The sequence below is a fragment of the Gymnoscopelus braueri genome (assembly GCF_963280865.1).
Source record: "Gymnoscopelus braueri genome assembly, chromosome: 19".
NCBI classification, from domain to species: Eukaryota; Metazoa; Chordata; class Actinopteri; order Myctophiformes; family Myctophidae; genus Gymnoscopelus; species Gymnoscopelus braueri.
Window position 1 is genome coordinate 6,422,284 of NC_137621.1, and position 60,948 is coordinate 6,483,231.

The following is a 60,948-nucleotide window of genomic DNA, read 5'->3' on the forward strand; positions in this document are numbered from 1 at the left end:
AATATCGGTCAAAACGTCATCAATCTGGTTTCCAGGACTCTGCCAGTATAGTTCATAGATCTAATAACACTATCTCCCTGCATATCTAATGTGTGTAACTTACTGTATGGAAAGACCACATGATGATGAACTCACCACTTACACATGGAAGGCTTTCTTAAAGTGCTCGCATACCGTAGATAGAAAATCAAATTCAGCTGTGAGGGTTTTTTTTCTTGTTTTTTCTCTCCAGTCCAGATTGTTGTATTATTTCCCAGCACACACACACAGTGCTGCAACCCAACAAAACGTAGACATTAGCTGATGGTAGAGTCAGTGTGCTGCATGTGGTGATGTCAGCTGGACTTCTCATCCTCTCTGCTCTACGGTAACAGTGCTGCCAGTTTGGCTCGCAGAGCCTCCACTCTCCTGTCAGCCTCCTGGATGTTCATCAAAATGTAGGTTATCCTCCGATGTTCTGCTATAATGTTCCCCCTGGAATATGGACAGCTGGGGCTCAAGAGGTTATTCATATAATACTGTCTCTGTCGGGGTGGAATCCTCATACAGTATGTCAAAACTGTTACTTATCAGGATTCAAATTCAAAAGTAGCAAACGTAGCAGATCTACAAGCTTGAAAAGCTTTTGCGTGGCGTTGTATTATTACGAAGTAGGGTATTAATTTACACCCAATTTTTTTACACCCAGTGTGAAGTGGGCGGTGTGGTCATCACAGTGATGGAAGCTCACTTTAATTTTTTTTTATTTTTTTTAAGTGCATAGTCCTATTTATAGGTTATTAATGTCATCATGTGTCTCGCTAGCCAATCACAGTGCTGAATAGAGTCAGCCAATAGAGTCAGCCAATCACAGTACAGCTAGGGGTGTACTAATGAGCCAATCACAGTACAGCAAATGTGTACTAATGAGGTGTCCCAACCCCACTTATAGGGGCGGCTACACCGCCCAAAAAAAACATAAAAAGTTAGAATAAGGAGTCTCTGCCCGACAGCAACGATATACAAAAACGGTACATTTATACACTGAGATTGTATGTTTTTCTGGGTGTCCCTTATTTTCCTTGTTAGAATGTCATGTAGTTGGCAACCCATAGGTGGCAGTGGCACCCAGTCAACCCCTGGACATGCCACTGGCCTGTCCCTGGATAAGATGCTTCCTGTGGCAAGGCCCTTTCTGAACAGGGAAACATGCAATGCAGTACAGAAAAGGTCAAAAGGTGCAATAGAAGACAATGCAAGTTGTGGTACATTGATAACTGATACATGACAAGTACATCAGTCACAATGAAGTTTGTCATTTGAAAATAATAGGGTATTGTTTTACATTGTGGTATTGCTACTTTATAAATACAAAATCGTCTTCCACCACATGAACTCGACCTGGACTGCCCGTGCAAGGACTAAGGGTAACATTTTTTAACCCATTATAGACCCGGAACGCATGTGTGTCACTTTTTGATTTGAGCTAAAAAAGCATTATTTTACACTTTGGCTATTAAAAAATAGCAGATCTACAAGCTCATAGCGCGGCACCGAGTGCCGCGCTACGAGCTTGTAGATCTGCTATTTTTGAAAAATCGTGAAAATGTGTGCAAATCTTTGAATATATTTTGATTTAAAGCGAACATTTGTAACTCAAATCTTTGCTTCTGGGGGGTCCCTGGAACAAAATATTTTGAGATGGGGGTCGGCGGCCAAATACATATCATTTTGGGGGTCCTTGACATGAAAAAGTTTGAGCACCACTGATATAGAAACATACGTATTTTCAGAAAACTGTTGGGATTTAGAAGACATTTTGCAGAATCGGCCTCAGGTCTTAATGGGTTAAAGCTATGGTAAAACAGTACGTCTCACATTGATCCAGGATGATTTCGAAACCCCCCAAAAAAACACATTGTGTGTATTTTTTTTGTCAGAAGGTGGTCTGAGGGTTTTCCAGCTGAGTCAGAGTTTCCTGCAAGTGAAGGCAGTCAGTCCCAGAAATACCTTCTTTCATCAGCTCCACACACATTTCTGTTCCATTTGAACACCCTCTAGTTGTACTTCCATCAGATAGGTCAGCCTCACAGGCCCTGCCAACACGCTGGAGCCAGTGTTGCCAGATGTAGGCGAGATAAACAAGCGGCCAGGTCTACGAAAACAAAGCCCAACAGAAGCGAATAGACCACATGAGAGCACGCACACGCGCACACACACACAGTTTAACCAATTTGAACCTATATACATTGGCTATTTGAAAATAGCCGATCTACAAGCTCATAAGTTGTGAGCTTGTAGATCTGCTATTCCCCCCCCCCCCCCCAACAAAACATTATTGAAAGAAGTGGAATGTTTTTGAAACATTTTAACAACTAAAATCTTGTATTAGGGGGTCCTTGTCACAAAATATTTTCAGATGGGGTCCACGGACAAAATACAAAACAATAGGAAGCCCAAATAAGTAACTACACTTTAGAAAAAAAAACACAAAGAAAAAGAACAACCCAATATTTACTTGTAAAAAAAAAAATCACACCCTGTGTGAAGTGGGCGGTGTCTTGCTAGCTAATCACAATACTGAATGGAGTCGATCAATCATGTACAAAGGATAAATACATTTATTGAAACACTCTTTATGATGGACAAAACCATAACTTGAAAAAAACCAAATTTTGTTTTTTTTCAAGTTATGGTTGCTTATATAGGGCTATGCACATGTGTCATGTGACACTGGCCAATCACAGTCCTGAATAGGCTGTGATTGGCCAATCACAGCGCAGGATAATTCTACTAATTTCCTGGGCCCAGATCACAGCGCAGGAAAATGTAAATTTTTCCAAATCTCACTTATAGGGGCGGTTTCACCGCCCAAAAACAAGGCCAAAGTCGCTTGTAATTAGTGGACATGGCAACGCTGGCTGTGGCAACATGGGAAACAACTGTGGGGCAAATGGTGCATTTCAGCCTCTAAGGCTAGACCTCCCTCTGAGAATCAGATAGGAACTTATCTGGAAGAAATGACTTAAGTGGTGGTCCTTAGCAATAAGCTGTGTTTCTAGATGAATGCCTTCCTGTGAAAGGGAGACACAGCCAAGTGCCATAATAATTACAGCTTCACGGTTACCAGCACCATGGTAGAACAGAGAGAAGTTGGACACAACATGGTTGTATAAAGGAAAGTAAATGTAGCAGAGTTGTTTAGTTGATGGGGGGGGGGGGGGGTTAAGCAGTGGTTCTCAAACTTTCTCAAACCTCTAGACAATACATATCTGACAGTATATATCCAAAACCATTTAGTTCCATTTGTATACTGGGGATCCCCTCAAGGACCCCCGGAGTTCCCTGGACCCCACTTTGAGTGCTCTAGCTCAATGGTTGTCAAACAGTGACTGTCGTGCCGTGATACGAGTCCCGGTGTGCAGGGGTCATCGATACTCGCGGTACTTGTGGTGGACATTTCTGTCAAAAATAAAAAAAATTGCCGTTGACAATAATATTACCAGAAACATAAAGACCCTATACGGGTCCATTTGGTTCCATTTGAACACTTTCAGAGTTATGGGGGTCCTTGAAAATAAAACATTTGAGACACACTTAGTGGACTCCTAATATGCTATAGTGTCATAGTAAATCAGTGTCAGACATATTTTCAGTGGTGGAAAGTAACTAAGTACATTTACTTAAGTACTGTACTTAAGTACAATTTTGAGGTATTTGTACTTTACTTGAGTATTTCCAATGTCCAATACTTTTACTTCTACTCCACTACATCTCAGAGGCAAATATTGTACTTTTACTCCACTACATTTACTTGAAAACTTTAGTTACTAGTTACTTTTCAGATATAAATTACGATATAATGAAACATACATTAACCACTTTAAATCAAATTTATACCTAGGCTATTTGAAAATAGCAGATCTACAAGCTCACAACGCGTCGCATCGCGACGCGTTGTGAGCTTGTAGATCGGCTATTTTCAAATATCTAGTACTTTTACTTTTGGTACTTTAAGTACATTTTGATGCCAATACTTTTGTACTTTTACTCAAGTATTTTTTTTATTCTGGACTTTTACTTGTAAGAGAGTATTTTCGTATTGCAGTATTGGTACTTTTACTTAAGTAAAAAAATTGAGTACTTTTTCCACCACTGCATATTTTAAAGAAAACCCAGAGACAGTAATTGGGTCTTATGATCAAAATAAGAACATTATAATGGTGTGTAAAAAAGAAAATCTCAAATTTGCCACGGACAAAGACAAGTCTTTGCCACAAGTCTGTGTACGGACATATTGATGACCCCTGCCGGTGTGTCCTGGGATTTTGTAACAACCGGTTGTCTAGCCGACACCACCAGCTGACACCAACTCGGGACTCCTGAATCGTTGCCCTCTACTCGACTCCCATAGTGTCAGTTTGCTCGCCACCAGTTTCGGCGTGCCTGACGCAGTGCCCTGCCAGCCTCATCGTTCTATCTCTGACCGTGTCTGTGACCCCTGTGGGAGGTCCTCCGTAGAGAGGGGGTCCACGTCTCTGATGGTGGTCCCTCCCATGTCGACGCCTATATAGTGCCATTTGTAGCATTCTTGTGTAGCTACGAACAACAACATACAGCTATTACCATAACTGGAAGTCAGTCCGTTGGAAATAAAGGACCTTGACCTGATCTTAACGTCTGATTCTACTTAGTGGCGTGTGTCGTTGCACCTAATCTGTTTTTGGTTTACAGCGTGGCATTGCGACCAAGTATAATTCAGGCACTACTAGTGCGAAAGAGTGTCAGCGTGTTGTACAATGAGATAAAGTGCAGTGTGTGTCAACATACAGTATGTGTCAAGTTCAACCAGATAATCCACAAAGAACTGTAACCTTCACAGGTAAAACACACGCATTGTAAGATAGCTCTCCACCAAACAGAGACTACTACAGATTACTACAGATTACTACAGACTGGCGGTCGAATGAAGTCAGGAGATCAGTCAGGTTGGAAGGTGAGGAAAAAAGTAGCTGAATGCACCTGAGAGCCGACGCCGACAGACAGCTACTCTATGGTGCTAAAACCATCTTTTTCAACAACAAGCCCGCTGCTAACCGACGGTCGAAAGCCGCCCGAGCTTGCGCGTCGGCTTTCGCCGCTTCCCTACAACTTGCGACCCGACGCGACAGCAGATTTTCTTCAACAGACGCTTTCCTGATGCGCTGGAGAGCTGCCTTTTAAATCGACAAGGAAGAGTTAACCCATTCAAACCGGGGCTGCATCTGTGTCATTTTTTAAATGTATGTGGCTTTTCAAAAATAGCAGATCTACAAGCTCATAGTGCTGTTTTTGAAAAATAATCGTGAAAATGTGTGCAAAGCTTTGAATATGTATTCTTTTTAAAGCGAACATTTGTAACTCTTTGCTTTCCCTGGAACAAAATATTTCCAAAAATGTTCGCTTAAAAACATATATACATAGATTTGCACACATTTTCACGATTTTTCAAAAATAGCAGATCTACAAGCTCATAGCGCGGCACTCGGTGCCGCGCTATGAGCTTGTAGATCTGCTATTTTTGAATAGCCAAAGAAATCTTAAAATGACACAGATGCGTTCCCAGATTGACTCGTAAACCCTAATCTCGACCTATAGCCCTTGTTAACAAGGACACCATTTGATCCAAGGACAGACACACACACACACACACACACGCACACTCACCCCCCATGCTAGATCGTGCGGTTGGAGGGTGGAAGCTGAATCAACACCAGCCCCCCCCCACCCCCCCCCCCCCTCTCTTCTCTCAGTCCTCTGGTCTTTTGCCTCCTGTCAGCAGAGCGGTGGGACGTCCCAGCAGAAACACGGGGGCAGGTGCATAAACGTTTCAAAACATCGTGTGACTTCCAGTTCCCATGAGGAAGTGACAGGGCGTCCCGCGGAGAGGGACCGAGGCGTTGGCATGCAGTGTTTGTGTGCGGACGCCGTGGGTTCTGGACTCCCAGTCCCACTCAGCACAGCCTCTCCACAGAGCTGCTCTCTGCCTTTGATGAGGACAGACCAACAGGCCTGTTAAGACTACTGTCACCAGACCACTGCTTCGTGGACGTGCACGTATTGTCGAGCCTTTTTTGAACAGGGGTCTTCAACAGGTGGTCTTCAACGGGATATCATGCAAAATGCAAAAGCCAAATTGAAAACAAAACTATTGACTAATTAAGTGTGCCTGCCATGTAATGGCAAAACACTTGTTGTATTCCGCCATACTTATTTATAAAAAATAAAAAAAAAGTTTTTTTTCAACAAAAAAAAATTAGAAGCAACATTTCCCTTACATTTTGGGCCTTTTTTTCTTCCTTTTTTAGGTTTCGGTAAATTTTTAATTCATGTTTAAAAAAAAAATGTGCTGCTTTTTTTTTTTACTCCACCAAAATGGACCACCCAAAAACCTGTTAGGAGCACGTTTTAGGCCATTTGGAGTCGATTGGTGGTACTTTGTAGTGACACTATTTTGAGTCTCCAGCCAGCTGCAGGCACACTTAAATTCCTTAGGTAATTTGTTTCTAGTTAATATGAATGAATTTGCATTGGGCGTTAGCTAAGTAGATAGCATGGTGTTTTATTCTCAATAAGAGTAATCTCCTGTCATGCACACAGAGAGAGAGAGTGTGAGTGAGTGAGTGAGTGAGTGAGTGAGAATGGGAGGCAAGTAGCTCTGGTCCATATAGCGTTAGGAGGAGATCTCTCTAACGTGGACCAGAGCTAGGCAACCAACTAGAGTTAAAAGACCTCTGAAAGTGAAAGAAATGTGACTTACGTGCCGTGCTGACAGTAGTGTGCATGTCATTGGCTCGTTGCCATTCGCACATGGGTGGCTGTTGCATGTGCACGCATATGTTATACTGTACTGTACCATTGCAATTAATGAACAGGTGTCTGTTTGGGATGAACGCAGCACTCTTTACCTGATCTGGAATGCATCCTTCTAGCAATAAAAGTCTTAATGTCTTTAGTTTGAATACTAAAAATACTTAAGATTTACAAATTCGAGACTCCCCAGCCTCATGGCGCCCTATAGGCAATTGCCTACTCTGCCTAACGGAAGAGCCGGCTCTCTGTAGATCTGCTATTTTTTGAATAGCCAAAGTATAAAATAATGGTTAAAGTGGTTACACAGATGCCTTCCTGGTTTGAATGGTTTAAAAGCCTACAGTACTGCGTTGAGAACTGGTCAGTTTACACTGCAGCTGTTTAGTCTTTACCACAGAGTTTTTTAACCTTCTAAACTGCAATGTTGTTCCTGACCATGGCTGACATTACACCTGCCTCCCTGCGCCGTGTCTGTGATCATGGAGCTTCATTGGTTACGGGGTCTGCTGGCTTCATTGACATTTCTGTCTGGAAGTCCTTGCTCCGGAGTGCAACCGGACGTCAGCATATAGCTCAAAAAATGACAACAGCTCATCCTCAAAAGGAATGGCAGATGTTCCATTATAATCTGTAGCAGATCCGTCTTATATAGACTTGTGTAATTCACTTTGGGGGAATCATTTGTGTGTGTGAGAGGAAGAGAGCGGCTGGTCATCAACCTTTTCCAAAAAAATCAGTTCAGATACCTTAACCAGGACAGTGTCAAAGAATACGTTTGACAACGAAGCCGCCGCACGTCCAAAGAAATCTACCACGTTGTCCTTGAGAGGCGCAGGTGTCAAGAAAGTGTTTTTTGATTGGAGCCAAAGTTGCAGTCAGGAGGTTGAGGTTGTGATGTTGAATTAGAGCAACACAGGCAGCAAAGGGGGCCCCGCGGGGCCCCTGGCTAGAACACATGAGCTGGAGCAGTAAGGAGCCCCATCAGAGACAGCTGTCCCTCTTAACCCTTTAAGGCCGGGAAGGGAACGCATGTGTGTAATTTTAAGATTTCTTTGGGCTATTCAAAAATAGCAGATCTACAAGCTCATAGCGCGGCACCGAGTGCCGCGCTATGAGCTTGTAGATCTGCTATTTTTAGAAAAATCCAGAAAATTTCTGCAAATCTTTTATATACATTTTTAACTCAAATCTTTGCTTCTGGGGGTCCCTGGAACAAAATATGTTTAGATGGGAGGGGGTCCGCGGTCAAATACATATTATTTTGGGGGTCCTTGACATGAAAAAAGTTTGAAAACCATTGATAATATAGCAACATTATGTAAAAATAATAATAATAATAACTTAAGGAAAAAAGAACTGTTAGGATTTAGAAGACATTTGTAAAATCTCCAGAAGCAAAGATTTGAGTTAAAAACTTTCGCTTTAAAAAAGTATATATATATTCAAACTGAAGATTTGCACACATTTTCACGATTTTTCAAAAAAATATCAGATCTACAAGCTCGTATATCTGCTATTTTTGAATAGCCCAAAGACATCTAAAAAGGACACGGATGCTTATCCCGGCCTGAATGGGTTAAAAAAAACAGCATGCGATGCCTCTGGTCGAGACACGCAGCTTCCCGATGCAACTGAACAAAACAAAGGCTCTCTAAACACAAATAAACCTCAAACGCCACATCTGCAGACGGAGGGGAGGGGGGGGTGGGGGTCTGAGGTTAGTTCACTGCTTCTGCTCGCAGCGACCGGCGGGGCCGCGCAGGGAACATGTGATGAGAGAGTAAATAAAGTTGGGGGGCACTGACCCCCTCTCAGCTGTGGTGGAAAGTAACTAAGTACAGTTACACAAGTACTGTACTTAAAGGGACTACGCCATGAATTTTAACTTTTTCTTCTTTTTTGTGTGTTTTTGGTCTCCCCTGCCTCTCTTCTATCCCCCAAAATACCCCAGTTTGAACACTCAGGCTTTCACAGCAAATCTGGGGTTTTCTGTAAATTGGTCTCAAAACAGGCCAAACTAATTTGTACCCTGACGTGACGTCACGTCAGGGTACAATCCCTCCCGTTTTTCAGTTCCAACCAAAAAGAAAAAAAATCTTTATCTTTATTTTTATTGTTTTATTTTTTCTTATTTTTTATTTTTTTTTACTTTTTCCACACAGAACCAGGAGATAACATGCATACAAACTGGCTCAATAGCGCCCCGTGCCAAACAGGACAATGTGGTATTGCAGGTGAAAGTGCTTTATAAGCCAGAGAGAAGTTAGTTGGAATGAGTATATCTGAGGCTTGATTTAGGCTCAAACCTTTTGAAAAACGTTTGAGGGACATAAACAATATGATATTAAATATTATTATTTTTGTCTCCGCCGGAGGTGGAGAGTATGTTTTCGCTTCGTCCCGCCGTGTGTTAGCATGGCCCCTAGCCAAGCTAACATTGGTCAAGCTCCACGTGACACGTGTCAATATGTTGACACCAATGCCTTTGATTGGCTAGAGGGACGCATGACGAAATAAAATCCTATAAATAGGAGTGTCACTTCAAAAGGCATTTATGCCTTTTGAAGTGAGGTAAGACAGGATCAATCAGTCTTGATTGGAACAGTACCTTCCAGTACAAATCACCCGTCCGTGCGTGTGTGTGTCCCTCTGAGAACACCTAACATTGGTCAAGCAAAGGCGCAGAAGGCCAAAGCTAAGAAAGCATACTCATCTACAACAGTAACACAGAAGAGGACTATAGAGTTGAATTGATCCCACAACAAGGCCAAAGTCTTAATACTGTAAAAATTGGCCACCTTGATCAAATACATTATGTAGCACTAGAGAAAACTGACATAGATCAAACACACCAATCAACTGCTGAAACTGTTCAAGACAATGAAGATGAAGAAGACAGACAAGCATTTGAACAAACCAGTCAATTACGACGACTCCCATATGACACATTGCTTCAAGAAGAACATTTTTTAGATGCAGACACTACATATTCAGTCGCCCCTGCAGAACACCAAAACACCACGCGCATTCTACCAAGACGACCCGTTCTACCAAGACGACCCGTGCTATTAAAATAGCACGGGTCTGCTGGCGGAGACTTGTGCTCCGAGGAGCACATTTTCTAGTTTTTTATTTCATGGTGTAGATCCTTTAAGTACACTCTTGAGGCACTTTTTTTTTAACTTTACCGGCGTATTTCAAATTTTCATATACTTCTACTTCTACTCCACTACATCAGAGGCAAGTTATTTCTTACTCACTACAATTATTTGAGAACCATAATCAAAATCTACAATTTGTAGATTTAGATTATTATGACAAAACATACTTTACCCTCTTCAGCCCCATACATAGATCTACAAGCTCACAATGCGTTGCAGAGCTTGTAGAGCTTGCTATTTTCAAAAGATTTTTTTATGTATTTTATACATTTGAAAAGTTGTGAAATGGGACATTCTGCATAATGAGCAGTGGTGGAAAGTAACTAAGTACATTTACTTAAGTACTGTACTTAAGTACAATTTTGAGGTATTTGTACTTTACTTGAGTATTTCCAATTTCCAATACTTTTACTTCTACTCCACTACATCTCAGAGGCAAATATTGTACTTTTACTCCACTACAATTATTTGAGAACATTAGTTACTAGTTACTTTTCAGATATAAACTATGATATTATGAAACATAGATTAACCACTTTAGCCCTGTTTTATACATAGGCTATTTGAAAATAGCCGATCTACAAGCTCACAACGTGTCGCACCGCGACGCGTTGTGAGCTTGTAGATCGGCTATTTTCAAATATTTAGTACTTTTACTTTTGGTACTTTAAGTACATTTTGATGCCAATACTTTTGTACTTTTACTCAAGTACATTTTTTATTTTGGACTTTTACTTGTACCAGAGTATTTTTATATTGCAGTATTGGTACTTTTACTTAAGTAAAACATTTGAGTACTTCAGGGGGGGGCTGTGTGGTGTGTGGTGGTGGTGGTGGTGGTACTGACCGCTCCGTCCACAGAAGACTGGACCTGTCCTCTACACAGCTGTGTTTTCATTGGGTCCAGGCAGTGGTGGAAAAAGTACTCACATTCTTTACTTAAGTAAAAGTACCAATACTGCAATATAAAAATACTCTGTTACAAGTAAAAATCCAAAATTAAACATTTACTTGAGTAAAAGTACAAAAGTATTGGCATCAAAATGTACTTAAAGTACCAAAAGTAAAAGTACTAAATATTTGAAAATAGCCGATCTACAAGCTCACAACGCGTCGCGATGCGACGCGTTGTGAGCTTGTAGATCTGCTATTTTCAAATAGCCTAGTTATACAATAGGCTAAAGTGGTTAATGTATGTTTCATTATATCATAGTTTACATCTGAAAAGTAACTAGTAACTAAAGTTTTCAAATAATTGTAGTGGAGTAAAAGTACAATATTTGCCTCTGAGATGTAGTGGAGTAGAAGTAAAAGTATTGGAAATTGGAAATACTCAAGTAAAGTACAAATACCTCAGAATTGTACTTAAGTACAGTACTTAAGTAAATGTACTTAGTTACTTTCCACCACTGCAGAGGACTGGACCTGTCCTCTACACAGCTGTGTTTTCATTGGGTCCAGGGCTCCTGGAGGGGGAGGGACCATGCAGGGAGGCCGCTCATTCTGACACTGGTCTATAGGACACTTTCTGTCTGTAATGCAGGTCATTCTAATATCAAAGTCATGTAGTTTAGCCAATTAGTGATGGAAGGCCCCCCTCCGTCCCCTCTGTCAAATCAACAGAAATGCGTTAACTTTAGTCCCCCCCCCCCCCCGTCCGTCACCAGGGTTGCCAGATCTGCTTATTACAATTTCCCCACAATATTCTATGTGAGTTTGTAGATCTGCTATTTTCAAATAGCTGATGTATATGTTAAAGTGCTCATGTGGCCCATAGTCGCTTCTTTGGGGCTGGTTTTCCTAGACCTGGTTGCTTGTTTCTCTCACAGAATCTGGCAACACTGCCCGTCACCCCCTATATTGTACTGTGTGCATCAAGGCTTTAAAGTAATACTAGGTAACGTTTTCAACAAAACTAAAGTTAAATTGTATATCTTTTGCGAGTGGCAAAAGTTTCACAACACCCACTCCGTGAATTTCACCCCCGGAAGCCTTTTATTTATATATTTTCTATTGAACGTGTACGGGGGGGACTTTCCCGGGAAAATGACGTTCCTGGCCAACGTCATGACGTCGTGGCCGACGTCCTCAGGAACTACCGCAACGGTTTCCTGTTTGGCCAGGAACTACCGCGCTATTAACAAAAAGGAACCTCACGCTGATTTTAAGATAATGTAGGATTGGAAGATCGAAAAAGAACAGAAAAAGAAAGCACAGCTCATGGTAACTAATGCTCCACTGGCTAAGAGAAACGATCCGTAGATAGTATAAAACAATTAAAAGATCGCTTTTTGAAACGCTTCCGGCTTCCGGTGAAAACGAATGGAATTCTGGGTAATCGAGGATTACGGAAATTGTATGCAGTGACGGTAGTGACCAGCAGAGGTTGCTAAAAATCGTTAGTTGTGAATTTGCATTGTACAACTTTAATGTCATGCTTTACAATACTTTGCAGTAAAAAAGAAGGGTGAGACACTTTTGCCCAGGCAGGCTCCCTACAATAAATAGAATAAAAGAAATATAGAAACATGTCCACATCTTTTTCAGTTGAAAAGGCATCATTCTTGTCAGCGGTTGACAGTCACTTATAGGAGTATGAAACGGCCGTTACATTGATGAAGATAAGACCGTTATTGATCCAGAGAGATCGAGGACGTTCAGTCGCCAAAGGTACCCTCACAAAAAACATGCAGTAATCCTGGTCTCTATACTGCCTCCCCCTGGTCAGCCGGGGCGCCTGATGGAGGGGAAAGGAACTGGTTGGAATAACGCGTCCCTTCCACACGCTACACGTCCTACCGGGGAAACTCCCCCCCTGTCAGGTGACAAGAAGCGGCTTGCTAGCTCCTCATGCATTGAAGGAGGCATGAGCTCAGTTCAGGGCTCTTCCCAGGCTGGCAGAGGGAGAGTAGCGCCCAGGATTACAAGCTTAGGCAATTGGCACTGGGTGAAAAAATGGGTTACAAAATCGTGGGATTTAGAATAACTTTACGTCACCCAGAGACCCTGCTGCACCCTACTAACAGCACCCATCCCAGACATACAGTACCTAGCTGATGCTAGATGTGATGACTGAACCACGTTCAATACGACCGTTGCTTTCCAATGGATCCGATGTAGTTGTTATTTATTCACAAGCTCTTGTAAATACTTTTCATTGGTTCAATAATATTTATAAAACCCACAGACACGCTTGACCACTGTGACTTTGACTTTCAGAGATTTTCAAAGCCATCTATAGCGGAAATTGTTATTTTATACGTTGGCTATTCAAAAATAGCAGATGTATACATAATACATATCAATGTGGGGGTCCCTTTGGGGGCCACGAAAAAGTTTGAGAACCACTGTTTTGAACATATCGCTGAATGAGGCTTTAAACACATCGCTGAATGATCTCACAGCTCAGTCCTGTGTGAGTGTAAAGACTGGACCTCTCCTCCTCCTCAGTCCATGAGTGTACGGTGTGTGTGTGTGTCTCCATGGAACCTGTTCACTGGCAAACAGCCATTCCTCTCCAGCGGTATGCACCAAGTACCAGCCCTTTATCTGTGTTTTCCATCATATTTCCTAATTTCAGCTGGAACCCAGCCAAGTCTACCACAAGCTGAAGGAAAACAGTGTGGCTGTTTGGTTTGGCTCACGAACTCCGTCCCCCCCCTCCCCCCCCTCCCCCCCTCCGTCCCCCTCGTACCGGCGGTCCGCACATCCAGTACCGTTGCGATCCGCTAAGAGGCCTAGCTAGACCTAACCCATTGAGACCGGAGGCCGATCCTACAAACGTCTTATAAATCCTAACAAAGTTTTCTGAAAAAATATATTTTTGCTATATATCAGTGTGGGTTCTCAAACCTTTTCATGTTGAAATGATGCTATTTTTGAAAAGCCCAAAGTATAAAATAATGAATAGCCAAAGTACAAAAAATTACTTTTAGCAATTATGCTATTTTATTTATTTTATGTATTTGGGCCGGGGACCCCCATCTCAAAATGTTTTGTTCCAGGGACCCCCAGAAGCAAAGATTTGAGTTACAAATGTTGGCTATATATATATTACATATATATATTCAAATATTTGCACACATTTTCACGATTTCTTTCTTGAAAATAGCCCAAAGAAATATTTTTTTCACGTCAAGGACCCCTGAAATGATGCTGAAATGATGCTTTTGAATAGCCCAAAGTACAAAATAATGGTTAAAGTGGTTAAAATATTATCTAAAATGACACAGATGCGTTCCCGGTCTTAATGGGCTAAATGAACTTTTCAACTCCCCCCCCTCCCCCCCTGTGTACATAACAAATTATTTTAAGCTGTCGTGCCGTGCTGGTTTATTGTGCCGTTGCGATTCGTAACGATTACCCAGACACGATTTGAAGCCGAGTAAATGGGTGAGTGATAAGAAGGACTACTAACAGCGCTCGGGATCAGCGCGGAACGCCACGCAGAGCGTGTTGGGCTTTTCTTTCTCTTTCTCTCTCCTCCCTCTCTCTCTCTCTCTCCCCTCCTTCGACACGGACGAGCGGCAGAGTTTTAAGTTCACATGCAGGGTTTTTATTGATGGCGCGTTTACACTTGCGAGACATAACGCAATTAATCATAAGGCAATAATAACAGGGGTCGTATATACTGTACTATGTATATGATCACTATGACTGCATTCATTTGGGTATAAATGATGGAACGCTTATTGTGAAATTGGGGGATATATATTGTAGCACATTTTGAGGTTCATAATAAGTGCTGTTAAGACACTTGTACATTTGTCTACACTAATGCAGTGCACTAGACAGTTATGGGATCAGATTTCTGGCATGTTTTTAATGATCTTATGCTGTGGTCAGTAATATTTGGAGTCGGTAAACCACACCAGATGGAATCATTACAAACATATATTATGTCATAATAATATTATGAGAACCATTGGATTGTAAAAAATATATATTCTGTCTGCTGGACCCTATACAGCTTCAGTGACAATTTGATTGATTGATTGATTGATTGATTGATTGATTGATTGATTGAATACTTATAGTCAGAGATGTTAACAGCCCGTGGTACAGTAAGACATTAAAGCTAAAAGGATAACACCAAAAAGTCCTAGGGGACTTGTTTCCATTGTGGTCAGTGGTGTAAAGTAACTAAGTACATTTACTCAAGTACAGTACTTGCAAGTGCAATTTTGAGGTATTTTAAGCACTTTGAGATTTCTTGTAAATGTAAAGTGTGTTATAAATAAAATCCATTATTATTATTATTATTATTATTATTGTCTTTACTTTACTGGAGTATTTCCAATTTTCAGAACTTTTACTTCTACTCCACTACATCTCAGAGGCAAATATTGTACCTTTACTCCACTATAATTATTTGGAAACTTAAGATACAAACAGTACTACTTTATAGATTTGGATTATTATTACAAAACATACTGTAACCACTTCAGCCCCTATATACATTTCGGCCTTTTGAAAATAGCAGATCTACAAGCTCACAATGTGTCGCGATGTGACGCATTGTGAGCTTGTAGATCTGCTAATTTCAAAATATTAGTCTACATTTTATACATTTGAAAACTTGTGAAATATGGGAATTTACATTTATCCCTCCTTACGCTTATGGTCTCCTGGATAGATGTTTTTTCGGGACAATTATGAGCTTTTACCTTCAATCCTTTTGTTACATATTGGAGCTATGAAACGTTAAAAGATGGTGATTTTTATAGATGTTTTTAAGATTTTTCCACTGTACCTGCCGAAAGGCTACCATCCCAAACCATTAAAGTACTGTATGTAGTTTAATGTGTAGCATTGTGTGTATGTTGTGTGTATAGCTTTGTCGTAGATGCTGTGTGGTTTGCACGGAAACGTACACAATTTACAAAGTGCAGCGATGACGGTGCCTTCACCTCCTTCCTGTTTGTACAACCAATAGGAAGTGGCTCAAAGGTCAGGGACGCAAAGGTCACGAGATCCTTGAACGGTATACGTAACATTACATAACAAGAGGAAATCAGGGTGTAACTCGGAAACCCCAGTCTACACTATAAAAGTGTTGTACTGTATTAACTCTGGGAGTGTACAAATGGACCCGTAAGGGTCCATTTGGTTCCATTTGCACTCTCTCAGAGTTACAGGCCCATAAGGGTCCATTTGGTTCTATTTGTACACTCTAAAGCCCCTTACACACCGGGGGCGAATTTTTCATGCGAATAATAGTTTTGTTTTTTTAAACCTTACAAAGTCAATGCAAGCTTACATGGAGCAAAAAAGCGAAGCGAAAAAGCGTCTTTTAATTATTCGGAACGAGTCCGAATTTTGCATATATTTGCATATTCGCCGGTGTGTAATGACCTTTAGAGTTACAGACCAATAAGGGTCCATTTGGTTCCATTTGTACACTCTTAGAGTTACAGACCCATAAGGGTCCAATTTGGTTCCATTTGTACACTCTTAGAGTTACAGACCCATAAGGGTCCATTTGGTTCTATTTGTACACTCTTAGAGTTACAGACCCATAAGGGTCCAATTTGGTTCCATTTGTACACTCTCTGGGTTACAGACCCATAAGGGTCCAATTTGGTTCCTATATGAACTCTGTTTTTTGGGTTTAAATTCAGAACCCCTTCAAGGACCCCTGCGGGGGGTCCCCACACAGACCCCTACGTTGAGAACCAACAGTTTTTAGAGGCTAAAAATAGCAACAATTTACACCAAAGAATATCAGTGTCACATCCTCTGGGAAACGGCGTGAAGTGGGCAGGTGAGAAGGTAAAAGAAAAGATCTGCTTGTGTGGAAATAACAGGTATTAAGCAGATTAAGTGGGTTTCAAATGGCACCGATTTGGGCAAAACAAAAACGTTTGTGTCATTTGGTTAATGATTGAGGGGGGGGGGGGTGCGGGCTTACGGAGCGAGAGAGAGAGAGAGAGAGAGAGAGAGAGAGAGAGAGAGAGAGAGAGAGAGAGAGAGAGAGAGAGAGAGAGAGAGAGAGAGAGAGAGAGAGAGAGAGAGAGAGACCCTTGAATCATCTGGAAGAGTTTTGTTTAAAGTAGCAGCCGAGGGAGGGGGGGGGGGGGGGGTGCTTGGGTAAATCAGGGGTTCCCAAACTGTTTCAGATCAATTTGGTGTCTCCCCCGGGAATCCAAAACGGGGCCCTTACAAAATTACATTATTATATTAATAACGTAACAAAAACACAACAACAGTGAAAATAGCTGATGAGACGCATTGTGAGCTTGTATTATGTTATTTAGTCTGTTTCATAAAAGTTTAGTTTTTTTTGTTGTTGAAAAGTTCAAAAAGTATTTGAATCGTTTTTGTTTGTTTTGATTCAATCCTTTTTTGCCTTTTTTTTAACCCTTTAAGGCCGGGAAGGGAACGCATCTATCATTTTAAGATGTCTTTGGCTATTCAAAAAGCTCATAGCGTGGACAGAATAGTTATTTTCATGGATCACTGTTTGTGTAAACAAACAAAAGCCAGAACACAATAAACGTATCTTAACAGTCATGCTTTCAATAAACCAAATTGAAAGCATGAGCGCGTGCGCGTGTGCATGCGCGTCTGTGTGTGTGTGTGTGTGTGTGTGTGTGTGTGTGTGTGTGTGTGTGTGTGTGTGTGTGTGTGTGTGTGTGTGTGTGTGTGTGTGTGTGTGTGTGTGTGTGTGTGTGTGTGTGTGTGTGTGTGTGTGTGTGTGGTTGCGGCCATAAAAGCCTGGCTCGTGGCTCCCTCTAGTGCTTTTTCTACAGAATTGCTGGTTGGGTGGTAAAAACAAGCGCGCTTTCTTCAATCATCCTGGTTCTCCAATCGTACTGTAACATATATATATATATTCAAACTAAAGATTTGCACACATTTTCACGATTAAAAAAAAATAAATAGCAGATCTACAAACTCGTAGCGCGGCACTATGAGCTTGTAGATCTGCTATTTTTGAATAGCCCAAAGAAATCTTACAATGACAGAGATGCGTTCCCGGTCGTAATGGGTTAAGTACAGGAAATGCCAAAAACAGGGAAATATTAACTTAAAGGAGAATTTTGGACTAAAGTTTTCTTACCTTTTCTATGACGTTATGATATCTTAGGATGAATGGTACAGTAGAAAATTTTCATAACTCCACCCCTGAGCCGCCACAGCTTAAAAGGTGCGCGGATAGGCCTTAGGTTAGATCACATATTTTAATAGCTTTAAAAAAAAAAAAATTGGTGAGATCTGACGTTCATAGTGACAGAACACTATGCAACCAAAAAAAAAAAAAAAAAAAAACAGAAGTCTCGCTAGACGAGATTGAAATCTCGAGATTTCAATCTCGTCTAGCGAGACTTCTGTTTTTTTTTTTTTCTTTTTTTTTTTTGGGACAGTGTTCTGTCACTATGAACGTCAGATCTAAAAAAATAAATAAAAAAAAAAGCTATTAAAATATGTGATCTAACCTAAGGCCTATCCGCGCACCTTTTAAGCTGTGGCGGCTCAGGGGTGGAGTTATGACATTTTTCTACTGTACCATTCATCCTAAGATATCATAACGTCATAGAAAAGGTAAGAAAACTTTAGTCCAAAATTCTCCTTTAACACGGGTGGCCCCGGGAAAATGCTTCTGTGGCCCCAAAAAATGGGTCCCAACCCGACGTTTGGGAAACAGTGGCATATAAATCATCTGGAAGAGTTTAGTGTGTAAAAGTATCAGCCCGGTGGGTGGGGGGGCAGGGGATGGGAGCAGGGGGGAGGGGAAAGGGGGGCCCTCGTATCTGAGGCCCCCGGTCCTGCAGCCTAGCGCTTGTCCAGGAGGGATTTGTTTGGTTTTGAACCAGTCCAAACAGTGAGGAGAAGACGGACCGCTACCCCCCCCCCGCCCCCCTCCACCACAGTAACTAAGTACATTTACTTGAGTAAATGTGCTATTTCCGAGGTACTTTTGACTATATTTCTGTATATTTGTACTACTTCACTATAAATGTTTGAAAACGTTAGTAGGTTATTTTGCAGATTTAGATTATTAATACAAAACTTACATTAACCATTTAAAAGCCCTATATGTTATACTTAGGCTATTCAAAAATAGCTTTTCTACAAGCTCAACGTGTGGCATCGTGACATGTTGTGAGCTTGTACATTTTTTGTTTTTTTTATCTTTTTTTTGTTGTGTTTTTTTTTACATTGTGGTACTTTTACTTAAGTAAAACAAATCAGAGTACATCTCCCACCACTGCTCTCGTTCCCTGTAGCCGGACCCCCCCGCCCCCCCCCCATCTACCCCCCCCCCACAAACCCGGGGGGGGGGGTAGATGGCTTCTATGTTCTGTCAGATTTAGACACATGTTCTCTCACACACACACACACACACACACACACACACACACACACACACACACACACACACACACACACACACACACACACACACACACACACTCACTCAGCACAGGGGGGGGGGGGCATTTCCCCCTCTAATGTAAACACACACTCTTTGCCCCGTCCCTCTTCAAAAGGAATGCGTTCCACTTTGCTTAATTCCACCTACAGTGTCTCTTGGTTCTTCAGTCAGTCGTACAAACTCATCCTACTCCAATAATCATAACTCATATATATAGTACAATTAGGCCTCACTGACTCATTTCTTCCACGGATGCACCCACGGACGGCTAAAAGGGTTCCATTATTTTTTTTAAACCTATAAGTGAGGTTTGGAATTTTTTACAATTATCTTGGGCAGTGAAACCGCCCCTATAAGTGAGGTTTGGACATTTGTACAATTATCCTGCGCTGTGATTGGCCAATCACAATCTATTCAGGACTGTGATTGGCCAGTGTCACATGACACATGTGCATAGCCCTATATAAGAAACCATAACTTTAAAAAAAACATTAATTTGTTTTTTTAAAGTTATGGTTTCGTCCATCATAAAGAGTGTTTCAATAAATGTATTTATCTTTTGTACATGATTGGTTGACTCCATTCAGTATAGTGATTAGCTAGCAAGACACCGCCCACTTCACACAGGGTGTGATTTTTACCCTCTTAGAGTGAAATTAACATTGAGGATTTTTTACAGTCTAGATTGGGAGATGCAGAGATAATCGTTTTCAGGTCCGTAACACTAAACTATTACTGGAACCCCTCGCTATAAAATCCTCAGTGCTTATTTAACTCTGAGAAGAATAGCAGATCTACAAGCTCTGTGCACCGCGCTACGAGCTTGCAGATCTGCGATATTTTTTAATTGTGAACATGTGTGCATAATATATTTTTTAAAGCGATACATTTTAACTCAAATCTTTGCTTCTGGGGATTCTACAAATGTCTTCTAAATCCGAACAGATAATTGTTTTTGCTATATATCAGTGGTTCTCAAACTGTTTCATGTCAAGGACACCCAAAATTGTATGTATTTGGCCGCTGACCCCCATCTGAAAATATTTTGTTCCACGGACCCACAGAAGCAAAGATTTGAGTTACAAATGTATATACATATTCAAAGATTTGCACACATTTTCACGACTTTAAAAAAAAGAGCTTGTAGATCTAAAAAAATTTAATAGCCAAAGAAATCTAAAGTGACACAGATGCGTTCCCGGTCTTATTGGGTTAAGAATAGACTGAGAAGAGATGTAATGCGGAAAGAGATTGTTTTAGATTGTGTATAATGTGTGTCAGTTTATTATATTTGTCATGAGTTCTGCCTGTTTCATTTATTTTATTGTCTCCGCCAGGCCGAAAGGCATGGCGAGAGAGTATGTTTTGCACCCTGTCCGTCCGTGTGTCCGTCCTTCTGTCTGTGACCAGCTGAATTGGTACACAGTATCTCTATAGTCATGTGATCAACACAGATCTGTCCGATTTCCCATATTCCATCCTGATTGCCTAAGATTGGCTTCCAAAGTTTGCAAGATTGGTTTGTTTTGAACAAAATGCCTCAAATCATGAACACAGCATGCAATTTCAGTGACATTTTGCACGCATATTCCCACTAGGCCGAGGAAGAAATGCCACACTATTCACATTGGCCTGTTATAGCGTCACCCACAGGTCTAATTTAGCAAAACACGTTTTTGGAAAACAATGCCTCAAATCATGAATGCAGTGTCTGATTGACGTGAAAGGCCTAAGAATAAATGGCACCCTTTTCACATTGGCCTATTATAGAGCCACCAGGAGGCCACAATAACCTACCTGACCTGGCGGAGACCTGTGCTCCGAGGAGCACTTTTTCTGGTTGTTTCTTAATTTGGTTTAAATTCAGTTTATTGTGTTGTTTCTGGTTATCGTTGCTATGTTGATACGATGCTCTGTATCCCCCGTTTTCCCAGTATTCGCAGTATTTTCAGTACTTTTACTTCTACTCCACTACATCTCAGAAGAAAATATTGTACTTTTACTCCACTACAATTATTTGAAAACTTTTAGTTACTAGTTACTTTGCAGATATACATTATTTTACTATGAAACAAACATTAGCCCTATTTTATACATAGGCTATTTGAAAATAGCCGATCTACAAGCTCACAACGCGCCACGATGCGACGCGTTGTGAGCTTGTAGATCTTCTATTTTCCAACATTTTAGTACTTTTACTTTTGGTACTTTACGTATATTTTGATGCCAATACTTTTGTACTTTTACTCTACTTACTTTACATTTTGAACACAGGCCTTTTACTTGTAACAGAGTACTTCTACATTGTGGTATTGCTACTTTTACATAACCCTTTAAGACCTGGAACGCATATGTGTCATTTTAACTCTTTAAGACCTGAGAACGCATCTGTGTGTCATTTTTAGATTTCGTTGGGCTATTCAAAAATAGCAGATATACAAGCTCATAGCGCGGCACCGAGTGCCGCGCTATGAGCTTGTAGATCTGCTATTTTTGAAAAATCGTGAAAAATGTTGTGCAAATCTTTGAATATATATATATATATTTAAAGCGAGCATTTCTAGCTAAAATGTTATTGCTTCTGGGGATTCTACAAATGTCTTCTAAATCAGTTTAAAACAGTTTTCTGGAACACTTATGTTGCTATAATATTAATGTCAGTTTCAAGGAGCCCCACAACGATATGTATTTGGCTGCGGACCCCCATCTAAAAAAAGGTTTGCTCTTGGGTCCTGCTCTACCATGCGTGTCACACCGTGACAGTGTCATTATGTACCATTATGGACCCAGCGGAGCGCGGTACGGGCGGAGGAGTCCCCTGTCCGCCTGGCCTGGAAGGCTGCCTCGACCAGTCAGGGGAGCCGGGTGCTCCAGTCAGGGGAGCCGGGTGGCGGTGGATACGATCCGCGCGTGGGGGCGGCTCCTCCGGAGCTTCCGACTTGGGGGCCCAGCCTGGTGCCCGAGGTGTCGTCCTCCTCCTTCGGCGGGCCCCCAGGGGAGAGGGCTCGTACCCGTCCTCCGTCCCGCGGGGGAGCTCGCCGCCAGGGGTCGCCTCTGGGCAACCGTCGTCCTCTCTCTCTCCCGCAAGAGAGCTCGTGGCCATCGTCGGAGGCAGTGGTGGAAAAAGTACTCCAATTCTTTACTTAAGTAAAAGTACCAATACTGCAATATAGAAATACTCTGTTACAAGTAAAAGTCCAGAATTCAAAATGTACTTGAGTAAAAGTACAAAAGTATTGGCATCAAAATGTACTTAAAGTACCAAAATAGCCGATCTACAAGCTCACAACGCGTCGCGATGCGACGCGTTGTGAGCTTGTAGATCTGCTATTTTCAAATAGCCTAGGTATAAAATAGGGTTAAAGTGTTTAACTCATTCACTGCCACAATTATTGCTGGCCGCGTTTGCCCACTGCCAGAGATTTTTCATTTAAAAAAAAAAGTACTCAGGAGCCGAGATACAGAATTTTTAAGTTTTAAGTTAACAAGGAAGTGGATGGGAGTGTAGATCTTTAAACAATCATATCTCCTTGGTCTTTGGGTCAAATTTGAAAAAAAAAAAAAAAAAAAAAAAAAAAAAAAAATTTTTGAAGAAAAAAAAAATTACGTTTTTTACGTCAGTGGCAGGATTGGTAAACGGGACAAATTACGTTTTTTACGTCAGTGGCAGTGAATGAGTTGTATGTTTTATAATATAATAATTTATATCTGCAAAGTAACTAGTAACTAAAGTTTTCAAATAATTGTAGTGGAGTAAAAGTACAATATTTGCCTCTGAGATGTAGTGGAGTAGAAGTAAAAGTACTGGAAATTGGAAATGCTCAAGTAAAGTACAAATACCTCAAAATTGTACTTAAGTACAGTACTTAAGTAAATGTACTTAGTTACTTTCCACCACTGCCGAGGTGTCGTCCTCCTCCTTCGGCGGGCCCCCAGGGGAGAGGGCTCGTACCCCGTCCTCCGTCCCGCGGGGGGAGCTCGCCGCCAGGGGTCGCCTCTGGGCAACCGTCGTCCTCTCTCTCTCCCGCAAAGAGAGCTCTCGTGGCCATCGTCGGAGGTCGTCGTCGGGGAAAAGCCGTCGCCTCCCCCGCGAGAGGGAGAGAGACCGTCGCCGGATGGCCGCTTCTGTCGATCACCGTCCCTCTCCCTCGTCCGGGAGCTCGCCGTGAGAGGTCCCCGGGGGCGCGCCGTCTGGATCGGGCGGTGGAGGCCCGTCGTCAGTCCCCGGCCAGGGCGAGACCTCGCCACTGATCCTGCTCCTTCTCCTGTGCCATTACCTCCTGGACTGCCCCGTGCGCCCCAGTTAGCTTGCTTAAGTTAAGTTTTGGTTTTGTTTCTTGGTTTTGTTCGTGTTCTGCCGTGTTTTTTGTGGTTCATCGTTGTCGCCTTGTTTTTTCCCTCCTTTCGTCTCCTTCTTTCCTGTCCTTCCTTCAGCTCCTCCTTCGACCCCGGGTCGGCGGCCGCTGAACGCCGGGCGGGCCTGCCGAGACGTCTGGACCTGGACGGGCGCTGCCAGATTCCAGGTGTGGTGTCCGGGCCCCTCCCTGTTGGTCGGCGTTCTCGGCAGAGAGCCGCTCGTGGTCGTTTTTCCCGGTCGGCGCTGTCCGGGGCCTCTTCTTTTCCTAGACCTGGTTGCTTGTTTCTCTCACAGAATCTGGCAACACTGTCCCTGCCCCGTGCGAGTTGGTGGCTGCCTGGGGGGTCCTGTCGGGCCGGATCCCAGGCGGCTGTCTTGGCCTTGAACCGTTCCTCTCAGTCCCCGGCCTGCTTGCGCCCTCTGCGCCGGCGTGCGCAGAGCCCTGGCAGCCCGTTTGCTCATCTTGGGAGTGAGTGAGAATGCGTAGGTGCTGCATGTGCAGGCGGATATTTTCAAGCATTTTAGTACTTTTACTTTTGGTGCTTTAAGTACATTTTGATACCAATACTTTTGTACTTTTACTCAAGTAAATTTAGAATTCCGGACTTTTACTTGTAACAGAGTACATTGTATCTTTTGTAAGTTTGCACAAATGTCCACGATTAAAAAAAAAATTGCAGATCTACAAGCTCATTGCGTGGCACAAAGTAGCACATGAGCTTTTATATCTGAAGTTTTCCCGGTTTCAATGGGTTAAAGTCAAACGTTTGACATTTGGTCAAATCCGTCCCAAAAAAGTCACCCGTGTGTGTGTGTGTGTGGGTACGCACGTGCGCGCGCACGCGTGTGTGTGTGTAAATGACAATTCCTTGTTTTGTCAAGTGCATAATATCTATGCAACACACAGACACACACAATCGAACATGCGTGTGGTGGCCCGTAGAAGTAATCAGTTGTAATAGGTGTGCCGTTTGCCATCTTGGGAGTGAGAATGCGTTGTTGTTGCTGCACGTGGCTGGTAGCGGGCCTCCGGGTGCAGGCGGTGCCAGTAGTCCAGCATCTCGGTGGGCGTGACGTGGTGAGAGGTGACCAGGCGGCTGTACCTGTCCCTGTCAAAGGGCCTCAGTCCCCCGCTGAGGAACAGGTACTTGTTTGGCGGCGGCGTGATCCGGATCCCCAGCCTGTCCAGGCACATCCCCACGTAAACGTCTTCCATGCTGAGGAGATGGACGCTCAGAGAGGCTCCGTAGATCTCCGTCGCCAAGTCTCCGGAGAACACGTAACCCGTTCCGGAGCAGTACTCCGGGTACGTCTCGCTGGGATACTCGTCTTTGGACACGTACCACTTGCTGTATTGGTCTCGGAGCGGCGTCGGTCCCTGATAGAGCCTACCCGTGAAGACCTTCTTCCTGGGCTTCACTTCGGGTCTGAGCAGCTCGTGGACGAGGTACTCGGTGTTGACGAAAACGTCGCTGTCGGTCTTCATGACGTAGCCGGCCCGCGGGCAATGCCTGGCCACCCAGTTCAGGCCCATCAGGGTCTTCAGGGTCAGGTTGCGATAGGTATCCATAAAGTCCTGCTGGAGGATATCGCCGTGCCTCAGACTCTCTGACTCCAAGGCCCTCTGCTGCTGCAACCGGCGTCCCGGCGGCTCGCCGCCCTCCTCCTCCTCCTCCTCCTTCTTCCCCAGCAGGAACAGCCGCACGACCCGCCGGCCCGGAGCCCCCGGGCTCTCGTGGCCCCACGTCCGCCGTATGGCGTCGCGGCGCTCCACCTGATGAGCCTCCACTGTTATGAGCAGCACCAGGAACGGCGGCGGCTCGCCCTCTGGGCATTTGTTCGCCTGGTTAAGGATGTAGGGGAAAGGCCCGGCGGGCAGCGTGACACTCGGCCAGCTTTGGCTGACATTATTGGCTGCTGCCAGAGACGAGTTCTCCTCCAGACCGGCGTTCCCAATCCAGCCGCTTATATTGTAGTCAGGCACTCTTGGCGTGTCCACGGGATACTTTTCTCCGTGGTCCACGTGAGGATTTTCTATCCTCTGGAGTCCTGGCCACCATTCCCGATGATAGGCCACCAAGGCGAGGATCCCGAGCAGACACAGGAGCACGGCGATGAGGATGTGCGCAAGGCGGTGGTTTCTTCTCCAGCAGTGCAACATGGCGGTCTGGCCTGGCTGCCAACTCGGACCGCAAGAAGGTTCCTCACGTTGTTGAACACGGTCACAGATCTTCATAAACGCTCTTGACGAGGGTGTGTTGTTTGAAAGCGGTCACAGGTCTTTATAAACGCTCTTGACGAGGGTGTGTTGTTTGAAAGCGGTCACAGATCTTCATAAACGCTCTTGACGAGGGTGTGTTGTTTGAAAGCGGTCACAGGTCTTTATAAACGCTCTTGACGAGGGTGTGTTGTCATCCGCCACGACATCACCTTGAGTCGACCATATAAGGGCCGCAACAATCGATTATGTTCGTGGCAATTAATTACTCAGTGGTGGAAAAAGTACTGAATTCTTTTTACTTAAAAGTATCAGTAAAAGTCCGGAATTCAAAATTAAAAGCAAAAGTTCAAAAGTATTAGTATGAAAATGTACTTAAAGTACCAAAAGTAAAAGTACTCATTATGCAGAATGTAATGTGTAATGTTTTTTCTTTTATGTAAAAATGTATAAAAATCTTTTGAAAATAGCTGATTTTAGCAGAGTAGCTAGCAGCATCTTTGGTGTGTTTTTTTTGCTCACCAAAGACAGAAGATATATAAGACTGATCATTTTTTGGACTGTACATATGGGCCACTCTTTTTTGCATGCATTTTTTTCTTCAGTTATTTGTATATCTTTATTATTGCTGCTAAACCAAAAATCAGTACAAAGCATATTGCGTGGGGGCCACACACGCACGTGCACATTTTTTACATTTAATTAATTATAGACGCGCGCGCACGCGCGTGTGGGAGGCAGGGAATAATCATAGTATACACTCCAAGAAAATCTAGAACACACCACTGCCTGCCTGTGTGTCTTTATGCCATGCACGTTTGTGTTCTGACAGGCGGAAACGTGATGTCATGGCGCCCCCTACTGTTAACATTGAGAAGTAGGTAAGTAAGTAGACTTTAATAGATAAAACACAAGTTAAAACACAGCAACATAAGAGCAAAAAGATGAACAATACACACATTAACAAGATAAAACATCATTGTATTGAGGGTTTAAGTTGTTAAATGTCCGAAAATACACATTGAGATGAATCCAAACATATTCATAGGAAACATAGCCTAATGTGTTAATCGAACAAACAAAAAACAAACATGAATTTACACACACACACACACACACACACAGCACTGAAGATAGAGTGCCTTCAAACAAGTCTATGAAGGTATCTATTAGATCCATGAAAAGGTTTAGTCCGCAACACAATTTTATACAATATGTATACTCTGAGAACCAGAGGGGTTAAAAGACGGCGAGCAGAGCGAACACGCCGTAGAGCAGGGCACAGGGATAGGCCACCAGGAGCTGCTGGTCCGTCATGGCCAGCGTGCTGATGAAGATCTTAGAGGCCGAGAGACTGCACCAGCCTATCACCATCACAGCAAGCAGGGTGCCGTGGTACCCTCTGTTTAGAAAGACAACACAGAAACTATCATCAACACAGCAAGCAGGGTGCCGTGGTACCCTCTGCTTAGAAAGACGAGACAAACTATCACCAACACAGCAAGCAGAGTCCCATGGTTACTTGGTACCCTCTTCAAACAGAAAATAAAATAAAAACTATCACCATCACAGCAAGCACAATGCCCTGGTAGCAAGGGGTCGTCGCCATGTTGGCTTGTGGCGGACATTTTTGTCAAAATTCCTCTTTTTTTGCCATAGACATAGAAAATGAGCGGACAATGATATTACCAGAAACACATAAAGAGATACTGTAGCCCTGAATGACCATAACAGGTCTGTAACTTACACGGTAGCGATGCGCCAGCACCACTTTTGGTCAGTCATCTTATCCAGTAAAAGGGATACACTTGTGGAAAGCACACAATGCAACGCATTGTGAGCTTGTAGATCTGCTATTTTCAAAGGATTTTTATCCATTTGAAAGCTTGCGAAACGGGACATTCTGTATACTGTCTACTTTTGGTACATTTTGATGCCAATACTTTTCACTACCAGTGTTGGAAAGTAACTAAAGTAATATGTAACTTAAAGTAATATTATTACTTTTTTCCAGTAACTAGTAAAGTAACTAATTACTTTTGGCAGGGAGTAATAAGTAAAGTAACTATATTACTTTTTAATCAAGTAATATATAATATGTAATATATTACTATGTTTTAGTAACTTTTCCAACACAGTGTTGGAAAGTAACTATAAAGTAATATGTAACTTAAAGTAATATATTACTTTTTTCCAGTAACTAGTAAAGTAACTAATTACTTTTGGCAGGGAGTAATAAGTAAAGTAACTATATTACTTTTTAAACAAGTAATATGTAATAAGTAATATATTACTATGTTTTAGTAACTTTTCCAACACTGTTCACTACTTATAACGGAGTATTTCTACATTGCAGTATTGGTACTTTCACTAAAGTAAAAAAAAATGACGGACATGGCTACGACTTACTGTAAGGAGAAGAAGACGGCGGAGCCTGCGAGGGCCACCATGGGCAGCAGACAGTAGCCCAGGACGCTGGCCACACAGCCAAAGGACACGGCCAGGGGACACATCAGGTTGAGCAGGCTGTAGACGCCCGCACAGCCCATAGCGCTGATCCCATAGATGTAACCAAAGTGAGCCTTACCCGCCTGGGTGGGCACGAGGAAAACAGCTTCATTTAATACATAATACAGTGGCAGTGGTGTCAAGTAATTTTAAGTACATTTACTCAAGTAGGCCTACTGTACTTAAGTACAATTTTGAGGTATGCTTTTACTTTACTGGAGTATTTCCAATTGTCTATACTTTTACTTCTACTCCACTACATCTCAGAGGCAAATATGCAAGGGATAATGTATGGGAGGTAGTCATTATTGAAATGTAAAGCCCGACAGGGTGATAATGCACCGAGGCGGAGCCGAGGTGCATTATCACCCTGAAGGATGATAAAGCTGAAGTCCTACTTGGAATGTAGGAGTTGAGGCATTGCATTTAGTTTGACTCATTTCCATAGATAAATATTGTGAAAATAGCCGATCTACAAGCTCACAACGCCTCGCGTTGCAAGGCGTTGTGAGCTCGTAGATCGGCTATTTTCACAATATTTCCCTCTTTCTTACTTACAATTTGGCCAATGTTTGACCAGTTTTTATAGTATATTTATAATATATGTGTTATTTATTTATTATGTTTGATACATACTTTTTTTTGTAGGTATTAAAAAGGTCCCACAGTTTGAGAGCCACCTGTGTGTGAGTGCCTCACCATCAGTAAGGTCGCTCCCAGTGCGACACAGAACAGGATGGGGCCCGTCAGATCTGTCTCCTGCATGATGCTGCCATCTGCTGGCTTAAAGGGGTCCAGCACCGTCAAGGTCTTCTGCCAGATGTGGTCGAAATTGATGCCGAGCTCTGGAACATTTAAAGATACGCTACGTGATTTTATTTTGTTCAAATAAGTGTTAAATAGCTCTATATTCTGCCATTTCTCATCGGGATAGCTACACGGTCATTTTATCTAATCCGGAGAGAGAATTCCTACAAGATAAAGGATCGACAAGTGAAATTGGAAGTGATGACACAAATAAATGAGCTGGCAAACTTGAATCTGGAACACTATGGAAATTAAAGCTGATACTCTTTCCTTTAGCCCTAAACTATGATTTATGTAAGCCTTGTTAGTACAAGCGGGCCTTAAAAGGATTTTTCACCCAAAAAAAAATGTTTTCCTATGGATTAGTCACCTCATGGAGACTTGAATTCATGAATATTTTTTGTTTTTTGTTGCAATCCTAAGCCAATAATTTGATTACAAGTTCACAATGTGATGCGTTGTGAGCAGTGGTGGAAAAAGTACTCAAATGTTTTACTTAAGTAAAAGTACCAATACTGCAATATAAAAATACTCAGTTACAAGTAAAAGTCCAGAATAAAAAAATTACTTGAGTAAAAGTACAAAAGTATTGGCATCAAAATGTACTTAAAGTATCAAAAGTAAAAGTACTAAATATTTGAAAATAGCAGATCTACAAGCTCACAACGCGTCGCGATGCGACGCGTTGTGAGCTTGTAGATCGGCTATTTTCAAATAGCCTATGTATAAAATAGGGCTAAAGTGGTTAATGTGTGTTTCATAATATCATAATTTAAATCTGAAAAGTAACTAGTAACTAAAGTTTTCAAATAATTGTAGTGGAGTAAAAGTACAATATTTGCCTCTGAGATGTAGTGGAGTAGAAGTAAAAGTACTGGAAATTGGAAATACTCAAGTAAAGTACAAATACCTCAAAATTGTACTTAAGTACGGTACTTAAGTAAATGTACTTAGTTACTTTCCACCACTGGTTGTGAGCTTGTCGATCGGCTGTTCATGCTATTTATGTTTTGGGACATTTAAAAAATAAAGACATAATCCATTAAAAAAAAGTACATTTTGGGGGTGAACTATCCCTTTAAGTGTAATTTAATGTAAGTTGTTTTATCAGTCCAGGTTAACTTCGGTGACATGCTCTCTTGCTCAATGGATCTCAGACAGCTGCTCACTCAGCGGTTTGTTGTTGTACCTTCCAGAAGAGGAGGCTCCTCTTCATAACCGGTGGTCCCTGCATCTGCAGGGGTTCCAGGGGACATGGTGGGCTGGTAGATGTGTCCGTGGTAGGGCTGGCCCATGGAAGGATCGTACACATCAGGCACGGCTGCATCCATCTCTCTGCAGTGGTGGAAAGTAACTAAGTACATTTACTCAAGTACTGTACTTATAAGTACACTTTTGAGGATTTTTTTCTTTTTACTTTACTGGAATATTTACAATTTTCAATACTTTTACTTCTACTCCACTACACCTCAGAGGAAAGTATAGTATAGTAGTAATAGTATTTGAAAACTTTAGTTACTTTGTAGATTTTTATTATTATTACAAAACATGCATTAACCACTTCAGACCTATCCATACGTTGGCTATTTGAAATGGCAGATCTACAAGCTCACAACGCGTCACTTTTGCCACGCGTTGTGGGCTTGTAGATCTGCTCTTTTCAAAGCATTGTGGAAACTTGTGAAATAGGATTCAAAATATTGGCAATTCATATTTACAATTTGAGTCGTTACCTGCATTCCACTGATGCAGGTACTGTAACTGATACTCAAATGGCAAATATCAAATACATGTTAAACAGTCTGAGTCCATATTTAACATAAGGCCATGTGTTTCATCAGTGACCCATGAGGGGAGCATATAAGAGATGTAAATTAGTAGGCTAATGTAAAGATGTATACTGCATTGAGGTGGCTTGTTTTATGTAAGTAATATTGTCATTGTGAGCTCAGAGTACACTAGTGTTGATTTTGATGATTTGATGTTATTTGTTGACGAAATTGTCAATATATTTAGTCTTAGTTTTAGTCATCATAGCTTTGTTCTTATTTCGTTTTTATTTCGTTTTCGGCAGTGAAAAAAGGTAGCCGACGAACATTTTTCGTCATAGTTTTGGTCGACAAAATTAACACTAGAGTACACCAGATTGACACATACAGTACAGCTGTATGTGTTTTTTTTTAATGTTTTTGTCGCATTACTGATCGAATAATTTGATGACGGGGTGGCTGGTCGGTAGGAGACTCAATTGAGTCTCCTACCGGAGACTTCACTGGTCTTAATACCCGCTAGCCTAGTGGTTAAGGCACAGATCACATTATGTTCTAATGCTGGGTCGGACAACCTTTGCTGCATGTCACTCCCTGTCTCCCTCTCTCTATACTGTGTTCTATCTTTAAAGAAAATCTATAAAGGCAGAAAAGCCCCAAAAATATCTTTAAAAATGTAATTTGTAATTGATAGAAAATGTGTAATTTTTTTGGGGGTGAACTACTCCTTTAATGGTGATACTGGTCCAGGATCAGTATACTCACTCATGTTGATACTCAGGGTTGTAGGTGTTGTAAGGATCATCACAGCTATAGGTGACGGGGTTCCCCTGGTCGTCCACATAGTATCCAGACTGGTAGAAGTCCTGTTCAAACTGCTGGAAGTCCCCCATGACGATTCTGTGAGGAAAACGCAGCAGCACTGATAAAAAAAACTGCATCTGGAACATCCTTTAAATAGACCAATACCCAGTGGTGGAAAAAGTACTCTTAATGTTTCACTTAAGTAAAAGTATCAATACTGCAATGTAGACATACTCTGTTACAAGTAAAAGTCCACCAATACCTGCATTCATTTTGTTATAGGATAAAGATGGACATACATGCAAGCTGCTGCCAAAACAATTTGACATAAAATGAGTTGACACAATTTGGTTTGGTATTAAAGTATTGACTGGCTTGATTTCCAACGAAAAGTCAGAGCAATGTTGTACAATCACAGGGCATTTTGTACAGAATTAAATACAATGTTCAAAAGGCAAAAGTGTTTTGTACAAATACACCATTAACCATCCGATTGAGCTTAGATGCTGCTGTAGAGATTTGAGACGTGTTGATTATTAGAAAGAAAGTACAGTTTATTCACTTACAGAGCTGATTCATTGGGTCGAGTTAGATTAATAACTTTGATTGGTGCAGCAACTATACATGATATAGTGTTCATGGCTCTATATGTATTTTACATTATTATACTTCAATTTGCAAACCAGCAATATTTAAGCCTCTAAATGACAATGAAAAATAGTATGTGCTCACAACACAGCTGGAAAGTCGAGAAATCTGAATAAAAATGTTGTGTGTGTGTATATGCGCGCATGTGCGTGCGTGTGCGTGTGCGTGTGCGTGTGCGCGTGCGCGTGTGCGTGTGCGTGTGCGTGTGTGTGTGTGTGTGTGTGTGTGTTAATGCTGCTGTAATGAATGGATCAGATCTGGGAGCAGCTACATGTCAAGACTTCAACAATCGAACAATCCTATAAAGACTATCTTAGCTCTTCTGAATAACTCACACAATAACTTGTACTTTGCCTATTACATACATATATATAATGCAGTTTCTATAGGCTAGGCCTGGCCTACCTCACAGCCAGTCCACAGCAAGTTGAGTTGCTGTCAGTCTGTCTGTGTCTGTGTGTGTGCTGAGGCTCTATTAATAGATAGTCTATATTTATATCTTGGTCTTGGGGATTCATGCAGTGATAATCTGCTGAACTTTATTCTGTGTAGACATACCTGCTATAATGGAAAAATAACTACAGTTTATGTTTTTTTTAATTAAGGAGCCTACATTTGTGAAGTATAGCTGTTAAATATAGTTAGTAAAAATATGAATAAGAAACACTACAGAGGAATATAAATGGATACATTGTCATTATGTGGAAGGCTTTCCATCATCATCATTATTATTATTTTTGTTTTACCTAAATAGATGGGTTTCCGCGCGACGTCATCACAGAGCAGAGTGCGCAATCTGCGCATGCGGGTGGTAGAACGAACCGGAAGCGCCATTCACTCTGTTGTTATTTTCGGGATTTAGATAGGCATAATGCTGCTATTTTAGGCATAATAGGCATAATGCTGCTATTATATACAAACAGATCCAACTTCCGACAAATCATTTTTATTGAGTAAAGAAGATATTACAAACTGCATCATTTAATCTACTTTCATTAAACCCGGTGAAGACCATTTCTTTTATTAATGTACATTTGACTAGAGCTTCTGCGGGTAATAGCGCCCTCTACTGCTCAACCCTCCACTGCGCGCGCATCATCCTCATGTTTACAAACAGGAAACCCATCTATAGGTTTAGGTGTGGATTTATTTATTTGTTGTAGACTCGGTAGGGTAGTGTAAACTACTACCATAAACAAAACAAAAAAAACAAAAAAAACGTAAGGCTTAATATTATACACTAACAATATTGAAGCTGAATGTATTTAAATGTTTTACTAAATACAGCTTGAAGGTGTTTTCAATAAATCCACAAACACAGGTCAAAACAGTACATTATAGTCGTTACACTGCACTAATGATGCGCAGTGTTGATCACAGCGAACTTGTTGTCATGTGCGTTACGACGAAAACGGTTACCCGTTTAATTATGTGACTATTCCCGGCTAACCTTGCGCCTCCCGTCTTTCCCACAGCATGAAAAGTTCCAACAACAGCGTCCCCTGGAGTCACGTGAATCGATGGGGCACCAATGTCCGTGTAACCACAGGGGGAAATAAACACCGTCATGTGACTGGTGGCTTGTAGTGTTTGTAAAGAAGAAGAAGCAGAAACATCAGCCATTAAGCTTTCTGACGAGGTATTGAATTATTTCTGTTTATTATTAGTCTTATTGTGTATATGTACCTTATAGAACTACATCTGTAGTCCTGTCATTGTTTCAACAGTCATTTAAAACACCTTTAGCATGCTGTGAACATGGATGTGTGTTGGAGAGGAGCTAATAAGTTAGCCTCCTACAAGTAGTTAAAACATGTGAATCATATATTTATAGATGTGATTCAATCCATGTCTCTTGTTCTCAGGTGTGGACAGTAAACGTTGTCCAGCATGGCTGATGTAAGTATGTCTGTCTTATGACAGTAAGAATGTATTACATTAACATGAATGTGTGCTTTTTTTTGGGTTATTCTATTTTTTTGTCTTGAAGATATTAGCCTGAACTACATATTAACTGAATATGAATATGATTGGGAATGGTGCCCTCTCACTCACAGAGACTTTTTGATATTTAAAGGTAGGGTAAGTCATTTTCTTTGGTTAAAATAAGGTTAAATAGCTCTGTATTCTGATAGTACTCATTGCTATAGAGCAGTGGTTCTCAAACTTTTTCATGTCAAGGACCCCCAAATTGACACTTATTAGCCCACGGACCCCCATTTGAAAAGATATGCCAGGGACCCCCATAAGAGAAGATTTTTACGGCTCTAGCAGTGATTCTCAACCATTTTAATTTCAAGGACCCCCCCAGTTTGACATGCATTAGGCTACGGACCCCCATTTAATGGCATTTATATCTCTGGGACCCCCAATTCATATCGTAAAATCAATGTTAATTTAACTCTGAGAGTGTACTGGAACCTAGGGTCCATTTGGTTCCATTTGTACACTCTCAGAGTTACAGACCCATAAGGGTCCATTTGGTTCCTGTCCATCATTTAGCTGGGGACCCCCTGGAACCCCCTCAAGTACCCCTGGGGGTCCCCGGACCCCACTTTGAGAACCAATGCTATAGAGTGTTTGTTCAGAAACATGAGTCTCCCATGTCTCTCCAGCTCTTTATTAAACAGAAAATGCATTTTCAGGTCAGGATACCCATGTTATCCAATCAGGATAGAGAACTCAGTCAGGATACAGATTAATCAAGTGAAATTGGAAGTGATGACGCAAAGAAATGAGCAGAACAAATTGGAACTGATAAATGGGTACTCTCTCCTGATTGGCTGAGATTGTGTCACCTACCTGAAAATTTATTTTCTGTTTATTAAAGGGCTGGAGAGAAGGAGAGACCCCTGTTACTGGAAAAAAAACACTCTTATAGGGCATAGCAGTGGCGGCCATTTTCTGGTTCCACGTCGAAATAGTAAATGCATTTTTCCCATTGACATTTCCAAAAACATTTATATCAATTCATTTAAGCCTAGAATCAAGCCATCCAGGGTCCTGGTGAATCATGACCATAAAACATTTTTTTCTGTGATTTTATTTTATATTTAATTATGATATACTATATTCAATAAATACCCTTTGTTTTTACGTTTTCAAAAAAGTTTTTTCACAGAATCAAACGAGGTCATGATTCACCAGGACCCTGGATGGCTTGATTCTAGGCTTAAAATAATTGATATAAATATATTTGGAAATGTCAATGGGAAAAATGCATTGACTATTTTGGAGTGGAACCAGAAAATGGCCGCCACTGCTATGCCCTATCCACCTGTTTCCGCGGGAATTTACTGGAGCAAAAATCCTGTGTGGGAAACATCCTGTGGGGGGGACTGGAAGTAGGAAATAGCGGCTCAGTGTGTTTACATTTGTGAGCAGGCCTGGTGTTTCGGGCATCAACTCGCGAGATGAGAAACGGTAGAAACTAAGCAAAATAACTTTTTTTTTTTTTTGGCTGATTTTCGTTTTTTTCCATAATAACACAGTTCGAATGTCGAGCAAGCTTTCAATCCCAACAGATATCCGTTTTAACGTCATTAAATGGTTAAATTTGTATAGTAAAGTAGGCTCCTATTCTGCTAGTCTGTGTGCTTGTTTCTTGTGGGTCCTGTGGGCGGAGAGTTTGGTAGAGAGTTGCTAACCCGAGAGGTTTCGATTGGTCATAGCTAGGCATTGTACTCCGGTTACAAGCCTAATCCCCGCCCATCAGTTTCGCTCCTCTCTGTGGTGGTGTAAAGTTACTAAGTACATTTACTCAAGTACTGTACTTAAGTACAATTTTGAGGTATTTTACTTTACTGGAGTAATATCCACCGGGTGAATATTCAACCTGAGGCTGAAACTAACTTCACCACGGTGGACCCTGGTCCAGAGCGTTAGTGAGTTCCCTCTAACGCCCTGGAAGACTCAAGAGTAGTGAAAATAAACAAAACCATTTCGCTACTCACTGAAACAAAGGCTGTTTTGTGTTGTTGAAAGTCTATTCTCGGAGGTGGGAAGCCTCTCAGCACCCCAGCTACTCTGTAAAATACACTTTTTGGGCAGAAAATGTCCGCAAGACGGAAATTATTTTTATTTACTCCACAGTGCCCTCTACAGATTTGGTTAATGGTAAGTTCAAATTGTCCAGATCTGTAGAGGGCGCAGTGGAGTAAATAAAAATAATCTCACTAACGCTCTGGACCAGGGCTAGGAAGCGGCCAATTGCGTTAGTCTTTTTCGGGACAGAATCTAGTTGTATAAACAATATAAGATTGTAGCGAACACAGCAGCTAGGTGAGGTCAGCCCCAGCTAAACAACAGGCCGCTCGACGTTCGTATGGAAGTATTTCACTGAAGATGTGGCCAAAACAACAGTGGAGTAACGAGGCTAGGAGCTTTAGCATTGTTAGCTCGTCGCCAAGCGTCATGGCAGAACGTACACCTGGTGTTTGCATTTCTCCATTTACAACTCGTACATAAACGTTCAGATTTCAAATATAAAGTTCTTATCTCATGACCACGGGTGTTATAATTATGTACGGGCCCTCATAAGTACCCTTATCTTCTGTATTGTTAAATAAAAAGCATTTTGATCCGATTGATGGCCATCTCCGTTTTTTTTTTCAACTACGCGGCCGTATCGGTTGGGGGGGGTATTGCACTCCTGATACGTTATAACTCTATGAGAAAATGGCCGCCGATCGGATTAAAATGCTTTTTGTTGAACAATATGGAAGATACGGGTACTTAGACCCACCCGAAGTGAATGGTAACATCCGTTGTCATGAGGTAAGGACTTTATATTTGAAATCTGAACGTTTCTGTAGATGTACGGGTTGTAAATGGAGAGTGCAAACACCAGGTTGGAGTTAATCCAGGACCTAGCTTGTGCGTGTCTTTATCATTAGTAGGTAAACCTCGACTATAGTCGACTACCAGTGGGTCAAATTTAGTGGTGGAAGAAGCACTTGGTGGTAGCAACACCACAATATAGAAAGTAAAAGGCCTGTGCTCAAAATGTTACGTTCAAGCAAAGTAAAAGTACAAAAGTATTGGCATCAAAATATACTTAAAGTACCTAAAGTAAAAGTACTCAAATGTTTGAAAATAGCTGATCTACAAGCTCACAACACGTTGCAATGCGCATTGTGAGCTTGTAGAGCGGCTATTTTCAAATAGCCTATGTATAAAATACCTAAAAAAATGTACTTAAGTACAGTACTTGAGTAAATGTACTTAGTTGCTTTCCACAGTAAAAATCCGAAAATGGGGGAGTGGTTAGAGGAGTGGCTAGGTTGAATAAATTACCCATTGTTCACGCCCATTACCTGGAGCTGAGAGGTGCTAGAAAGTGGAAATTCTTTACAAGGGATTATCTCAGTTTAGACTATTAAAGATGACAAGATTCAAATGATCACATCTTCTTCAAATGTGTTCCAATTTCAATGAATGATACATCATATGAAAGCTTATATTCTGTACTTCAACAATCTGTAATAAAATGAAAAATGAAAAATGCCCCCTTGCTGCCTAAAGCACTGTACCCGCTCACATTTGCCAGCAGAACGTAGCTCGTTCGCAGCTGGCTAACGGGCCTTTTGCATGTAGTTGAAGCGCAAGGGGGCGGGGGGTCGGTGCATGGGGAGAGAGTCAGCGCACTGAAGTCAAGGCACACTACAGACTACTGTGTTGTTGACAGACAACGGATGCACGCTTATTATGAGAAACAACACAAATAAAACATGGCAAAACAGTTGCGTGCATTAGTGCAAGATGAGGGTAAAGGAAACATTCAGTCTAAATGTCCAGTAATTCGCACGCGAAAAGGAAACATTAATGTCCAGTTTGCTAATCCACAACTACTGTGCCAGATAATCACCAAGAGAGTTAAAAAAGAAAAAACGTTTCAGTCATTCAGTCCGACTTCACTGTAGCCTATAGTAGCCTTTTCATAAATTATATTTGTATTAGGCTGTCCTAAGAGTTTATAATATTTAGAGAAATGTAAGGTTTCAAATACAAAAGTATTGGTAGTAGTTGCTGGACATTTAGACTGAATGTTTCATTTATCCTCATCTTGCGCTAATGCACGCAACTGTTTTGCCAGGTTTTATTTGTGTTGTTTCTCATAAGCGTGCATCCGTTGTCCGTCAACAACACAGTAGTCTGTGCCTTGACTTCAGTGCGCTGACTCTCTCCCCCCCCGCCCCCCGCCCCCTGCCCCCTTGCGCTTCAACTACATGCAAAAGGCCCGTTCGTACAGCTACGTTCTGCTGGCAAATGTAAACACACTGAGCCGCTATTTCCTACTTCCCGTCCCCCCGCAGGATGTTTCCCACACAGGATTTTTGCTCCAGTAAATTCCCGCGGAAACAGGTGGATGCCCTATAGACGAATCCACAGACGCGCTGCCTGTAGCTGCCTGTAGGCGGCCATTGCTGCGGTGTCTCGTCCGCAGAGCGTTGACACCGCAGCAATGCGCGCAGGGCAGCGCTCCGTGGATTCGTGTATAGCAATGATTACTATCAAAATATAAAACTTTTTGTTTTAATACAAAAAAATCACTTACCCTACCTTTAACAAATGACTCTTTGATTAAAACACAGTGTTGTTGTGGTAGACAGAATAACATTTGGGATGCTTATCACACGGTATGGTGATTATTGAATCATATCAACCCATTAAGACCTGGAACGCATCTCTGTCATTTTCAGATTTGAGCTAAAAAGCATTCTTTTACACTTTGGCTATTCAAAAATAGCAGATATACAAGCTCATAGCGCGGCACCGAGTGCCGCGCTACGAGCTTGTAGATCTGCTATTTTTGAAAAATTGAATATTTTGAAAAATTGAATATAAATGTTTTTGAAGCGAACATTTGTAACTCACATCTTTGCTTCTGGGGGTCCCTGGAACAACATATTTTGAGATGGGGGTCCGCGGCCAAATACATATCAATTTTGGGGTCCTTGACATGAAAAAAGTTTGAGAACCACTGAAATAGCAACATAAGTTGTTTAAAAAAAACTGTTAGGATTTAGAAGACATTTTGTAGAATCGGAACCTCAGGAACCTTTATATCTGTATCTGGTTAGTTCTGGTTCTGGTTCCTTGAGATGGTGTGGGAGTCCCTGGAAACTAAATAAGTCTCAGATGGGGCCGGGGGGTCCACGGCCAAATACATTAATTTTGGGGGTCCTTGACATGGAAAAAAGTTTGAAACCCACTGGTTTATCACATGTAGAAGCATCATGACTAATATAGCACCAAAGAAATATAATCAAAATAATTCAACAACAGTAGTGACTTGTGGGGAACAACAAGGAGATGTACTGTCATTTGTTCTGTCGTATTTTATAGTGATTTATTAACCCATTCAAACCGGGAACGCACCTGTGTAAGCACTTTCAAAATTCAAAAATAGCAGATCTACAACTGCTATTTAGAAAAATCGGGACATTTTGTGCGAATCTTTGGATATATATATTTGTATAGAGATTTTTTTTACTCAAATCTTTGCTTCTGGGGGGTCCCTGGAACAACACATTTTGAGATGGGGGTCCGCGGCCAAATACATATCATTTTGGTGGTCCTTGACATGAAAAGGTTTGGAAACCACTGATATTATAGCAACATAGATTTTTTTTCAAAAAACGGTTAGGATTTAGAAGACATTTGTAGAATATATATTCATAGATTTGCACAAATATTAAAAAAAAAATCCAAAAATAGCAGATCTACAAGCTTGTAGCGCAGCACTCGGTGCCACGCTATGAGCTTGTATATCTGCTATTTTTTTTAATAGCTAAAGAAATCAAAAAATGTCTTAATGGATTAAACAAAAGTCTAAACACTGGTTTCTTACAGGACTTGAAAAGATACCTGTACAAGCAGCTGCCCAGGTTAGTGTCCATTATGATATTGTTGTTTTCAGGGAAACCTTGTATGTCCAAAACCATTCCTTTTCAGGAAATATAAATTAAAAGAATAAGCTGTGTTTCAATGGATCCAATGTAGTTATTTACTCACGAGATCTCGTTAACTCTTTGACTGCCAGATTATTTTCATAATGTACTCACCTAGTGCCAAGCGATTTTCGTGTTTATAGTGGTTTTCAAGTGGTCATAAAAAGTTTAGATCCATCATCCATATTGATCGATCGATTCACTGTGTGTACAGCCAGAGAGAGTCACTGACTGCTGCCTTGTTGAAAAACATTATTTTAACATTATTTTAGTTATAGGGAAAAGGAAAAAAACTACAAACATGGAGTCGACGGGAATGGAATGACGTTATATCCATTATTTCCGTATCCGTTTGTGCTACAGTTTTACTGCTCCCTTCGGATTCAAGATCAGACCGTGACCGTCTATAAAACAACAACATTAAGTAAAAACTCTGGATTTCTCGTTCTGGCACTGAGGGCATTCAGAAAAAACTCGGGATATCTCGTGGCTTGGCACTGAGAGAGTTAATACTTTTAACAAGATTGCGGTCCAATATGTATAAAACTCACAGACAAACTGTAACCACTTTCAACCTGGGAAACCTATTTTGGTCACAGCAGCTTAAGGTGAAACTTTTCAAAAACATTTAAAATGTTTTCAAAATCTTCCAAGTAAAAGAAATGCGATAACTAGCTTGTCTACAATATCACGATCGCGACGCTTTGTGAGCGGTTATTTCAGCTACTTTAGCGCGTCTGGGTCATACGAAGAAGTGTACAATATTAGTAATGAATTCATGAAAAAACATAAGATGAAATATGGAGAGGTTTCTGGCTGACAGATATAATACGCTGCAACCAATGTGAAAGTCACACTATTAAGGCCTTTGCAGACAGGGTGCGATTTTTCGCACGGAAAAAACGGACTATCATTTTTTAAATGAACACATGGTTCTCAATGACCTCATGCACACCGGCTCCGAATTGACCGTGCGGCGATGCGTTTTTTTTTCCAATCTCGTGCGTCTTTTCGCATGCGGTAAAAACTGATTGACTAATCGCACCCTGTCTGCAAAGGCCTTTAGAATGTACACAAATAGACCCATAAGCTAACATGAATGTGTGTGTGTGTGTGTGTGTGTGTGTGTGTGTTTGTCCTCAGTGTTGAAGGTCTTCATGCTATAGTTGTGACAGACAGAGACGGTGTTCCTGTCATCAAAGGTAACATCACTCCTGATCTTCATTTTGACAGACAATTTTGATTTAGTTTAATCAGTCTTTTGAATAAAATGTCATTTAGTTTTAGTCATATTTTAGTCATCTGAAAAGTTTAAGTTTTAGTCTAGTTTTAGTCGACGAAATATCATAGGATTTGTCAACAAAAATGTATCTTGGCGGCGCCTTGATGGGCGTTGTAATGGCTGATTTTTACACTTGGTTGCATGCTGAAAATAGCTGATCTACAAGCTCACAACACGCCGCAGAGTGATGCATTGTGAGCTTGTAGATCTGCAATTTTCAGAGTGCAACACCAGAGAGCAACCAAACATAAAATGACTTTGTCTTTTAGTTCTACTGGATCTCTTCTCCACTAGATCCCTCACTAACATTTTAGTCTAGTTATTTGTTTGACGAAATTGTCAATGTATTTAGTCTTAGTTTAGTTTTTGTCAGTAAAAAAAAAGGTAGTCGATGAACATTTTTCGTCATAGTTTTTTAGTCGACAAAGTCAACACTGCTGCTGATGCCTTGACTGTCATGCAGTACCTCTTGTCAACCAGTAGGTGTCCTTCCTGACCACAGCATCTAAATCTAAGTCTCAATAGAAGAGCAGGAAGTTTTAGAGTTATATTGTATTACCATACTCTACCATGCAGATGGATTAAGATGACATCCTCTAAAGACATGTGTGCGATTGCAGCGTTAACAACTTAAGCCCTGTTTTATAAATTCAGCTTTTCAAAAATAGCATCTGCTATTTTTGAAAAGTATCTGCAGATCTGCTATTTTTACTATAGTAACGTGACTGCACGCTGTCAACGAACAAACCGAGATGACTGTGTTTCTGCTGCCATGCACCTGTCTCACTTTCTCACTGACCAAAACTTGTTTAGACAACAAAGAATTGTAAAACATATCACTTTCATAGGATATTCTTTTAGGACCAAGCTAAGATCACAGGCTAGGAGATGAAGTGAAGTTGAAGCAGAGAAGCCTACCTCAATTTGCAGCAACAATGTGGCGAAACACCCATCCAAGTTTACTTTTTTAGTCTTTTTTTATATTCAGACACATAAGGAGGAGCTTTTACGATGCTACTGCCTGTTAGTAACTCCATATTATATCTTATGACCGCCGTGCTGTCCTGTAGTCGCCAATGACAACGCACCGGAGTACGCCCTGCGCCCTGGCTTCCTGTCCACGTTCGCCCTGGCCACGGACCAGGGCAGCAAGCTGGGCCTGTCCAAGAACAAGAGCATCATCTGCTACTACAACACATACCAGGTGAGCTGTTACACCAACATCTGTTACCACAACACATACCAGGTGAGCTGTTACACCAACATCTGTTAATACAACACATACCAGGTGAGCTGTTACACCAACATCTGTTACCACAACACATACCAGGTGAGCTGTTACACCAACATCTGTTACCACAACACATACCAGGTGAGCTGTTACACCAACATCTGTTACCACAACACATACCAGGTGAGCTGTTACAGCAACATCTGTTACCACAACACATACCAGATGAGCTGTTGTTACACCATCTTTGTACCTCCTGGAAGTTGGCTCGTCGTGTCTCTTCCAAACTATGGCTGTTTTTCACTCGCTTTTTCACTTTTCACGTCTGACTCACGTCTTTAAGATACTCGGGGGGGATCAGTGCCCATGTATCTGTCAAACTACTTCACTATAGTCAGGGGATATTAGCAGAAAGATTTCCAATCCTTACCAAAAAAAATCTTCACCAATGTGTTTGTAAAGGTGTCTAGTAACACATCTCACAAAGACTGAAATTCAGTTTCCCTAGGAGAATTTTTGACAGCTGCTGAAAGTTGGGGTACCCACCATTTCCCTGCATTTCCATGCAGGGCAAAAAAAATCTAATTTTAATTCTGTTTTAAGTAGCATGTGAGGGGTCAAACTAGGGTGTTTTTATGATTCTGAATCCATTGCAAGCATTTGTTTTGCACCAAAACCACTCCTTGGGCTAAAAACAGCCCAATCTCAATGGGCTTTTAACACAAAAAGTATACCTGGACAAGGATGGCTATGGCCGTTTTTAGCCCAAGGAGTGGTTTTGGTGCAAAACAAATGCTTTCAATGGATTCAGAATCATAAAAACACCCTAGTTTGACCCCTCACATGCTACTTAAGTAAAACAGAATAAATTTATATATTTTTTTGCCCTGCATGGAAATGCAGGGAAATGGTGGGTACCCCAACTTTCAGCAGCTGTCAAAAATTCTCCTAGGGAAACTGAATTTCAGTCTTTGTGAGATGTGTTACTAGACACCTTTACAAACACATTGGTGAAGATTTTTTTTTGTAAGGAATTTATTCCAAGATTGGAAATCTTTCTGCTAATATCCCCTGACTACTAGAGTGAGGGAGACACACAGGCACAATGACTGAATGCATTGTACCAAAATGTGGAACGCCCTACCAGCAGCCATCAAACTTCCCTATCCCTGTTCTCATTCAAAACCACCCTAAAAGAGCATCCCAAGTCACAACAGGACCTAGATAAGTCTTCTAGCTGCCACTAGAGTAACCCTCCCCCCCCCTGCACACGCCGTTTGCTGTATATACCTATTGCTCCTGGTATTGGTGATGATTTGTATTGTATTTTGTATTGTAAATTTATCTAGCAAACTAAACTAAAGAAAAAGGATCAGTGCATTTTCATTTAGTGATGAAATTACTTGGAACCTTCCCTTTAAGACCATACGTGTTAATGTCCCTGTCATTCTGTGTGTGTGTGTGTGTGTGTGTGTGTGTGTGTTCTCTGTGTGTCCAACAGATCGTGCAGTTCAACAGGTTACCGCTGGTCATCAGTTTCATTGCCAGCTGCAATGCCAACACAGGTAAGAATGGATGCACTTTTTACGTCATCACTATCCACACAGTGCAGCAGGCTCAGACATCACTATCCACACAGTATCACTATCCACACAGTGCAGCAGGCTCATCACTATCCACACAGTGCAGCAGGCTCAGTCATCACTATCCACACAGTGCAGCAGGCTCAGACATCACTATCCACACAGTGCAGCAGGCTCAGTCATCACTATCCACACAGTGCAGCAGGCTCAGACATCACTATCCACACAGTGCAGCAGGCTCAGACATCACTATCCACACAGTGCAGCAGGCTCAGTCATCACTATCCACACAGTGCAGCAGACTCAGTCATCACTATCCACACAGTGCAGCAGGCTCAAACAATGTTCAACTTCAAATTCATCGCCAGTAGAGCAGAGAACTGTGTGTGCGTGTTTGTATTACTGTACTTGCGAGGACTAAGTATAGTAGAATTTGAATAAATCTACATCGTGAGGACCGTTTTCCTGGTCCTCACAAGACAAATGGTTGTTTTATAGTTAAAACATTTTTTTTTTTTTTAAAGATACGTTTACAGTTAGAAAAATATTCAGGTCAGGATTAGACATTTAGAGGTTAGGTTTAGGGATTGGAATTAGAGTTAAACATGATTTATACTTAGTTGCGTGCCAGTGTCATGCGCCGATAAATAGCTGATCTATAAGCCCACAACGCGTCGCGCTGCGACGCGTTGTGGGCTTGTAGATCTGCTGTTTTTCGGCTTTTGGATTTTTTTTATGGCATTCATAACATGGCTGTCCAAAAGTGTTGATGTCCTCACAAGTATAGTAATACAAACGTGTGTGTGTGTGTGTGTGTACTATCCTGTGTTTTTCAAATTGAGTACAGCGGTCTGCCTTCATAAAGCGGTGTTGTGTGTGTGTTTGTTGTAGGTCTGATCATCATAAAGCGGTGTTGTGTTGTGTTGTGTGTTTGTTGTAGGTCTGATCATCATAAAGCGGTGTTGTGTTGTGTTGTGTGTTTGTTGTAGGTCTGATCATCATAAAGCGGTGTTGTGTTGTGTGTGCTTGTTGTAGGTCTGCTCATCATAAAGCGGTGTTGTGTTGTGTGTGCTTGTTGTAGGTCTGCTCATCATAAAGCGGTGTTGTGTTGTGTGTGTTTGTTGTAGGTCTGATCATCATAAAGCGGTGTTGTGTTGTGTGTGCTTGTTGTAGGTCTGCTCATCATAAAGTGGTGTTGTGTTGTGTGTGTGTTTGTTGTAGGTCTGATCATCATAAAGTGGTGTTGTGTTGTGTGTGTGTGTTTGTTGTAGGTCTGATCATCATAAAGCGGTGTTGTGTTGTGTGTGTTTGTTGTAGGTCTGATCATCATAAAGCGGTGTTGTGTGTGTGTTTGTTGTAGGTCTGATCATCATAAAGCGGTGTTGTGTGTGTGTTTGTTGTAGGTCTGATCATCATAAAGCGGTGTTGTGTGTGTGTTTGTTGTAGGTCTGATCATCATAAAGCGGTGTTGTGTTGTGTGTGTGTGTTTGTTGTAGGTCTGATCATCATAAAGCGGTGTTGTGTTGTGTGTGCTTGTTGTAGGTCTACTCATCATAAAGCGGTGTTGTGTTGTGTGTGTTTGTTGTAGGTCTGATCATCATAAAGCTGTGTTGTGTGTGTGTGTGTGTGTGTTTGTTGTAGGTCTGATCATCATAAAGCTGTGTTGTGTGTGTGTGTGTGTGTGTGTGTGTGTGTGTGTGTGTTTGTTGTAGGTCTGATCATCATAAAGCGGTGTTGTGTGTGTGTGTTTGTTGTAGGTCTGATCATCATAAAGCGGTGTTGTGTGTGTGTGTTTGTTGTAGGTCTGATCATCATAAAGCTGTGTTGTGTGTGTGTGTGTGTGTTTGTTGTAGGTCTGATCATCAGCCTGGAGAAGGAGCTGGTGCCGCTAATAGAGGAGTTGAGACAGGTGGTGGAGGTGGCCTGAACTCCATGAAGCTACTGCCCCCTACCTGCCTGGAGCTCTGCAACATGTGCTCCATGTTCCCAAAGCCTGCATATCAGCTTGTTTGACTTCAACTCACTCACACACACACACGTGTTAACCATGCTTTACGTACGACACGTGAGTCTTCAGAGTGGCTTTTTGAACATTTTCTCCTACAACGACATGACCCAAATTGTGCCACCAGGATGAAAGTGGTTAATAAATTGTATAGGTAGACGCATCACACACACGTGTGTGTGTGTGTGTGTGTGTGTGTGTGTGTGTGTGTGTGTGTGTGTGTGTGTGCGCGCACACACACACACACACACACACACTAGCCTACATGTGTCTATGTTGGAGATGCTGAATTGAATCTGTCGAATTTTCAAATATTGTTTTTGTGTGCTTTATTTTATTCTTTTCTTCTTTAACAAATTCATTTGTATGATTCATTTGTGTATTATTTATGAAAATAAAGTTCTTGGCTCACAAGGAATTTCAATTATTAAATAACACAAACACACAGACACAATATTAGCCATTTGAAAAGAGCCGATCTGATAGATCTGCTATTTTCAAAAGATTTTTTTATACATTTGAAAACTTGTGAAATGGGAAATTTCTGCATAATGAGAACTTTCTACTTTGGTACTTTAAGTACATTTTGATACCGATAGTTTTGTACTTTTACTCGAGTATATACTGAATTTCTGACTTTTACTTTTAACAGAGTATTTCTACATTGCAGTGTTGGTACTTTTACTAAAGTGAAACATTTGAGTACTTTTTCCACCTCTGCATGTAAAGAGTGTCTTTGATGAGGGACTTATATTGGTGACGCACACGTCCATGTTGTTCAGGAAGTCAGTCAGGACAGCGGGGGGCAGCAGAGTCAGTCACACCCTACAGCAGTGAAAGAGAAAAGTCATTCAGTATAATTCATTATTATTACTATTATCGTTATCATCACTTAGAACACAATCAATACATACAATATAAAATGTGTGTGCGTGGGTGCGTGCGTGTGTTTTGCTACTAACATGGCGGTCGGGGCCAGCAGCACACATCATCCACCAGGGGGCAGTAGATAGATCGGTACCAGATGGGTCCCAGAACACTGCAAGTGTCCTGGATTTGGACTCTTTGGTCTGACCTCTGTGACCCCTGACCTCCAGGGATCAAGGGTCACAGAGGCACGCAAGCCTCCACGCCACGACAAGGCAGAGTCCATGTGGAGGGAGGGTTTTTATTTAACCCATTTTAACCATTATCTTATACTTTGGCTATTCAAAAATAGCAGATCTACAAGCTCATAGCGCGGCGAGTGCCACGCTATGAGCTTGCAGATCTGCTATTTTTGCAAATCTTTGAATATATATATTTCAAAGCGAACATTTGTAACTCAAATCTTTGCTTCTTGGGGGATTCTACAAACAGCTTTTTGAAAAATCGTATGTTGCTATAATCAGTGGTTCTCAAACTGTTTCATGTCAAGGGCACCCAAAATTATATGTATTTGGCCGCGTACAATATATAGGATCATATAATACAGAGAGACAGTGTAGTATCTCAGTAAACTATAGGATCATAGAGACAGTGTAGTGTCTCAGTAAACTATAGGATCATAGAGACAGTGTAGTATCTCAGTAAACTATAGGATCATAGAATACAGAGAGACAGCGTAGTGTCTCAGTAAACTATAGGATCATAGAGACAGTGTAGTGTCTCAGTAAACTATAAGATCATAGAATACAGAGACAGTGTAGTGTCTCAGTAAACTATAGGATATAGAATACAGAGAGACAGTGTAGTGTCTCAGTAAACTATAGGATCATAGAATACAGAGAGACAGTGTAGTGTCTCAGTAAACTATAGGATCATAGAATACAGAGACAGTGTAGTGTCTCAGTAAACTATAGGATCATAGAATACATAGAGACAGTGTAGTGTCTCAGTAAACTATAGGATCATAGAATACATAGAGACAGTGTAGTGTCTCAGTAAACTATAGGATCATAGAATACAGAGAGACAGTGTAGTGTCTCAGTAAACTATAGGATCATAGAATATAAAGAGGCAGTGTAGTGTCTCAGTAAACTATAGGATCATAGAATACAGAGAGACAGTGTAGTGTCTCAGTAAACTATAGGATCATAGAATACAGAGACAGTATAGTGTCTCAGTAAACTATAGGATCATAGAATACAGAGAGACAGTGTAGTGTCTCAGTAAACTATAGGATCATACATTAACCACCTAAACATAAATAAAGTAAAGTAAATCCTATCAGCCCATTCTGTAGTTCCTTGTGTTCCTGTTGAAGAGTCTGCAGATCCACTTCCAGTTTCCTCCTTCCGCTCAGAGCTCCCAGGAACTGAAAGGAAACAAATGACAATGGTTCATTCCTATGCTGTTTGCAGATCCGTCTGTCGGCTCCGGTATTTGAAAATAGCAGATCTACAAGCTCACAACGCGTCGATGTGTTGTGAGCTTGGAGATCGTCAGATAGAATACAGATAGAATACAGAGAATAAAGAGAGACAGTGTAGTGTCTCAGTAAACTATATAATCATATAATGTAGAGAGACAGTGTAGTATCTCAGTAAACTATAGGATCATATAATGTAGAGATACAGTGTAGTATATCAGTAAACTATAGGATCATAGAATACAGAGGGACAGTGTAGTGTGTCAGTAAACTATAGGATCATAGAATACAGAGGGACAGTGTAGTGTCTCAGTAAACTATAGGATCATAGAATACAGAGAGACAGTGTAGTGTCTCAGTAAACTATAGGATCATAGAATACAGAGAGACAGTGTAGTGTCTCAGTAAACTATAGGATCATAGAATACAGAGAGACAGTGTAGTATCTCAGTAAACTATAGGATCATAGAATATAGAGAGACAGTGTAGTGTCTCAGTAAAATATAGGATCATAGAATACAGAGAGACAGTGTAGTGTCTCAGTAAACTATAGGATCATAGAATATAGAGAGACAGTGTAGTGTTTCAGTAAACCATAGGATCATAGAATACAGAGAGACAGTGTAGTATCTCAGTACACTATATGATCATAGAATATAGAGAGACAGTGTAGTGTCTCAGTAAAGTATAGGATCATAGAATACAGAGAGACAGTGTAGTGTTTCAGTAAACTATAGGATCATAGAATACAGAGAGACAGTGTAGTATCTCAGTAAACTATAGGATCATAGAATACAGAGAGACAGTGTAGTGTCTCAGTAAACTATAGGATCATAGAATACAGAGAGATAGTGAAGTGTTTCAGTAAACTATAGGATCATAGAATACAGAGAGACAGTGTAGTATCTCAGTAAACTATAGGATCATAAAATACAGAGAGACAGTGTAGTATCTCAGTAAACTATGGGATCATATAATATAGAGAGACAGTGTAGTGTCTCCAACAGATGTTTTTTTAACAATAACTGTTGTTTTTTCTTGTCGTGTTCCTTGTTTCTTAGTTATACTTGGTGTTTTACAATACAGTTGTGTTTCTTTACATATTTTAGAAATATATCTTCTTAGTTCTAGTTTTAATTTACACTTGTGTACCTTTTGTTTTGTAGTGTGTCTGAGTGTTTCCTGTTTGCTGCTACCTGTCTTGTCTCACCGTGTCATTTGCAAATGTTGTTCACCTGTGTCTTGTTTAGCCCTAGCCAATCGTGTGTTGATTGTCCATAGATAAGCACCTGTGTCTCCAATGTGTTTCTGTTTGCCCTTCACTGCCAGTCTGTTTGTTGTAGTTGTCTGTGAGTATCTTAGTGTTTGATCTAGTCTCCTTGATTCGGTGTATGTAGGCTTTTCTTCTTGTGCTTTTACAAGTGAAACTTGCAAGTGCCCTCCTAGTCCTTCTCGTGCTCCTTGTGTTCCCTGGTTTTTGTCATAATAAAAACAAGAAAACTCCTTGTATCTGAACTAGTCTGCCTTGGTCTTTCTGTCCTGCACTCCCTCCTGACTCGCATAGTGACAGCATTCTTCATTACTTTTGGAGTCTCTCATTCTCCCCTCTCACATTTTGGCTTTGTCTTTTGGTTTGCATCCATCATCCAACTCCTTACTTCTAAGACATTTTAATTTCAATGACCCCCATATCTCTGAGAGTGTACAAATGGACCATTAGGGGTCCATTTGGTTACATTGTGTACACTCTCGGGAGTTACAGAAATGTAAGGGGACATTCAGAACCCCCTCAAGAAACCATGAGGGTCCCCTGGACCCCACTTTGAAAACCACTGCTTTACACACATCCACTACAGATTCTGCAGACTAACTCACTCATAAACAATTAGTTAATTAGCCTTTGTCTTTATATTCATAATCAATTCTGTGTTTAAGTGTATTGCTCTTATTTTGTTTGAACTCTGAGCCAGGTTCACACTCTTGATTAAAACTGCCAGTTTTGGTCTTCTGAAATTGATAAATGACTTTAAGATATGACAATAACGAATATGTGTTTTGATAACATTAAACATCCCTCTGTTTGCTCTCCAACCATCTGTTGCATGTTTTTTTTTCAACAGATGGTTTTTAACAATAACCTAAAACTCAAAAAAGTTGTGTCATAATGAACCCTGATCATCAGTGAATCTAGTAGATTCAGTCATTCTGTCAGGGGGAGAGGTGTTTGCTGTAGACTTTCAACTTTTGACCTGCCACCTCTCCCTTAAACTTCAAATATTACCTCGAGTTTCTAAATAGTGTGAAAAGACTGGTGGCGCAAGAGAAAAGGAGAGGCCTCGCAGGTGGAAGGTTGGGGGTTTGAATCTTGGTCCTGGTAAATCTCTATCTTTGCTCTTTTTAAGGCGAGGAGCGTGGAATCAGCCCGCCTCCCTCCTCACGCCCTCTTTTAGCTCCGGTAGGAGGGGGAGGAGCATGGCTAAAGCCCACCTCCAGTGGGAGGAGCTTAATACATTTAAATACTAAGCAAAGTATGTGTGTTATGTCATTGACATTATTAGTATTATAGCTGACTGATTTGTTATTTTTTTGACCACTGTTTTATGTTTTTTTTATTGAGGCACTTTGAAGTTTTGTATTGATTGTTTGAGATATTTTGTATTAGTTGTTGGAGTGGTCTTTTGTATTAGTGGAGCTTTGAACCCTGAACCTTTGGTTTATAAACCGCTGATTCATCTATTGAGCCACGCTGGCATAGAAGATGCAATTGGGAATGTAATACTTAACTCACCTTTTACAATTTAGATGGAAAGTGAAAAATGCTCTTTGGGAGTTTTGAACCCAGAACCTTTGGATTATAAACCCCTGATTCTTCTATTGAGCCACGCTGGCACAGAGGATGAAATCTGGAATGTAATAGTTAAATCACCTTTTACAATTTAGATGGAAAGTGAAAAATGCTCTTTGGGAGCCTTGAACCCAGATCCTTGGGCTTTCAAACCCACTGATTTATCATTTGAGCCACGCTAGCACGGAGGAAGCAACGGGGAATGTGATACTTAAAACACCTTTCACAATTTAGATGAAAAGTGAAAAATGCTCTTTGGGAGCTTTGAACCCAGAACCCTCATATTTGAAACCCCTGAGTTATCATTTGAGCCATGCTAGCATGGAAGAAGCAATTGGGAATGTAATAGTTAACACACCTTTCACAATTTAGATGGAAAGTGAAAAATGCTCTTGGCAAGCTTTGAATCCAGAACCTTTGGATTACAAACCCCTGATTCATCTATTGAGCCACACTGACATAGGATATTTTCAACGGGAATGTAATAGTTAACTCACTTTTCACAATTTAGCTGGAAAGTGCAAAATGTTCTTCGGGAGTTGTGAACCCAGAATATTCAGATTATGAACCCCTGATTTATCATTTGAGCCATGGTTTGTACTCCTGACTCATGTGCCATGCTAGCATGCAACATGCAATTGAGAATGTAATGATTAACTGAGAATGTAATACTTCACCCACCTTTGGGAATTTAGACGGAGAGTGATTTTTTTCCTTCTGGAGTTTGGTCCTTAAACTTTCTGTTTGTAAACCCTTGATTCATCATTTGAGCCATGGTTTGTACTCCTGACTCAGATGCCATGCTAGCATGGAAGATGGAATTGAGAATGTAATAATTATCTATCTGATATATCTTCTTAGTTCTAGTTTTAATTTACACTTGTGTACCTTTTGTTTTGTAGTGATGTCTGAGTGTTTCCTGTTTGCTGCTACCTGTCTTGTCTCACCGTGTCATTTGCAAATGTTGTTCACCTGTGTCTTGTTTAGCCCTAGCCAATCGTGTGTTGATTGTCCATAGATAATCACCTGTGTCTCCAATGTGTTTCTGTTTGCCCTTCACTGCCAGTCTGTTTGTTGTAGTTGTCTGTGAGTATCTTAGTGTGTGATCTAGTCTCCTTGATTCGGTGTATGTAGGCTTTCTTCTTGTGCTTTTACAAGTGAAACTTGCAAGTGCCCTCCTAGTCCTTCTCGTGCTCCTTGTGTTCCCTGGTTTTTGTCATAATAAAAACAAGAAAACTCCTTGTATCTGAACTAGTCTGCCTTGGTCTTTCTGTCCTGCACTCCCTCCTGACTCGCATAGTGACAGCATTCTTCATTACTTTTGGAGTCTCTCATTCTCCCCTCTTCACATTTTGGCTTTGTCTTTTGGTTTGCATCCATCATCCAACTCCTTACTTCTAAGACATTTTAATTTCAATGACCCCCATATCTCTGAGAGTGTACAAATGGACCATTAGGGGTCCATTTGGTTACATTGTGTACACTCTCGGGAGTTACAGAAATGTAAGGGGACATTCAGAACCCCCTCAAGAAACCATGAGGGTCCCCTGGACCCCACTTTGAAAACCACTGCTTTACACACATCCACTACAGATTCTGCAGACTAACTCACTCATAAACAATTAGTTAATTAGCCTTTGTCTTTATATTCATAATCAATTCTGTGTTTAAGTGTATTGCTCTTATTTTGTTTGAACTCTGAGCCAGGTTCACACTCTTGATTAAAACTGCCAGTTTTGGTCTTCTGAAATTGATAAATGACTTTAAGATATGACAATAACGAATATGTGTTTTGATAACATTAAACATCCCTCTGTTTGCTCTCCAACCATCTGTTGCATGTTTTTTTTTTCAACAGATGGTTTTTAACAATAACCTAAAACTCAAAAAAGTTGTGTCATAATGAACCCTGATCATCAGTGAATCTAGTAGATTCAGTCATTCTGTCAGGGGGAGAGGTGTTTGCTGTAGACTTTCAACTTTTGACCTGCCACCTCTCCCTTAAACTTCAAATATTACCCCGAGTTTCTAAATAGTGTGAAAAGACTGGTGGCGCAAGAGAAAAGGAGAGGCCTCGCAGGTGGAAGGTTGGGGGTTTGAATCTTGGTCCTGGTAAATCTCTATCTTTGCTCTTTTTAAGGCGAGGAGCGTGGAATCAGCCCGCCTCCCTCCTCACGCCCTCTTTTAGCTCCGGTAGGAGGGGGAGGAGCATGGCTAAAGCCCACCTCCAGTGGGAGGAGCTTAATACATTTAAATACTAAGCAAAGTATTTGTGTTATGTCATTGACATTATTAGTATTATAGCTGACTGATTTGTTATTTTTTTGACCACTGTTTTATGTTTTTTTTATTGAGGCACTTTGAAGTTTTGTATTGATTGTTTGAGATATTTTGTATTAGTTGTTGGAGTGGTCTTTTGTATTAGTGGAGCTTTGAACCCTGAACCTTTGGTTTATAAACCGCTGATTCATCTATTGAGCCACGCTGGCATAGAAGATGCAATTGGGAATGTAATACTTAACTCACCTTTTACAATTTAGATGGAAAGTGAAAAATGCTCTTTGGGAGTTTTGAACCCAGAACTTTTGGATTATAAACCCCTGATTCTTCTATTGAGCCACACTGGCACAGAGGATGAAATCTGGAATGTAATAGTTAAATCACCTTTTACAATTTAGATGGAAAGTGAAAAATGCTCTTTGGGAGCCTTGAACCCAGATCCTTGGGCTTTCAAACCCACTGATTTATCATTTGAGCCACGCTAGCACGGAGGAAGCAACGGGGAATGTGATACTTAAAACACCTTTCACAATTTAGATGAAAAGTGAAAAATGCTCTTTGGGAGCTTTGAACCCAGAACCCTCATATTTGAAACCCCTGAGTTATCATTTGAGCCATGCTAGCATGGAAGAAGCAATTGGGAATGTAATAGTTAACACACCTTTCACAATTTAGATGGAAAGTGAAAAATGCTCTTGGCAAGCTTTGAATCCAGAACCTTTGGATTACAAACCCCTGATTCATCTATTGAGCCACACTGACATAGGATATTTTCAACGGGAATGTAATAGTTAACTCACTTTTCACAATTTAGCTGGAAAGTGCAAAATGTTCTTCGGGAGTTGTGAACCCAGAATATTCAGATTATGAACCCCTGATTTATCATTTGAGCCATGGTTTGTACTCCTGACTCATGTGCCATGCTAGCATGCAACATGCAATTGAGAATGTAATGATTAACTGAGAATGTAATACTTCACCCACCTTTGGGAATTTAGACGGAGAGTGATTTTTTTCCTTCTGGAGTTTGGTCCTTAAACTTTCTGTTTGTAAACCCTTGATTCATCATTTGAGCCATGGTTTGTACTCCTGACTCAGATGCCATGCTAGCATGGAAGATGGAATTGAGAATGTAATAATTATCTATCTGATATATCTTCTTAGTTCTAGTTTTAATTTACACTTGTGTACCTTTTGTTTTGTAGTGATGTCTGAGTGTTTCCTGTTTGCTGCTACCTGTCTTGTCTCACCGTGTCATTTGCAAATGTTGTTCACCTGTGTCTTGTTTAGCCCTAGCCAATCGTGTGTTGATTGTCCATAGATAATCACCTGTGTCTCCAATGTGTTTCTGTTTGCCCTTCACTGCCAGTCTGTTTGTTGTAGTTGTCTGTGAGTATCTTAGTGTGTGATCTAGTCTCCTTGATTCGGTGTATGTAGGCTTTCTTCTTGTGCTTTTACAAGTGAAACTTGCAAGTGCCCTCCTAGTCCTTCTCGTGCTCCTTGTGTTCCCTGGTTTTTGTCATAATAAAAACAAGAAAACTCCTTGTATCTGAACTAGTCTGCCTTGGTCTTTCTGTCCTGCACTCCCTCCTGACTCGCATAGTGACAGCATTCTTCATTACTTTTGGAGTCTCTCATTCTCCCCTCTCACATTTTGGCTTTGTCTTTTGGTTTGCATCCATCATCCAACTCCTTACTTCTAAGACATTTTAATTTCAATGACCCCCATATCTCTGAGAGTGTACAAATGGACCATTAGGGGTCCATTTGGTTACATTGTGTACACTCTCGGGAGTTACAGAAATGTAAGGGGACATTCAGAACCCCCTCAAGAAACCATGAGGGTCCCCTGGACCCCACTTTGAAAACCACTGCTTTACACACATCCACTACAGATTCTGCAGACTAACTCACTCATAAACAATTAGTTAATTAGCCTTTGTCTTTATATTCATAATCAATTCTGTGTTTAAGTGTATTGCTCTTATTTTGTTTGAACTCTGAGCCAGGTTCACACTCTTGATTAAAACTGCCAGTTTTGGTCTTCTGAAATTGATAAATGACTTTAAGATATGACAATAACGAATATGTGTTTTGATAACATTAAACATCCCTCTGTTTGCTCTCCAACCATCTGTTGCATGTTTTTTTTTTCAACAGATGGTTTTTAACAATAACCTAAAACTCAAAAAAGTTGTGTCATAATGAACCCTGATCATCAGTGAATCTAGTAGATTCAGTCATTCTGTCAGGGGGAGAGGTGTTTGCTGTAGACTTTCAACTTTTGACCTGCCACCTCTCCCTTAAACTTCAAATATTACCCCGAGTTTCTAAATAGTGTGAAAAGACTGGTGGCGCAAGAGAAAAGGAGAGGCCTCGCAGGTGGAAGGTTGGGGGTTTGAATCTTGGTCCTGGTAAATCTCTATCTTTGCTCTTTTTAAGGCGAGGAGCGTGGAATCAGCCCGCCTCCCTCCTCACGCCCTCTTTTAGCTCCGGTAGGAGGGGGAGGAGCATGGCTAAAGCCCACCTCCAGTGGGAGGAGCTTAATACATTTAAATACTAAGCAAAGTATTTGTGTTATGTCATTGACATTATTAGTATTATAGCTGACTGATTTGTTATTTTTTTGACCACTGTTTTATGTTTTTTTTATTGAGGCACTTTGAAGTTTTGTATTGATTGTTTGAGATATTTTGTATTAGTTGTTGGAGTGGTCTTTTGTATTAGTGGAGCTTTGAACCCTGAACCTTTGGTTTATAAACCGCTGATTCATCTATTGAGCCACGCTGGCATAGAAGATGCAATTGGGAATGTAATACTTAACTCACCTTTTACAATTTAGATGGAAAGTGAAAAATGCTCTTTGGGAGTTTTGAACCCAGAACTTTTGGATTATAAACCCCTGATTCTTCTATTGAGCCACACTGGCACAGAGGATGAAATCTGGAATGTAATAGTTAAATCACCTTTTACAATTTAGATGGAAAGTGAAAAATGCTCTTTGGGAGCCTTGAACCCAGATCCTTGGGCTTTCAAACCCACTGATTTATCATTTGAGCCACGCTAGCACGGAGGAAGCAACGGGGAATGTGATACTTAAAACACCTTTCACAATTTAGATGAAAAGTGAAAAATGCTCTTTGGGAGCTTTGAACCCAGAACCCTCATATTTGAAACCCCTGAGTTATCATTTGAGCCATGCTAGCATGGAAGAAGCAATTGGGAATGTAATAGTTAACACACCTTTCACAATTTAGATGGAAAGTGAAAAATGCTCTTGGCAAGCTTTGAATCCAGAACCTTTGGATTACAAACCCCTGATTCATCTATTGAGCCACACTGACATAGGATATTTTCAACGGGAATGTAATAGTTAACTCACTTTTCACAATTTAGCTGGAAAGTGCAAAATGTTCTTCGGGAGTTGTGAACCCAGAATATTCAGATTATGAACCCCTGATTTATCATTTGAGCCATGGTTTGTACTCCTGACTCATGTGCCATGCTAGCATGCAACATGCAATTGAGAATGTAATGATTAACTGAGAATGTAATACTTCACCCACCTTTGGGAATTTAGACGGAGAGTGATTTTTTTCCTTCTGGAGTTTGGTCCTTAAACTTTCTGTTTGTAAACCCTTGATTCATCATTTGAGCCATGGTTTGTACTCCTGACTCAGATGCCATGCTAGCATGGAAGATGGAATTGAGAATGTAATAATTATCTATCTGATATATCTTCTTAGTTCTAGTTTTAATTTACACTTGTGTACCTTTTGTTTTGTAGTGATGTCTGAGTGTTTCCTGTTTGCTGCTACCTGTCTTGTCTCACCGTGTCATTTGCAAATGTTGTTCACCTGTGTCTTGTTTAGCCCTAGCCAATCGTGTGTTGATTGTCCATAGATAATCACCTGTGTCTCCAATGTGTTTCTGTTTGCCCTTCACTGCCAGTCTGTTTGTTGTAGTTGTCTGTGAGTATCTTAGTGTGTGATCTAGTCTCCTTGATTCGGTGTATGTAGGCTTTCTTCTTGTGCTTTTACAAGTGAAACTTGCAAGTGCCCTCCTAGTCCTTCTCGTGCTCCTTGTGTTCCCTGGTTTTTGTCATAATAAAAACAAGAAAACTCCTTGTATCTGAACTAGTCTGCCTTGGTCTTTCTGTCCTGCACTCCCTCCTGACTCGCATAGTGACAGCATTCTTCATTACTTTTGGAGTCTCTCATTCTCCCCTCTCACATTTTGGCTTTGTCTTTTGGTTTGCATCCATCATCCAACTCCTTACTTCTAAGACATTTTAATTTCAATGACCCCCATATCTCTGAGAGTGTACAAATGGACCATTAGGGGTCCATTTGGTTACATTGTGTACACTCTCGGGAGTTACAGAAATGTAAGGGGACATTCAGAACCCCCTCAAGAAACCATGAGGGTCCCCTGGACCCCACTTTGAAAACCACTGCTTTACACACATCCACTACAGATTCTGCAGACTAACTCACTCATAAACAATTAGTTAATTAGCCTTTGTCTTTATATTCATAATCAATTCTGTGTTTAAGTGTATTGCTCTTATTTTGTTTGAACTCTGAGCCAGGTTCACACTCTTGATTAAAACTGCCAGTTTTGGTCTTCTGAAATTGATAAATGACTTTAAGATATGACAATAACGAATATGTGTTTTGATAACATTAAACATCCCTCTGTTTGCTCTCCAACCATCTGTTGCATGTTTTTTTTTTCAACAGATGGTTTTTAACAATAACCTAAAACTCAAAAAAGTTGTGTCATAATGAACCCTGATCATCAGTGAATCTAGTAGATTCAGTCATTCTGTCAGGGGGAGAGGTGTTTGCTGTAGACTTTCAACTTTTGACCTGCCACCTCTCCCTTAAACTTCAAATATTACCCCGAGTTTCTAAATAGTGTGAAAAGACTGGTGGCGCAAGAGAAAAGGAGAGGCCTCGCAGGTGGAAGGTTGGGGGTTTGAATCTTGGTCCTGGTAAATCTCTATCTTTGCTCTTTTTAAGGCGAGGAGCGTGGAATCAGCCCGCCTCCCTCCTCACGCCCTCTTTTAGCTCCGGTAGGAGGGGGAGGAGCATGGCTAAAGCCCACCTCCAGTGGGAGGAGCTTAATACATTTAAATACTAAGCAAAGTATTTGTGTTATGTCATTGACATTATTAGTATTATAGCTGACTGATTTGTTATTTTTTTGACCACTGTTTTATGTTTTTTTTATTGAGGCACTTTGAAGTTTTGTATTGATTGTTTGAGATATTTTGTATTAGTTGTTGGAGTGGTCTTTTGTATTAGTGGAGCTTTGAACCCTGAACCTTTGGTTTATAAACCGCTGATTCATCTATTGAGCCACGCTGGCATAGAAGATGCAATTGGGAATGTAATACTTAACTCACCTTTTACAATTTAGATGGAAAGTGAAAAATGCTCTTTGGGAGTTTTGAACCCAGAACTTTTGGATTATAAACCCCTGATTCTTCTATTGAGCCACACTGGCACAGAGGATGAAATCTGGAATGTAATAGTTAAATCACCTTTTACAATTTAGATGGAAAGTGAAAAATGCTCTTTGGGAGCCTTGAACCCAGATCCTTGGGCTTTCAAACCCACTGATTTATCATTTGAGCCACGCTAGCACGGAGGAAGCAACGGGGAATGTGATACTTAAAACACCTTTCACAATTTAGATGAAAAGTGAAAAATGCTCTTTGGGAGCTTTGAACCCAGAACCCTCATATTTGAAACCCCTGAGTTATCATTTGAGCCATGCTAGCATGGAAGAAGCAATTGGGAATGTAATAGTTAACACACCTTTCACAATTTAGATGGAAAGTGAAAAATGCTCTTGGCAAGCTTTGAATCCAGAACCTTTGGATTACAAACCCCTGATTCATCTATTGAGCCACACTGACATAGGATATTTTCAACGGGAATGTAATAGTTAACTCACTTTTCACAATTTAGCTGGAAAGTGCAAAATGTTCTTCGGGAGTTGTGAACCCAGAATATTCAGATTATGAACCCCTGATTTATCATTTGAGCCATGGTTTGTACTCCTGACTCATGTGCCATGCTAGCATGCAACATGCAATTGAGAATGTAATGATTAACTGAGAATGTAATACTTCACCCACCTTTGGGAATTTAGACGGAGAGTGATTTTTTTCCTTCTGGAGTTTGGTCCTTAAACTTTCTGTTTGTAAACCCTTGATTCATCATTTGAGCCATGGTTTGTACTCCTGACTCAGATGCCATGCTAGCATGGAAGATGGAATTGAGAATGTAATAATTATCTATCTGATATATCTTCTTAGTTCTAGTTTTAATTTACACTTGTGTACCTTTTGTTTTGTAGTGATGTCTGAGTGTTTCCTGTTTGCTGCTACCTGTCTTGTCTCACCGTGTCATTTGCAAATGTTGTTCACCTGTGTCTTGTTTAGCCCTAGCCAATCGTGTGTTGATTGTCCATAGATAATCACCTGTGTCTCCAATGTGTTTCTGTTTGCCCTTCACTGCCAGTCTGTTTGTTGTAGTTGTCTGTGAGTATCTTAGTGTGTGATCTAGTCTCCTTGATTCGGTGTATGTAGGCTTTCTTCTTGTGCTTTTACAAGTGAAACTTGCAAGTGCCCTCCTAGTCCTTCTCGTGCTCCTTGTGTTCCCTGGTTTTTGTCATAATAAAAACAAGAAAACTCCTTGTATCTGAACTAGTCTGCCTTGGTCTTTCTGTCCTGCACTCCCTCCTGACTCGCATAGTGACAGCATTCTTCATTACTTTTGGAGTCTCTCATTCTCCCCTCTCACATTTTGGCTTTGTCTTTTGGTTTGCATCCATCATCCAACTCCTTACTTCTAAGACATTTTAATTTCAATGACCCCCATATCTCTGAGAGTGTACAAATGGACCATTAGGGGTCCATTTGGTTA

General features: G+C 41.0%; 3 protein-coding genes across 3 annotated transcripts; 1 reads left to right on the forward strand and 2 right to left on the reverse strand.

The window, feature by feature from the left end:
- Positions 1-24,677: 24,677 nt before the first annotated feature.
- Positions 24,678-25,889, reverse strand: LOC308074080 (beta-1,3-galactosyltransferase 5-like; the record flags this gene model as incomplete). Its single annotated transcript, XM_080413414.1, has 1 exon — positions 24,678-25,889. One exon carries the CDS (start codon positions 25,887-25,889, stop codon positions 24,678-24,680), a length of 1,212 nt encoding a protein of 403 aa, XP_080269540.1.
- Positions 25,890-27,163: 1,274 nt separating this feature from the next.
- On the reverse strand, positions 27,164-32,940 carry LOC308075034 (protein YIPF7-like). The gene is made up of 6 exons (XM_080414621.1): positions 32,888-32,940; positions 31,796-31,930; positions 30,451-30,596; positions 29,154-29,299; positions 28,356-28,537; positions 27,164-27,348 (listed from the first exon to the last, which is right to left on the reverse strand). Exons 2-6 carry the CDS (start codon positions 31,921-31,923, stop codon positions 27,186-27,188), a joined length of 765 nt encoding a protein of 254 aa, XP_080270747.1. The 5' UTR covers positions 31,924-31,930; positions 32,888-32,940; the 3' UTR covers positions 27,164-27,185.
- Positions 32,941-34,031: 1,091 nt separating this feature from the next.
- lamtor3 (late endosomal/lysosomal adaptor, MAPK and MTOR activator 3) lies at positions 34,032-46,969 on the forward strand. Its single transcript, XM_080414109.1, has 7 exons — positions 34,032-34,121; positions 34,348-34,381; positions 40,337-40,371; positions 41,578-41,636; positions 42,787-42,920; positions 44,449-44,512; positions 46,384-46,969. The coding sequence occupies exons 2-7, from the start codon at positions 34,373-34,375 to the stop codon at positions 46,455-46,457; spliced, it is 375 nt and encodes a 124-aa protein (XP_080270235.1). The 5' UTR covers positions 34,032-34,121; positions 34,348-34,372; the 3' UTR covers positions 46,458-46,969.
- The last annotated feature ends 13,979 nt before the right edge of the window (positions 46,970-60,948 follow it).

What these genes read in the sequence shown, in the direction of transcription:
- LOC308075034 (XM_080414621.1), bottom strand. Translation starts at nt 31,923, where the DNA reads ATGGGGGACTTCCAGCAGTTTGAACAGGACTTCTACCAGTCTGGATAC. An exon ending in AACCCTGAGTATCAACATGA is followed by an intron (nt 30,597 to 31,795) that starts GTGAGTATACTG and finishes CCACCACTGCAG; the next exon opens with AGAGATGGATGCAGCCGTGC. An exon ending in GGAGCCTCCTCTTCTGGAAG is followed by an intron (nt 29,300 to 30,450) that starts GTACAACAACAA and finishes TAAATGTTCCAG; the next exon opens with AGCTCGGCATCAATTTCGAC.
- lamtor3 (XM_080414109.1), top strand. An exon ending in CGGTGTTCCTGTCATCAAAG is followed by an intron (nt 41,637 to 42,786) that starts GTAACATCACTC and finishes GCTGTCCTGTAG; the next exon opens with TCGCCAATGACAACGCACCG. An exon ending in GCTACTACAACACATACCAG is followed by an intron (nt 42,921 to 44,448) that starts GTGAGCTGTTAC and finishes TGTGTCCAACAG; the next exon opens with ATCGTGCAGTTCAACAGGTT.